We start from the raw sequence: 72,089 nt of genomic DNA, 5'->3' as shown, positions 1-72,089 counted from the left end.
TAACATTGTTCAAAAAGTATTTAATGCAACTGTGTAATTATTATCACAGTCCAGTATTATACAGTAAAGTATTGACACTCTTTATGGAAAAAATAGTTAAATTTCCATGTTACAGATAGCTGTGAAGATTTTTATGAGCACAGCACACAGCTCTTGTTCACTGCTGGCAAAAATGCATAATATTGGTGGCAATGTTGAAAAATAGTGTTCTGTAACCGAGAATTAGCTCTGTCAAATAGTGTTACTGTTCTCTTTGTATCCGTCATAGTTTCCATGGAAATTAATAGGAGGCATTACTTTAGAGTGATCTCAATTTTATAAACACTGTGCAAGGACTGCAGCCTTCCACTGTGTGTCATAAATTGAGTTATAAATTATCCTCTCTGCTGTTCTTGAGTCTCTAGACCTATGTTTTGCCCAGCAAGAATCATTTTGTCTTTCCAGAATCTCTTCTCAGCACTTTAGACAAATCTTTTTAGCCCACCCAAAGTGGACTTATAGGGCCCCGGCCAGAATATTTTTTCTCTTTTATCTTGTATATGGTGAACAATATGCAGTATCGTAGAATTCAACAGTAAAGAAAAGGGATCCTAAATTCATACATAAAAAGACTTGTTACATGGCATTGGATTAGGATGCAAAGCTTAGAGCTGAGCTGTATATGTATCTGGTTCTGAGAACCTCCCTGAGCAAGTCCTGCAGGTGTAGCTGGTGTAAAGCTATTTGTGACCAAGTTCAAGAGTAAAGGAGAGAATTTTTTAATCCCTTCATATCAGTAAGAAGCTTGCAGTTACAGACAGTGTTACAAACTGTTGAACATGAAATGGATGATACAAATCTTTTTAGGACAACTCCCTCATGCCCCCCTCCCAGCACACAAACAAGAACACGAGTTTAATGTGTGACCCCTGCCAACCTCAACCTGTGATTCTGTGATTCTGTGGACAATGTGATTATGAAACGTAGCAGTGGGGGATACTGCAGTGAACTGAAAGCATATTTTGGAGTGCAGAATACTGCTACCTGGAGAAAAAAAAAGTGGCCATTAGTGCCATGTTAAAAGTTTGAACTACTACTATTATAGGGGACCTCTGTGCATAGTGCCAGCTAAGCCTTTTTTCTTTGTTCTCTGCTAGTAAGTGACACACACACACACAAACACATCCAAGGGGAAAAAAAAGAAAAAAAAAAGAAAAAAAAAAAGACAGAATGAACACTTAAAGTATCTGAAGAATGTGAAAGACGCTATTTAATACAACTCTCTTGTTTTCTGGAGAAGTCTGAGAAAAATCAAATTACAGATATTTGTCCTTTTATGAAACCAAAGGTTTTACAATATTGTTCATATAATTCTATATGGAAAAATATGGCTTTGATCCAAAAAGCTAATAATATAGACATAGAACAGAAAAGGCAAAGTATCAGAAGGTATGCGATAGCAAAATGATGTATCAATGAGAATGAGCCTGTCTATTTCTCTTTACTTCAAATATGTTCTTTGTTTTTTTTCTCTATCTGCATTAGTCACTGTATTAAAGAAAGGATTGAAAGAATTAATAGGCTAAATATATTAGCATTAAATGGGAAGAAAATGACTACCAGCAATTTGAAAAAAGACTTAATTGACATGAAACGTGACTTAGCAAAAGCTGTACCTTTAAAACTAACCCTTTCTGAAAATTACTTGCTTGTTAAACAAATAAATTAGAGACAGAACATAAGGCATCTAAACAAGGAGTCCATCTGTAAAGATGACACCCCTTTATCTGTTATGAAAAATAACAGGCCTTTACAATCTGCATTCTAGCTCCATCTGTAGGAAGCTTGGACATAAATAATTTTGTGAATCAGCAAATATGCATATGAATTTCTGTGTCAGCTCTGGTATTTCTTGCAGGTCTTTTTGAAAGCCTGGAGCTTACCCATTAGGCAACTAATTCTAGCTGCCCTCTGGAATCTTTTCTGAAGTAAAAGGAAAAGATGGAAAGGGAAGATGAGAAGGAAATAAAATTGAAATCATATTATATGTCATCATCCCAGATGTCTGAACTGCTTTGTATTTATTTTACATATATATGCATTAAAAGTTACAATAAGGCCTTTTCTTTTTAATGCAGGATTTTGATTCTTTAGGAACTAAGTACAAGTCTTTTCTCCTGGTCTCAATTCATGTGCTACTGCACATCCTAAGAGACTATAGTTATGGTGCTCATGAAAGTAGGCATCATAAACTGTCATCATTTGCAGATAAGAGTTTCAGCCTATCATTGGATACTAAGTTTAACCTGCTCTTAAACTGGCTTGCTTGTGTGAGTTTCTGTTTTCTCTTCAACAAGACAGAGCAAAACGCAGACTGCAAAGCTTCCTGAAAAAAAGAAAAAAAGAAAAACAAAAGTCCACTCTCACTCAGTTGATGTGGCTTTTTGATATCCAAACTGACTCATTTAAAACTGAAGGCAAGCTGAAGGGCTTGATTCCAGGCACAGTTATTTTTATAGCTATACAAGGGGACTCTTCTGATTTATACACAATCTGCACTGACAGCAGAGGACTTGTTTTGTATAACTTATTCCTTAGACCTATTCACTTAGACAAATTATTGCAGCAATTTTTAGTCTAAATGTATTGTTAGATATTATACTATTTATATCACAATATTGAAGAATTTTTCAGCTTTTCATACATGCGGACTAGCATTTATCAGATGAACTGCATGTGTTAAATGACAGTGGCTGCTTATGGTAGTGTATTTCCATTGAAAGTGGTATGCACACTGAAACAGTACTTTATTTTCTCTGCTTAGAGGCGCAGTTATTCCAAAACTATGAGCACTGAGTCAATCAGTACAAATTTCTCTATGGTCATTTGCAAAGGACTACATCCACTGCAGCTGATACAAGAAAATGACTGGTGTTTGTATGAAATTATTTTAACCAGTTTGGGCATGAATTATGTTATTTCTTTGCAGATTTATATTTCTGCAGCTAAACTTGCCTTGATTTTGGGGTTTGTTGAAGTCTGTCTTACATTCAAATTTTTAGCAGTAAATAATACACAGCAGTAAAAATTGATATTAGAATTTGAGTTTAGCAATGTGAATGTGGAGTTTTGAAATGAGAAACTAAGAATCAAAGGATTTTTTTTATTCCTTTGTTGCTCTAAGTATTCTTTATTCTCTGAGACAATTCTTTCACTCAACTTCCCCACACTTGGCTGCCTAGCTGTAAATGCTTTGCTTATCTCAGTATCTGCAGCAATATGTTACTAATTAAGTATCAGAGATGCTGTGACAGATGTGGTTAATATTAAGTAAAGTATTTGAATATATACATATATAATTAAGAAATTCTTGCAGCTTTGGTTGTATTCAGTTTTCAGTAGCAGGTCTACCCTATCACATATTTTGCATTAATATGTTTCAAACTTGATAATATAGCAAATGCTTAACTGCAGAGTTGTTTCTACAACATACTGAAGTTCATTTAGACTACAGTTTCTGACAACAATTTGGAAACTCCTGTAGGCATTTTCCCCCAGTGTCTAGATTTGTTTCTGGAGAGCAATCCAAAGGCACAAGATCTGTTTGCCTACTTACTGTAATATGGACAGCACATTAGTATCAGTCCCAATCCCTTAGAAAACTAATCTAGATGTACCCTGCAGGACATTCCCTGTAGTGTGTAAGACAAAGCAGTTAATTTCTGAAGGATAATACTTTCTCAGCATTTCTAGAATAGAAACTGTGCCAAATATGATATATGAAACAAAGTACACACAAAGAGATTTTGATTGACTTCTCCAGATCGCAGCTTTTAAAGGACCTCTTATTGCAAAGGAGAAACTGTCAAGAAAGAACCTGGTGGACAATATCAAGGGAAAAATGAACAAACTTTGCTAGGTCTCCTGTTTCTAGACACTTGGTTTTGTACTTTTGGCTGCTTTTTATGATGATTCAGAAAAGTCCATGGGACATCTATTCCAAATAGTGACAAAAATTATGGAAGAGGCAAAAGAAATGACCTTTTGATCTGCTAAAGGCTTTCATCAGAAATAAAAATAATATACATGTAATGTATGTCCATTGTATTTTACAGATCGTAGATTCGTACCTCTGGATGTCTATTATAGAAAACATATAATGATTTATCGAGAGGACAGGCAGCATATCAGTTGTCTAGCAGTGAATGAAAAAAACTTTATATATACTTATCTTATTGCACATCTATTAATAAAACCACCTTGAATTCTTTGATATAATTACATTAGAGGCGTTACTATAGAAAAAGACTTCTATGAAGCAAGTATATTAAACAAAACTTGTTTTTCTGGCTAATTTCTTTACTGTTTAAATTGGTAACCTCTGAATATTAAAAATAAGTATAACTTTAAAAGATACAAATAACTTTCAGCATAAAATTAAATACTTACATTGAAACTACCCCCAGAAAATCAACTTCACATAAGCATAGTGACAGCGGTTTTCTGCATACCAGTACTACATTCAGCAATACTTAGCAATTCAGCACTATGTATCCTTGAGAAGGAGACTGACGTCAAAACCACTAAGTATTTCAGGGATCCAGTAACACAGACTGATTTCTTCTTATTTCAGATGTAGAGCACTTTTGTTTAACTGACAAATTGGATTTTATTTCCCAGTCAACTATATCTTTCAGTGACCGATCATCATCCAGTCTTGAAATAAATGTTACCTGATTAAAGTAGTAAAGGTTAAGACATTTAAAACACATGCTGTAGATCTCAGAAATCAAGTCAAGATGTGTAAGGGCAAGAATTATTAGAGGATTTATGAAATCTGCCCTGAACAAATTAATTCATCAGTTTAGCCGAAGGCCTGTCAATGAATTCAAGAGCTTTACAAAAAAATGGAACATCTGTTGCATATTTAAGGATTCTGTTTATATGCGAATGTAGTGGATTATTCTTTCTGAGACAGGACACACAGTTTCCATGAATGTATTTGAAAGTCAATTTGAAATTGCTCCCTTGTCTTTGAGAATTGAGTACTTGCAAAATTATTAATCCTTAAGCCTTTGGAGTGACAGAGGAGCATTAGACCTTGAGTGAAGTTGAAAGATATATACGTAAGTCTGGATAATGATATTGTCAAAACAGCCGACTGCCTCATCTGAGTTAGTAACAGCCTTCCCCTTCCCTTCCCTTCCCTTCCCTTCCCTTCCCTTCCCTTCCCTTCCCTTCCCTTCCCTTCCCTTCCCTTCCCTTCCCTTCCCTTCCCTTCCCTTCCCTTCCCTTCCCTTCCCTTCCCTTCCCTTCCCTTCCCTTCCCTTCCCTTCCCTTCCCTTCCCTTCCCTTCCCTTCCCTTCCCTTCCCTTCCCTTCCCTTCCCTTCCTTTCCCTTCCCTTCCCTTTCCTCGCTCCTTCCCTCCCTCCCTCCCTCTCCTTTCTTCTCACTATATGATGTTATGATGTAGAGTACCCATAACCAGAAATCATACAACCATAACACTTGCCCTTGTCCTTGTCCTTTTCCTTTTCCCCTTCCTCTTCCTTCTCTTTTTTCTTTTTTTAAAGCAATGAAGATTATGTGTCTTTCCAGGAACAAAGCAGAAGTGTTTGTTTTATTACTTGTATGCATTAACTACACTATATTTTCTATGCTGAACAAAACAATTCCTCTTCACTCAATGCAAAACAAAGCCATGCCCCTAAAGTGTTCCAAGAAAACATCACACTATTGCAAATGCCATTCATATCACCCAGAAGATACAGAACATTAAGACAACAGTATGACTGGTACCTTCTCTCCTTTGCTCTGCCTACTGTAGTGGCTGCACCCCTTCCCTTTCATGGCTCCCTCAGCTGTAGTAGTTGTGTTGCTGAGTAGTGACAAATATCACTGAAGACATAACAACTACACATCTCTTGGACATAGCATTATTCCCTCTCACTTACACACGTGGAGCTTTGTACAAATGATTCATTCATCGCTTGTTTAAAATAAAAAGTGGCATGTAGTACAAATAGTGACTATGAAATATTCTTCGTAAGTAGTGACTATGAAGTATTGGGAAGTATTCTTCTGAAATCCACACTGCAGTGAACAGATACCTGTCAACAGTTGTGATATTAACCCAAGAAAAGGTATGCATGGCACCTCACTCTTTCACATAAAATACATAATACTTCTGATTATTTAAATTAAATTAACTAGCATATTAATTCATTTGATGCTTTAGAATTCATATCACAGCATGTGATATTAGGCCTTCCTATTCAATTTTATAGATATTCAATGACACAAAAAATACAACCAGTGGTTTTAATAGTATTGTAATTTGCTGATGATGTCACAAAAAATTTGTATTCTATTTGTAACAGCAGGTATTGGAAAATGGCTGAGAATTTGCTGAAATCAAAGGCACACTTTTCAGTTTCCACTGTATTGTGAAATGTCTCTGTGTTCTGAGTACTGGTTTAATAGATTTATTATATTGAGAGCTGATTCAGCAGGAATAATATGTTGTACTTGTCCCAGACATCTGTGGTTTCTGACAGCAGTGGTAGTCAGATCCTCATAGTGAAAGAGGTTGACTCATTTTAATATCAGGGAAAAATACCCCATGAACAAAAATATCCCTGCCTTCCGCAAGGACACATAGCATTCTTACATTATTTAGGGACATGACTGTTGAATTGTTTGACAAGCCTCCACTTCAGCTTGTCCAGCTCCAGTTTGGATCTTTTAGCGTATTTGTACACATCTGTAATGTTCCTCTAAAAAGTGCCACTTCATCAAGCCACTTCATGTTGATAGATGTTCCATACGAATAATGCAGAAAAGAAACACAGGAAATAACTTGTATAAAGCATTGCATTATACTCACAGTACTGGAACAGGATTTTTTGTTTAAACAACAGTCATGTATTCTAGTGGACCTTCAGAGTTGTTTTCCAGCATGACTATTTTCTTCTCTTTTGGTTTTGTATGACTACATGTCTCTGCACTTTTCCTTAAAAATGTATGTGGTTCACACAATTGAGGCAAATTCCTTAAAATAAGTCAAAAAGAAAATAGGTTTTATCTTTATGCTGATAGTTACATGTAGTTTTTTCTGAATTTTTGATCATCACAGGAGTCTAAAAATTCACAGATGGTATCACATCTGAAAGGCAACTGCACAGTTTCATTTGATTAGCAACACGTTGGGTAGGCTTGACCTGATGATTAAGTTAGATGCCTGTTTAAACGGGTTGTACATTCAGGTTTAGTGATTTTAGTCACAAAAGCTGCATGTCCATTCTCCTACACTATACTGTATTTGCGTCTAATCTGTTTAGGAGATTTAAATAATGACTTTCTTGTCATTTGAGTATAGTTTACTCCACCCTCACATTCCTGCTCCAAGAAAAAGGGAAGGCAAAGGCAAAGAAAGAGAAAAAAGGAAGGAAAGGAGTGAAATCAAGTTTCAGGAAGCAAAATGTTTTATTTTTTTCCTGAAGGAAAGGAAAGGAGTACAAGAACCAAGCTCTCCATAAACCTTTTCTATGTCTACTGCTCCTAATGGAGAGCTCTGTTCCATTTCTGAAATAGTTTTTATTTGTAAAATGAAATGGGTAACACATAATAAATGATCCTCTGAAGAACAATTACACTGATTTGGTTTAACCAGGCCCAGAGTAAACCTGAAACTGTTCTACAAGCCTTTTGAATGCTCACATATTTTTCTGAAACATTCAGAACTACTCTACGCAACTATCTGCTACACATTCAATAGAGCTGACAAGCCTCATTATCCAGTTCCCAGTCCAGGCAATCATGAAATCTGAGTGTTGCTGACATGATCCATTTATATACAATATTCCTTTAAGGACAAAACTTTCCTCAAGTTGCCCTTTAACCAGACACTTGAAGGAAATGAATCAGTACATTGTAACACTTGTGGAATCAGTCTCAGGTTTATTCAAGCTGAATACCGCATCACTTGGCAGACAAATTTCAACGGGCAATTCTGCAGCATGTTATTAGAATTATATGGCTCTAGCTTTTAAGATCAAGGAAGATTTAGAACTGTCCTATTTTTGAGAGAGCAGAAGTTAGTAATACAAGGTATATCTGATTTACTGGGTTAAACTCTCAAGATGTTATCTATTTTTATGTACACATACAAGTGTTATGCAGCATTTTCAGTCCTGCCTAGTTAGCATTTTCAGGCTGTTATGACAGAAGGTAAGAAAGCAAAGAAGGATGTAAAGGTCTTGTGAGTTATTAACAGGAAGATAAGACTAAAATATGCACACATTTATGTAAGTAGTAATACCATGTCTTTTTATCACTGGGCTGCAGGACAAACTGGACTCGGGCTAAGCAATCTGCCCAGTATCTAAAGCTCTTCATTTTAAGCAATGGACAGAAGAAGCAGTTTAGGCCATGGGTGTCCAAACTTTTGGCTTCCCAGGTTTGCACTGAGTAAACAGGAATTGTTTTGAGCCACATACACATAAGCTGCTCTGAAAGTAACGTCTCCTGTTCATTTCCATGAAACGACACGAGATGCACTAGTGGAAGTGACCCACTGTTGTCACTGCTGAAATGCACCACCCACAGCCTCATTGTGCTGACATCCATTGTTAGGAACTCGATAAACATTCAGCAAGCATCAGAGAATGTAACTGGGTGCCATTTTTTCTGCATGGAAGAATTCAATGATACACCTTTGCATTATTTGCACTTCCATGTCAGCTGCCATTATGTCAGACTGCCCCTCTGCATTTGTCCCATGACAACAAAATGCAAGAAAATACTGGTGGGAAGGTTCAACCCCCACTGCCATCCCGTCAGCATCTGCTCCTGATGTTCTAGTAGGATACTTGGCCTTGTTTTTGTGAAACTAATGCATCAGTTTGGTTTAAGGGAAGTGGTTGTAAGGTTTTGATCAGAGATTTTTCGTGAATTTTTACTATGCCTGAATTTCATCCTTGACAACAGCTGTTCACAAATGCATGTACTGCCAAAAAGCAATCTCATGAATAAGGTGTGATTGTGAAGCAAAGGACATTTTTCTCTGTCAAGTGGAATAGTCCAGTTCGTCAACCACTCCTCTCAATTGTTTATCATCTATGCACCTTGTCCCACCATCTGAATCATAAATGAAAACATTTTGTTCAGCACTGATGCCAGAATTGAACCCAACATTTGCTACCAGTAATGGGACTGAAGCTGAGTTGCGCTGCTGATAACAACCCCTCGAACCATGAAGTTCAGCCATTTTTCAGTCCATCTCACTGTTCATTTATCTAGTCCATACTTTATCAGTTTTCCTATAAAGGATATTATAGGAGAATGTGCTGAAAGCCTTGTTGACATCAAAATAAACAATATATGATGTTGCCCTTCCCTAGTCCACCAAGCCAATTGTTTCAGAAGGCTAACAGGTTGGTCAAACTGTCTGAATATTGCCCGATTTCCTGAAGTACAGGGTTACAATCCTCTGTTTGACTTTTTCCTTTCCTCTGTGATCCCAGACTCCACCATCTCATGATTACTACAGGTAATCCTACCTGAAAGTTTCACATTTCTGACCAGATCTTTGCAACTATCAGACTCAACAGGGCATTCTCCAACTGTTGCTTCTTTGATCACCTGTGCCAAGAAGTTATCAGCATGTCCTATTGCTTTCACTCAACTGTATAGCTCTTTTAAATATTTCCGCGGAGGATGAAGACCCCAAAGGGTCAACTGCCAGCTAGCAGAAGACTTTCTCAAGGTATCCAAAAAGGGCCTCACCTTCCTGACCTGGAGGACTGTAGCAGACATCCATTGCAACATTGTCCTCTTTAGTTTGTTTGTCTCAGTTGCTCTGAGATCTGTCCTCAGGCAGAGCTCTCTCAAGTATTATCTGCCAGTCCCACTCCTCATTGTCCTGGCTAGAGCGTTGTAAACTGCCCAGATCTGTCATCACCTGCAGTTCAGCCATGAGCCATACTGCTACATTTCTATGATCCCAAACAGACTGTGAGCCATACAGCTATACACAAGGACTCTAATTCGTCTTCTTGATACCTTATAGTGCGTGTTAGTTTCCAGACACTTCTGAGTACTTTGCTAGGCTGATTTCCACTAAGAATTGTGAAAGCTTCTTGAATACTACTTATGGAAAATGTTTTAAACAGTGTGGCAAACATCTGGGACAGAAAAAAAAGGCCTTCCAAAGTGTTTGTTCAGTGCATGTCACATTACCACATTCCTCTTAGTAGCACTTCTAATGCTGCAACGCTTAATTTTTGTCACCAAAATGAACAAACTCTTTCACAATGTTACATGTGAACATTTCAGAGACATAGCACATCTTTTAATGTTTATTCCCATTCTCCTATTCATTTTGGCTCTTACCTAACACTTCTCTTATGAAATCTAAATCTAAGGTCAATACGAGCAAAGTTCAAATTTTCACATGCAGTTTAGATATTTCAAACTTTTCAGCAACAGCAATAGTTTTTCAAAATAGCCTTTTCACAAATCTTTTCCTGCAGAAACACACAGTGTGAGGTGTTTTTTATGCCTTAGCAAATAGCTCCTATTAAAATAACTTGAGCTAGAAAGAACTTCTGTATTCTAAAAACTTTGAAAGATAAATTGCAGAAGTAAGTAATTCACTAACTTCTGAAAACAGTTTCATTATGAGCCTGGTCTTTTAAGAATGTCCTTATGAAAGGAGTTTTGATCTCACTGGGCCAACTTCCATTTTCTAGCCTTTTTTTTTTCCTTCAAAGGTGTGTAAAGATACAGAATCTGCTTGTAATTCATGAGAAGAATTTTATCTACTGGCATAAGAGGTAACCAAGTGTTCCTGTTAAGTATGCATTCCTCCCTCTGTTGCCCCTGCTTGAGAGAAAGCCTTACAAGAGTATACCTGACAGAAAAGGAGACACATACTAGTACCATCCATCGGATTTTCAGTTCTTTCTCCAGCTAAGCCACTGACATCTTACCACAGACTTAAATGTATAATGGAGCACAGGCAGAATATTAGCCCTTAATATTAGAAAAATTTAAGCAAGAGACTAAAGTGTTCATTTCCTTCTATTATGACGTTGTAATATTATGTTAGCGACAGTAAAACAACAGCTGCACTCCACAGGAAAGAATCCTTGTTAAGCAGAACTATCTCTGTACTAGTCAAATGCAACATAATATTCATTAAATAAACATGCTATGGTGTGAACAAACATTTATCTTCAAACATGACCTAGTCTAAAAGTTTGCCTTAGAATGACAACTTACATATTCCTGCAGAATTTTCTAACATGCTTTGAGGGCTGAAATTCATTAAGTTTCTGAGGGTTACATTCTCATTATTTTGCCAAATTTTCAAAACATCATGCTGTTTTCAGCTTTGTTTTTATGATGGTCTGGCTATTGTCACATTCCTTTAGAATCAATGTAGCTAAACATGACTACATCTGTATTTTAAAAACAACTACATTTATTGGTATTGTATTTTTGAACAACCTACCCCAACGTATATGGTATCCAATATTTATATAGTTTATTGCTGCAGCAACTCTATCAGTGCTTCCACGCCTGCTATTCTTCTGTTAGTCTAATACCACTGGCTCATAAACCACCACACATATTTAATTAAATTGTTACAAGAAAATTCCATCTAACAGCAAAGACAATTACAGTACAGAAGGAACTTCATCTTGCTTTGAGTTCTGTTGAGTCCTCATTCGTCTCAGAGTAGGCAAGTGGCTGCTACCTGCAGAAAAGCACACAGACTCACGTTTGGTGGAATCCATTGCTGTGCTTTGTTCCTAGCAGTGTTTTATTCAGAGCAGCAAATGCCATGACACCCACTAGATTCCCTACTGGCTTGCTGGCACAATCACTTCCCTTTTTTCTTCCTGTATGAATATTGCTACAAACAACAGCAGCATTAAAAGAAAATTCAGTTAAAAATTTAATATGTATCAAGGTGTCTAATTATTCAAGCTGGCAACACTCCTTTCAGGGGCTCTTCAGGTGCAAAGTCACACCGTTCATCTGTCATAAATCTGCACAGCAGTAGCACTACAAGTACCACAATCCAACCCTCCACACATCTTACAAAAGCACTTTTAAGTCAGTGTGGGTACCACCATGCTGCTGCACTCTGTGCAGATAGGAGTTGCTCCTAAGCAGTCCTTTCCCAAACACCGGCCTCACTACAACAGCCCCATGGCCCACAGCTCCATGACAGTCCTAAGGCTAGTGCCCAAAAGGGCCACAGACCGCTGCACTACAAGTCAGTGACAAACCGCAATGGCGGAGAAGGCCAATCCGAAGACCCCGAACCGCGCCCTCGTCGTTACGTCGCAAACTTCTCACTTAAGGCCCAAGGCTAGCAATCCGCGGCCGGCATTTCCTAGCGCTCTCGCGAGAAGTAGCGCAAGCCTCGCGATATGAAGAGCCGCGCCCGCCCCTGCTGCTCTTCTCGCGGGATTGCTCCCGCCGCGCTGCGTGGGTGGCAGCGTCGTGCAGGGCCGTGTTAGACGGTGAGGGTGAATCTGTCCGGTCGTTATCGAAGGCTGAGTGAAGGCAGAGTGCTGTAACATGTCCTCAGCGGGCGCGGCGCGTGCGGTGGCTGCTCAGCGTCCTAGCGGCTTCCCGCGCCCTATCCCGGCCGTGCCTCGCAGCGGGGTCGGTGAGCGGTGCCCGTCTCTCGGCTGCCCTTGGGGAGCGTGAGCGTCCCGCGAGTCCCGGCCACGCTGCTGGGGTGATCCTCGCCACACCTGCACTCACGTCGGTTAAGATGGGTGATGCGTGGCCAGGTAAGCGGGTTGACGTGGGCTCCCGGATTGCGAAAGAGCGGGTCTGGGTGTCACCGGGCCCCTTGCCCTGCGTTCACAGAGTGTGGGCCGCGGGGCAGAGGCGTCTTGCGTGGGGCAGCTGTCCCACGGGTGTGCTGATGGCCCCTCGCCTCACCCAGCAGCAGAGCCACGCTGTGAGGAGTGCCGTGGTGCACGGCTTAGTGACGTTCCCTTACAACAAATATCCTGTTTTGTATTTCTTCCTTGGGAAGATTGGAAGCGTGTGTTTGAAGTGGACATAAAGTGTAGATGCTGAAGCATCTTTTAGAAGATGCGTCGATTAGTCTCATGTTTAGTAATTTTGCTGCTAGGCTTCAAATTTAGAAAAGATAATGCTTTTCCATTATGGTATCATGAGTTTCCTTTTACAGCAACTTATTGGAGTGTAAAAAAAACCTTATATTAAGTTGTTAAACCTCAATAGTTAAAAAGCATTTGTGGTAATGTGCTTATTCTGTATAGGAGTAATGAAATAAGCTCATCTGTGACTGCAGGCCATTATCATCACGGTCTGAAATGGTCAATAGTGTCATGGTGCACTTCGTCATATATGGCAACAGACTAGATATAAACAGTCATCTTGAATGCCATCTGTTTTCATTGATGGCTATGCTGGGAAGCTGCAATAGATAGATGTCCTGATTTGCAGAGGTTTTATCCTACATAAATGATTGTTCAAAGGAAGATAGTGTAGCAGTTTTTACTTTGGTTTGTACAGCGTTATTTTCCAGAATCTTGTAGTACTTAATACTTAATCCTTAATACTGCTGTTTTGCCACTTTTCTTTTTATTCCTCCCTTTGTTCCTTCTTTGTTAGTTTGAAATTTGTTATTACAGAGTTTACTCTCCAGTACTCTTTATTCTACTCTGCACAAGTCATATGCAGCTTATAAAAATAAATGTTAAGAAACAAAGGCTTTGTCATATTAAATTATAGTATTAATCTGAATGTTTAAATGCTGTGTGTCACTTCAGATATTATTATGAAAGAGAGTAACAATGAAAACGCTCTCTATTCTAAATTTTGTTTTGAATATTTCGCAGAGATCTGTATGTTGCTAGTTTTGTTTTTCAGTATTCCTTCTTAATTTTGAGAAATTGTCCAAAGCTTTAGATGGTACTGGAAGAAGATCATACGTTTTTTGTGCATGAATTTGGTCATGTTTTTGAGGCAGTACATATACAAATACTTCAAAAGGAGAATAATTGACTATATTTTACTGAATATACTGTCTGTAATTAACTGTTTGCCTCAAAACGTTATTTTCAGCTTCACATACTTTGGAGGAGGTATGTAGTGTCTTACATGCAGGGCATAGGGTGTGGGATGAAACTTAGTCTGAGCAAGGATGATGCAGGGATGGAATGAGTGTTCTATGGAGATGTTATTCTAATGGAGTGACTCTAGTTTTTGAGCTAGTTAGTGCAAGAACTAGTGGGCCATTGGTTTAGGGTGCAAGTGTATAGCAGACAAAATCTTGTTGCACATTGGAGAGCAGACCTGTGAGACTCATATATAGTTGGAGGACACCAAGTGCAGGAAAACTGTGTGTGTTGAAGGAAGAACAAAGCTACTAGGAAGAAAGGTTCATTGTTGGTAAATACGGTAACAATACCTGGCCCAGGAAATCTCCTTACTCATACTTCAAGTCATTCAAAGACACACACCTCAATTCAGATTTTAAGAACTTCACATGTGGTTGATATTTATTGGGCCTGCTTTTTCTGTCGTTGTTTTCCCCCTACGGTGAAGGCCTTGCTTTTTCTAATATTTTGTTAGGTACTTCCTTGTCAGTACAGTATGAATTCTTTTAACTCTTTTACAGTGCTGGTCTGATATTTTTCTTTCTCTGTTAGCAACACATGCATCATTAAAGATTGTATCAGAAATGTAAAAAATAAATAAATAAAAGAAGCAGCTCAGTTTTCTCTGTTAGTGTTTGATATGCAGTATTAATGGGGTAAGACCTTACAGAGAAAGAGATTTTAATAGTTGAAGACTTTACAGCTGTGTAAGGAATTCAGTCAGTTACCCACTTTGGAGAAGGACATAGGCAAATGCTATCCTCATATATGTTCTTAGAGTACGCTTCTGTTACTTCTGAAATAAGGTTTTTTCTTCCTAATGCTAGACATTATGAGGAGAAATGTGCTTCATGCATGGTTGTATTTGTGAAACAACTTAATGAAACTGAAGTACTGCATTCAAGTAGATGACAAGTGCTATCTGTTGTAGAGGGTATTTTGAAACAGGTGACATGGTTTGTTAATTGGATGCTAACCCTGTCAGTTTGGGCTTGTCAAGTGAAACTTATCAGTCAGTGTTTGCATGAGGTTTTTTTCCTGGCAGGCTTTCAGGTATTTTAAAAACAGCAATACAAACACTGTATTGCTTATTGCATTGCAAGTGCCTATCTTGGAATTTGATTCTAATCGGTAATAGGTATTGTAATTCTAGTGCTGCCTTCAATAGAGCCTTGAAATGCATATAATCTTGAGTTATATGCCTTTCATGAAATGAGTTAGTATCTAATATTTAGGTCAGTGTTTCCAAATGTAATACTTCGTGCATTTGGCCAGTTTTTCATTGTGTTATTTTTGTTGTTGTTTTGTTTTGTTTGTTTCCATAGATAGATGGCATGTTGGGGAGAGATGCCTTGCACCTTGTCTTGAAAATGGAAAGCTTTATGAAGGAACAATATCATCAATTGAAAAGGACAAGAATGGAAAATCATTTGCTGTTGTATCATTCTTGGGATCTGAAGATAAGAAAATACTAATATCTGAGCTCTGTAAAGTTGAAGCTGGTAGATGTTCCTGGAAGAGTGTGATATTTGATGACAGTGACCTGGAAAAGCCTTATTTTCCTGGCCAAAATGTTCCATCTTCAACAGTTGCTTTTAAGTTATCTGATGACGGTGATTTTATCCCATATACAATTAATAGATACCTGCGTGGTTATCAAAGGGAAGGAGCCCAGTTTCTCTACTGGCACTATGCTAATAAAAGGGGATGCATTCTTGGAGATGATATGGGCCTTGGAAAGACAGTACAGGTATTTATTTTGTTATAACAACATTAAGACAATAGATTCATTTATTTGCTTTTTGGCAGCATGTTTTCTGTGAAAAGTATTTATTTTCTAAGTTGACTTACTAAATAAAAGCCATATTGTAGAAGGTTTCTCTCCCTTTTCTAGCATGAAGTTGGAGGAGGCAGGATGTAGCTGTTCGTAACAATACTTGAGAGGATGGAGTCATTGCTGATTTAAGATAAGCTTCTGACACTCCACAAAACTGGGATGTGATTGTTTGTACTGTAAAGCTTGGTAGTTGTGGCAGTTAAGATTTTTAATTAGTGTTTGTGTTATGTTGAATATATTTTATGGATTGATACCCACACATCATGAAAGTAATTTGTTGCACTGGAGAATGCTACTAGTACATACACCACTTAACAGGTCTTAAAATGTCTTTTTACTCTTTTTTTCTTGAAAATGAGTAGTTTGACTGTACTTACTAGGAACAAAAAGAAGATGCGTGTACTATCCCATCTGGAAAAAGTACTGAGGTGTTATATAATATTTTTATCATTATTGAAAATGCAAACTCTGCTGATGAATAGACAAAGAATGGCTGAATTTTTTTCATTATGCTTTGAATAACTGCAGCCCAATTGATTCACTTATTTTTCTGAAGTAAGGCTGTTTTTACATTTGAAATAATTTTCTTTAATCTGTTTGGCTTGAGTTAGCACCTTGAGTCCTATAACAAATAGTCCTTGTCCAACTCTCGTTGCTCTTCCTTTTTGTGAAATGCAAGCTCATTTCTTTGCTGGTAAATACTGGCTGTAGCATGTCTTGTGCATCCTTTTAGGAGAATGTCAGCTGATAAGACTTCTGTGCACAAATGCTTGTTCTTTAGCAAACTTTACAAGAGAAGTGAGTGAACTAAATTGGCAGAACTTGCCTGAATAGAGCATTAAGAGGAGTATTGTGCATGTGTAGAGAGCTGCTGCTGATCTGTTAACATAACTAAACTAGTTCCATTTACCTTGTGTTTCACCTTATCTCAGATGCATTCCTTGTTCATTGCAGCTGAGTAAATCAGTAATTACTCAAGAACTGCAAATATCCAACTTAGTATTGAAAGAAACATTTGTATAAGGTAAAAATCAGGAGAAAAACAAGCTGTCCTGCTTCCACCTCTTTTCTTGAATCTCATGGCTGATTCTGTGATGAACAGGTCATGTTTGTCACACAGTGGCAGTGTGTTCCTTTGTAGAATTTGCATTTTCATCATAATGTCAAGTTTGTAGAAGAAAAATACAGTTTTTGAATACTGGCTTAAGTATTCCTTTCTGAAAGAGTATTTGCTTTTCTCAAGTGTAGTATGGGTAAGAGCTGAGAAGACATGAATAGGTGAGTTTACTTGTTTCAGAGATTCCCATGTGTGAAGGAATAAGTATTAATTAAACTTCACGGAGAACCAGCTAATTGATTTACAGTCTTCTAGAAAATTTTGCTTTTGCTTATCACTTGGCTGAATATTACGATTTCTAAACTACAGAGTGATGAGAATAAGAATCATTTCTAAATTACAAGGTATCTGAGAAAAAGGCTTTTCTTCAAGATCGTATCGTAATGTACTTTCTACTCTTGAAATTTTTGTTTGTTTGAATTTGCTTTAGTGTGTGACTGTTTCATTTTGAGTTGTAGTGAAGGTAAGTAGAATAATGTTATGTTGTAATAGGATTGCAGTAATTTAAGGTTCTTGTCAATGACTTTAGATTGCCTCCTACTTTTATTTGAAAGAACCAAAAGTTTCTCATCAGAATTGCTCCTTTACAGCCTTTTTGTTTTTACAAATTTGTGATGCAAATTCTTCCAAAAATGGAAGATCTGAAAAAACATGTAGATTTTATTTTTTGTCCTACTGAGAGTAAGAATAAAATTCAGCTAAACAATGCTGAAGAAGCAACATGTACAAAACTTGCAGCAGCTTCCTAGTGTCTTAGCTTATATGAAATGATATGAGAATTTGAGGGATAGAACATACAGAAAACCACATTAACTTATCCTACTGCTTCCTCATTTAAGATTCATGTGTTTGTCATTTGTCATTTCCAGGAAAACTGCAGTACATGCCTTATCTCTTCCTTCTCCTTTATCTTCTATATTGTATTTTTGAGGGTTTTCCACTTAGAAAATGAAAGTGCAGTATGGAGCAATGAAATGTTCTTATTGTGAACACAGGTTTCTCAGTTAAAAATGAGATTAATTTTTTTAAAAAAATTGAAATATGTGTATTAACAAATAAAATCCTGTTCAGGATTTTGTCTGAAATATGTATTTTCAGAGGGACTTACTCATTTTCTGTTGGTGTTTTTGTACATAATTACTAAGAGTTGTTTTCTTTCTGAAGGTCATTTCATTTTTGGCTGCAGTGTTACGCAAAAAAGGAACACGTGAAGATATTGAAAACAACATGCCAAAATTTTTACAGAGGACAGTGAAAAAAGAATCAAAATGTAACCCTAACAAGGTACAGTTTTCACTGATAAAACATCAAGAATTTTGGTAAAAAGCAATACTTGTTTTGTTGTTTGTTTGCTAGCTTTTGAAGTTAATGTATACTGATTTTCAGTGTTTGGTTAATTTAACATGAGAAGACAAATGCAACTCCTGGTTACCATTGGTATTTTATGTTATTGGAAATTTGAGTGGCAGAATGATTGTATGACTGTGAAAAAAATTGTTCCTTTGTAAATTCAGGCAAAGAGGAAGGAAGAGATGAAAGGATATCACTTAATGTGGAAAAAACATGAGTGCTTCTGACTGGCTCTAACAGAAGAAGTAGTTTACTTCAAGGACAATTATGTATTGGAACAGGTAGCAAAGAGAGGTTGTGGATCTTCCATTCTTGAAGGATACTATAGACTTGAGTGAGAGAAGTTCTAACTGCTTAAATTCAGTGCTGCCCCTTCTTTGATTGGAAAGCTGGACTAGAAACTGATTTTATTATTCTGTGATAATATTGTACAGATTGTCTTAAATTTTTAAACCTTTTTTGATATCTTTTCTCATGCATTGACTAGATTTATGGCTCAGAGGAACTTCCTTACCATTATTTTTTCCATCTCTAAAACATTGAATGGTGTAATAGATGTTATAATAAAGCGGTATGGTAGTATATGATGTCTTACTGCAGTTCACTAAAATACCAGTGTAACTTTGGATACTTTGTACAGCATTAGTGTATTTCTTTCTGTAGTATTTACACACTCTGTAAACTCATTACTTCTAAATTTATATAAATATTCAGGTATTTTCTATACTGTGCTTTGAAGCAACACAATTTAATAATTCAGACTATGGAATAATAAGATAAATCTCAAGGTTATGACTTTTCACATTGAGAATTTCCACATTGATAAAGTGCTGAGCTGTAGATCTTCCAGTAGGACTGTAACAGCTATTTCATATATTTCAGACTTTCCTCATAGTTGCCCCTCTTTCAGTGCTGTATAACTGGAAGGATGAGTTGGACACATGGGGGTACTTTAAGGTCTCTGTCTTACATGGCAGTAAAAAGGAAGATGACTTGAATCGTATCAAGCAAGGGAAATGTGAAGTTGCCCTTACAACATATGAGACTCTTCGCCTGTATTTAGATGAACTTAACAAGTAAGTATTACTCATTGCATTGCAGAAGAGAACTATGTTTGTTAATTTATTAATTTATTAAATTCCTAAGTCCTAAAAATAAGTCCTCCTTTGTTTGTCCTATAGCTGCCAGTATTTTAAAACAGAGGAGCCCTTCCTTTTGTTATGCTTAAGAATACTTAACCCTTCACTTAGCAAAAGAGAATCACTGGGACTGTTACATCTTGGAAATAGATAAAAGCTGCATGAACAGTTCTGTTAGCTGGTAGAGGCAGAATGCAATAGCTAATGTTGCCCTTGATCTTGCAGTGTTCCAGTGGTAGGTGATTGAAAAGGGTCATGAACCTCAAAAGAGTGTCTTACTGTTTTGAATAGTCATCACCAATAAAAGTCTGATCTCCAGCTTTCTTTGTGCACATCTGAAAAAGAAGTGCAGATAGGAGACGTTAAACAGCTGGTGGCTGGAAAAGAAGTGCATGTGCACAGCCTGTGTCAGTGCAGCAGGACTTATGTGTGAATGAATGCACTGCTTCACTGTAAGGATTTAACAAACTCAATATGCGAAGCATTTATCCATATAGGCATACAGTGTTCATCGAACAGTCTTAAAGGCTGTGTATTTTGCTTAGATAGAGTGATGAGTAGGACTCAAACTGGTCTTTAATTGTAATTAATAATTAGCAGATTTTAACAATATCATAAACTCAGATTTGATTGAAAGTAATTAACAGGCATCATACGTGATTACTAGATCAGTTTTCAAAATAGTCATCTAAAATTCATGAAACCCAATCAGGGGAGAGATTTTTTTTCTAAACATGGCTGCTGCAAGTAACGTTAGCGTAGAAATGAACTTGTTCTGAAATATTCGTGCATATCATAGAATCACAAGGTTGGAAATGACCTACAAGACAATCTAGTCCAACCGTCTCCTCATCACCAATGCCACCACTAGCACTAAACCATATCACGCAGCACGTCATCCAGATGCCTCTTGAACGCTGCCAGGGACGGTGACTCCACCACCTCTCTGGGCAGCCATTCCAGTGCCTGACCACTCTCTGAGAGAAGAAGTTCTTCCTTATGTCTAAAATATAAATAAATATAAATAAAATATAAATATAAAATATAAATAAATAAAAATAAATATAAAGCTGTCTCATAAATTTGTTTCTTCCTAGGGACTTAGTTATTTAAAATTCACAGAATACAGTTCATTTTTTCACGAAATTTGTACTTGATCTGCTTGCAAAGTATCTTTCAATCTCTACTTCTAACTATGATCCTCTTGGTTTCAAAATTGCAAAATATTAGAATACCTTCACAATATTGGAATCATACAGGTCTTGAAGTAATTGAGTAATGCTTTCAGATAGTAAACTACCATTAGAAATGCTTTCAGCATATTTTTATCTGGATGGATATTGTTAGGAAATGCAAAACACAGCTGTGCTAATCATGATTCAGAAGCTCACATTAAGAGATTTATACTGTTATTCCAGATCTTACTTATGAGTGGGATTAGTGCTGGTAAGGTGTGTGTCCAGAAATGAAAAGCTGCTTTCTTCACAGAAAATATTTGATGCAGTTGACAATAGTTCATCTATTTTATTGTGTAGCTTAGCCATTATAATTAAATTTACTAATCAGACAAAGAAGTGGGTAGTGCAATGTATATGAAATAAGAAAGTAAAAATAAGTACTTTTTTTTTTTGTTGTAATAATCAAGACTGTACATGTAACTGATGTCAGTTTTTGTGTATGTGAAGTGATAAGTAATTCCAATTAAGGGAGAATATTTTTTCTTGCTATGAAGTATAGAGTGGTCTGCTGTCATAGTGGATGAAGTACACAGAATCAAGAATCCAAAGTCTCAAATAACTCAAACTATGAAGTCCTTAAAATGCAGTGTTCGCATAGGCCTTACCGGAACCATTCTTCAAAACAACATGAAAGAACTTTGGTGTGTCATGGACTGGTAAATAAAATACTTTTTTTTTTTTTCCTTTTGTTTATCTTTGTTTACTAAGCATGCCTTCTTCCCCTCCCTTTCTCCTTCCCCCCTCCCCCACCCACTCTGCGCCTTCCACACACACAAAAGAAAAGGTCTGTTGAGTAACTTTGGACAACGTTGTGCCTTTGTTTTCTCCAGTATGTGCAGGTCATTCTGACTTACTTGGAAGTAAAAATTTCTTGCTAGTCCAGAAACATTGATTGTAAGCCAGAACAATTCATAGTATGCTTTTAATCATTGGAAAAGCATAGGTAGCCTTGAAGATGTTGCAATTCCCTCATAACCAACCCTTACCCAATGTTTTGTTTGTTTGTTTGTTTGTTTATTGTGGTTTTTTGGTGTTTTTGTTTGTTTGTTTGCTGATTTTGTTTAGGGCCCTACCAGGACTTTTGGGTAGTAGAATGCATTTCAAGAGGAAATTTTCTGATCCAGTGGAGCGTGGCCAGAGGCACACTGCAACTAAAAGAGAGCTAGCAACAGGTCGTAAGGCGATGGTGAAGCTGGCAAGAAAAATGTCTAGCTGGTTTCTGAGACGTACAAAAGTGCTTATCAGTGATCAGTTGCCAAAAAAAGAAGACAGAGTAAGAGCGCCTTTGTATTTTGAATATATTATATCTTTTTTTGTTGATTTTGCTGTTTTTTCTCTTTCATCATACGTCTGCTAGTTTATGCTTTTCTCTTGGAGTTACAAAATTAAGAAGAAACTAGAGCCTTAAAAAGAATGCACGTAAGATTGTGTGCTCTGTTGGTTTAGTTACTATGATTGCTTACTGAAATAGTTATCTAAGCATGAAAATGCTCAGCTAAACTTTCAGCTAGTGATTTACACATTTTATGTGCCCTTTGCCACATGTATCTTTGCAAATTCAGTGTATGTAAATCTCTTGAAATTTGATGTAGGATTTTTGAATTTGCAGCTTGATACCTTGTGCATAGAACAGTTTGCTTTTAATCTTTTTTTAACTCATTTTCAATCAGTAAGTAGAGGGAAACTCACCAGATTAAAGATAATTATCTTAATCTGTAATCTTTTTCATCTGGTGCTATTGTAAACATCACATAAATCAATAATTCTTTATAGCTAATATTGATTTCTCTTATTAGACATGTTTCCTTCTAAGTAGATGAACACATTAATTTTCAGATGTTTGTATTCAAAATTCTGTGTTCTTCATCCTAAGATTATTATAATGTCATCTAAGCTGTCTTGTAAAGGGAAGATTAACACAAACATTAGTCAGTTGTCTATGTAAATCTAGCAGGTTTTATTTCCATTCTCTTGTTAGGCTGAGTATATGTTCAAGTTACTGCTATATTATTATAGCTCAGCATGGTGCTGTAGCAGTGTGGGTGGCCTATGTCAGGGAGTGATATTCAGATATCTGTCTCCTGCTGGTTAAGACTAAAGATGTCATGGAGATGCCACCCATGGTCTCTTAGAGGAGGGATAAGTGTTTTAGCCGTAGCTGTGTATAGAGCACTGCATTCTCAGTGCTTCTTCTGTTTGTCCTGCTTGTGGTACTGCCCTGCAAATAGCTGGAGCCTAAGAAGAGAAAAAGGGCAAATTAAGCAACTGGCAAAATGAGGGAATCCTGTGTTATAATTATGCATTTATGTCTGTCACTCTTCCTTCGTTCTCTTAGTCTTCCACAAAAACCCAACTGAGAGGTTTGTAGAAACCTAAAAGCAGGTTGTTATAACCTGATATTGATTCTCTTTCTAAAATTTTGGGAAGGGATAAAATAAGTTTACATTCATTTTGTATATAATTTCCAAATACTTTTGTCAGCATACAGGTGGTTTTGTTTTTATTTTTAATATGAGTAGTATAACTTTCTATCAACGTTTGTGCAAATATATTATTATTTTCTACCTTATGTGCAGTGCTCCATGCTTTGTTGATTTTGTTTTGTTTTGGTGCAGTGCTCTGTGTTTATAATTTTATGCTGCATGTAACTGCATTTTTTTGGACTTTTATTTTTACAGATGGTGTACTGTTCCCTGACAGAATTCCAGAAAGCAGTATACCAGGCTGTGCTGAAGACAGAGGATGTAAACCTAGTATTAAGAGCAGGAGAGCCCTGCAGCTGCAACAGCGGCCGTATAAGGAAGAATTGTTGTTACAAAGTAAGAACTTAATTGTCTGAAGTTTATAATGTAGACTTTCTGGTTGGAGCAGAGGGTAGGTATTTTTCAATATGCTCTTGCCCATGAGGAGCTGCTTGAAGTGACTGCCTGGTCTTAAGTCATCTGTTTGTGAAATCTTGACTAAAAACATTGTGTCATGCTGAAGTCAGGCACTTCAGGACTACAGCATAACTGCTTGGCATGCCCTAAACAAAAGGTCATTATTAATACAGTATATTTGGAATTTGTTGTATTAAATACACCTGGTGTTGGAAAGGGTTTTACATTGGGACATTTTATACTTGTCAGGTATGCGGTTACTGTGCACCATAGATGGTCAGTACAGTAGCTGCAAATAAGAGACCTCCTGTACCCAGCAGATTGAGATATAGTTGTTTTGTAATTACAGTTGGATTGTGTCTTCACTCCTAAAAACATGCTTTGGTTTACTTTACTGAAAGGAGAGCTGTAAAAGCAACTGTTTTATAATGCAAGTAGAACGTTATTCATTAGGAACAGCTCTGCAGATTTCTTCCTTCTTTGGACTCCTTTAATGCTAATAGATCTAGCTTTGTTTTTGTTTCTCCATATCTCTTAGTAGACTCAGAATGCCTTTTAAATATTTTCTTTCTTTTACTTCTAAACTGTTTAGGTTGTTGCGTACTGTTTTTTTTTCTTTCTTGTTTCTGAGGTAATGTGGTGTATTTAGTCTTATGCATCTTTATTTGAAAACAATCTATCGTCCTGTTGAAATATGCTATGAAAACTAGCATTAGCTCTTTGCAAGCTTTATCATTGTTTTGTAGAAAGAAGGTGCTGTTGAGTTTTGTTCACTCTGTGCAGACTAGTGGATACCTGTGTTGCTCTTATGGACAGTCTTACTCCAAAGTTAAACATGAAATTTAACTTGAGAAGGGAAAGGAAACCAGTATTGATAAATCAATCAACTATAACCAGAAAAATAGCTGTTGCTGCTATTCAACTATTCAGTGTTTAAAGTTCTTTATGTTAAATGAGATGTTTATGAGACTCCACAAATTTTTGAAGTAAATAAGCAGTTGTAGGTTAAAAAATCATTCAAACAGCACTAGTTCGCTTTCCATTTATTTAAATTGTAAAGTTGCTTTTCTTACCAAGGAATTCTCTTGATTATCGTAACAATTTCTGTATATGTCATACTGTCTGAAATGTTTATCAAGCATTTGGTTTGTTTTTTTGTTTTTGTTGTTTAAAAAGCTGCTTCGCTTCCTATTAATGGAATCATAATGCTGAGAAGAAGAACGTGCCTCAGTTTTGCTAGAAACAAATCATTTGGAATCAATTTTTGTACTACTTGAATTCCTAATGCACTAAATCTTCTTGAAATAGTATTTTAGTGTATTTCTTATTTTTAGGAAAGTTTGTTTTTGAAAGTATTAGCAATACTTGTTGGTTTTGCTTGTTTTTTGTTTTGTTTTATAGATGAATTCCCACGGTGAAACAATTAAGTCATTGCAGTTCAGTTACTTGACAATCCTACAGAAAGTTGCAAATCATGTTGCGTTGCTGCAGACAGACAACACTAGCAAGCAGCAGGTTAGTTTTTGGAAGTACTTAAAAAGTGAACCTTTGGAAAATTAGATTAAAGCTCTTGAATAAAAATTGCTGTTGGCTTCTCTTTCAGCCTTAACATACTGAAATTCAGATATTTTGCAAAATTATTTTTTTGTTCAGTGAGTGAGAATGTAGCCCTTATTTAATAGATATAAATATAATGCATCTCTAGTTCCAGTTGATGAATATCTGAAAATGGGGTTTGCCTTAACAACGGAGAGCTTTAGGAGAAAGTCATTTTTAGTGATTTTTTTTAATAATCCCATTTTTAGTGCATTTCTGAGAAGTGAGAGGTAAGTTTTTGTGCAAATAAATAATAAACAATGAGAACATGTTTTGTTTGTTTTTTTTTTTTTTCCTCTGGAATTCTATATTCAAAGCAGAGTTTCTCTAAATAATATGGGAAATGTTTTGGTAGAACAGGGAGAACGGTATTGATTTTTCTTGTAATGGTTATTTGCCAGGAAAACAAGATCTTTGATTTTTAGGAAGCTTTACTGCTAGGACTCCAGGGTCATAAACTGTAAATAGCCAAGTGTTTTCACTGTTTTTTGTTTTGTTTTTTTTTTTTCCTGTACTGTATATATAGTTTTTACTGTAAAAAAATATTTCAGAGTGATTCCTGGGTAATAGATGAGGTATTTTCTGCTCTTCCGGAAAAGGAGACTTAAAGTGTGTGGTTGCATCCTAGTTCTAGCAGTTCTAGCAGTAAAGTTTTGACTTTTGAGTAGTTTAAATCCATTTCTCGTCTTGTTTTTTGTCATATCAATTGAACTGTAGAAAAAAGATTCCCAGAAATGCAGTTATGCTACGGGGTCAAGAGAAATGCTGATACACAACTGCTGGGCTATGAAATGTATGAAATTTGAATTATTCCAGCAGATTATTTGTTTCAGTTTTATGTTTTACTATTTCAGTTGCTAACTTTCAGTTTCAGTTTTACTATTACCCAGTGTAATTCTGATTTTTAATGCCTTTCGAAAACTTTCTTTCAGGAAACACATATCAAACGAGTTTGCAATGAGGTGTTTTCCAGTTTTCCAGATTTTATGAAGTTAAGCAAAGACACAGCCTTTGAAATAATTTCAGATCCAAAGTACAGTGGAAAAATGAAGGTAAATATATTCTTCAGAGACAGAAATAAATATTACTAATAGTAAAATGTGCTGTATTAGATGGATGTAAGAAAATGCATGCCTACTAGGTGTTTTGTTTTAATAATTCTGTTTACAGTGGTAAGTAGCACTTCAGAGATAAGCTGTTCTTAATCAGAATGCCATCTTGCAAAGACTAGAAAAGAGAAATTCCCTTTTGTCCTATCACTATCTACCCAAGTAAAAAGTTGATTCCCTTCCTTTTTATAATCTCCTTTTCAATTATGGAAGACTGCAAGGAGGTCAACCCTGAGCCTTCTCCAGATTGAACAAACACTGTTCCCACAGCCTGCTGTTATAGAAAGGTGCTCCAGTCCTTTGATCATCTTTGTGGTCCTCCTCTGGACCCACTCCAACAACTCCACTGACTTCATGTCCTGGGAGCCCCAGGCCTGGATACCATTCTCCAGATGTGGCCTTTCAGAGACAGAATAGAGGGGGGGCAACCACCTCCCTGTCCCTACTGGTCACCCCTCTTCTGATGCAACTCAGGATACTGTTGACTGCAAATGCATGCTGCTGGCTCATATCCACCTTTTCATTCACTGGGGCCCTCACATCCTTCCACAGGGCTCCTCTCAAGGAGTTCTCCCAGTCTGTACACTTATCTGGGATTACTCCAACCCAAGTGCAAAATCACACACTTTACTATTTTGAATGTCATTAGGTTGATGCAGGCCCACTTTTTGACCCAGGTCCCTCTGCGTGGCTCTCTTCTAGCATGTCAGCTGCACCACTTGGCTTAGTGTCATTAGCAGACTTGCTGAGGGTGCACTCAAGCCCATCATCAACGTCACTGATAAAGATGTTGAAGAACACCAGTCCCAAGACAGATCCCTGGGAGGAAACTGCTCGTCACCATCCCTCACCTAGACATGGTGCCATTCACCACAACCCTCTGTCTGTGGCCTTCCAACCAATTCCTTATTCACCAAATAGTCTACCCCTCAAGTCTGTATCTCTCCAATTTAGAGATAAGGATGTGGTGGAGGACCATGTCAAAAGCCTTGCACAAGGCCAGGTAGATGACATTGGTCACCTTCCCTCTGTCCACCAGTGTCGTCGCTCCATCATAGGCCACAAGACTGGTCAGGCATGAGGTTCCCTTGCTAAAGCCATCCTGGCTTCCTCAGCTCTGCTGCTCATCCCTTAGATGTCTTAATGTATCTTCTAGGATGATCTGTTCCATGACTTCCGAGACACAGAGGTGAGGCTCACTGGCCCGTAGTTCCGCAGGTCCTCCGTCCTCCCTTTCTTGTACACGAGAGTGATGTTTCATTTTTTCTGTTCCCCAGGGACTTCACCCAACAGCCATGACTTTTCAAATATGATGGAGAGCAGCTCAGCAGCCATATCAGCCAACTCCTTTACAGCCCTGGAATACATGTCATCCAGCCCCATAGACTTGTATATATTTGGTCACATGAGGCAGTCTTAGAATTGCTCTGCCCCCTTGCAGCGAGGGTAGGATTTGCTCCCCCAGTTCCCACCTAGAAACTAAGGGATGCAAATGTCAGGGATATGAGAAATACAAGAATCCTGGCTACCAGTGAAGAGCAAGGTGAAAAAAATCATTTAGTACCTCAGCCTTCTCCGTATCTGCTATAGCCAGTTCTCCTTTTTCAGTTACCAAAGGAGGTATGCTCTTTTCGGCCTGCCTTTTCTGGCCAGTGTACCTATACAATCCCTTCTTGTTTTTAACATTCCTCACCAAGTTTGGTTCCATCTGTGCCTTGGCTTTCCTAATTCCCTCTTTGCAAGTCCAGACAATGGCCCTATATTGTCCCCAGGTGACATGCTCTTGTTTTCACAGCTGGTACAATCTGTACTTTTCCCTCAGTTTGACCAGCAAGTCATTGCCAAGCTATGCCAGTTTCCTGCCTCCCCTGCACACTTTCTTATTCTGATGGATGGGGAGTAGCCAGCTTTCTTCCACGCTCTCCCAAAGTTCAGAATCCTGATCCCACTCTTGGCCAGTCCCACATTCCTCGAGATCACAAACTCAACCAGGGCATGGTTGCTGCAGCCTAGGCTGTCTCAAATGTTAATGCCATTAATGTTCTTTTCTGCATTGATGAGCACTAGGTTCAGTAGCACTTCACCTCTTCTGTCTGATACTCAAACCAGAAAGTTATTGTCCATAGACCCCAGGAGATTCCTAAATCTCTTGCAGCTTGCTGTTTGGTTTTCCCAGCAGATAACTGAGTGATTTAAATCAAGACAGGTGTCTGTAAACACGATGCCTCCTGCAACTGAAGGAATAAGGTGCTGTCAGCAGGCTCCTCTTGATTTAGTTGCCTGTGGTAGACCTCTACCAACAGATGTGCTTTATTAGTCCTGTCCCTAATTCTAAGCCACAGGCTCTCAACCTGCTACTCACCATTTCTCAGAAGGAGCTCCTCGCAATCCATCCAGTCTTTAATGTAATGTTGAGGGCAACTCTGCCCCCCTTCCTGCCTAGCCTATCCTTCTGAAAATGCGATACCCCTCTGCAGTGGTATTCCAGTTATGGGAGTAGTCCTGCCACATTTGTGTTAGCAACTAGATCATAATTTTCCAAGTACATCACTCATTCCAGCTCCTGTTTCACATGATGCATGCATTTGTGTAAAGGCAATTCAGCTAGGCTTTTTGACACACCACTTTTCTAGAGGGGCCCTCCCTCAAACCTCCAGAAGAAATCTGAAGTTTTCCCCTACTAGTTCCCAGGGGGTCATGAGAAGGTTTCAGATGGGGCATTGGTAACCTTACCTCATCTGAGCAGTTCCCAAAAGATTACTACAGGACAATTCAGAGGTTTCTCCCCACCATTTCCTGGCATGACAGTAATCTCAGCTTTTCTTCATAAGAACAGTGCTCCAGTCTTTTGATCATCTTTCTGGTCCTTCCCCTGGACCCACTCCAAAAGTTCCACGTTTTTCTGGTAGCTCCAAACCTGAACACAGTACACCAGATGGAGCCTCACAAGAGCAGAGCAGAGGTGAATGATCACCTTTTGTATAATCAAGATGTTAAAATCACAATATAATTGTGTATAATCAATAGATATCAAGATGTTATAATCACAATATAATCAAGAGAGTAAGGAAAAGCAGACAGTGATAACAAAAAGAGTTACAAAAAGGAAGAGCTTACCCTTTGGCTGAGCTCACCAGAAAACACCAAGAGAGGTGATCTCCAGAAGAGATCCTTCCCCTCTGGTAGCCAGCTCTTAAATAGGTCTAGGAGGGGTGGAGCCTGGCTCCACCTCTTCCGGCAGCACAGGTTAATTGCCTTCACCTGTGCTCCTCTGGCTGACTCATGGCTCACCTCAGGTGATTAATCAGAGGTTCAGGCCGTGACTCAGCAGTTCCCATACACCTTTCTTGCCCTGCTGGCCACCCTTTTGATACAGCCTTTTACAGCCATTTTTAAAGCCTGCAGTAATTCTCATGACTATTTTATCTGATTATTTCTGTAGTTTTGCTGAAATTGCGGGCAGGAGTGGCTCTGTATTTTTTCTAAGTGCAAAGGGTTTCTAAATGACAAAACACTTGAAATAGTTCTTTATAAAAACAGCATGTATAGTGTTTCCACAGGCGTAGAATGAGAATAGAAGAGGGGAGGGGTGTATGTCTCACCAATTATTTTAAGACAAGTTCCATGAAGTTCTGACCTCAGATGTAGTACAGAAAACTTGGACCATCCTGTTTTCAGGGGAGCTGTGCTCATTTGTAAAATGCAAATGCTCATAACCTGAACTGCACCTGAAGTGCTGTCCCTCTTTGCTCAGGAGACCAGTTCTCCTGTTGGCAGTCTCTGAGACCATAGGTGCAAACATGGTCTCCACTTGACAGCGGGCTTGCCCCAAGTAAGCAGTGGTGACCCAGACAGAGAGCCTGCCCAGAAATATGGCTGTTCAGGCCTCTGGCGGCAGGGAGTGTCTGAACCTGCTGCTGCCAGGGGAGGGTGGCAGGAATTCCATCTGTATGAGCTGCGAGCAGGTGGAAGAGCTGCTTAGCCTGGTGGTGAACATCAGGGAGGAGGTGGAGAGAGGCTAACCATCTGGGAGTGTGAGCAGGAGACCGACTGGTAAAGTGACTCACTGGTGTGCTGAAGCGAAGGATGCAAGGGAGGTACTCCCTGAAAGTGATGGACCCCCTGCCTAGTTACAGTCAGGTTGACCTGACAGATTATGAGGTTTGGAAGAAAAGTCCCTTCTGAGCGCCATGGATGCACCACCAGCCTGCCTACCCGGTTTCCCCAAGTTTCCCTAAGCAATAAGTTTGGGGAGCTGGAAATTGAAGGGGAGGTGAGTGAAGACGTGAGGGAGAATCTGTCTAAGAGGGGACCTAGGGCAAGGTGATCATCCCCATACCTTGAGACTGCTTCTGCCAGGAAAGACAGGAGGGTAACTGTGGTAGATGATTGCCTTCTCAGGGGAGCAGAGGGCTACATTTGCAGACCTGACCCAACCTGTAGGAAGGTGTGCTGCCTCCCTGGGGCCTGGGTCAGCAATATCACCAAAAAACACCTGGGTCTGATAACTACCCATTCAGGCAGGCACTGATGAAGTCGCTCAGGGAAGCCTGTGAACTATCAAGTGGTTTCAGGGGTTTAGGATGGTTGGTTGAGGAGGAGTGGGAGTGTGAGTGGTATTTTTATATCTCCCGTTTGGGAGTGGTGAGGGATACAGAGTGGGCTGGGAAAACACAGGCTTGATTAAGTGGCTGAAAGGCTGGTGCCACCACAGAAACTTTGGGTTCTTTGACCATGGAGCAGTTTACTCAGCTCTTGTGAGGCCTCATCTGGAGTACTGTGTCCAGGCCCGGGGTCCCCAGCACAAGAAAGACAGAGCTCTTGGAATGGGTCCAGAGGAAGGCCACTGAGATGATCAGAGAGTTGGAGCACCTCTCCTGTGAAGAAAGGTTGAAGGAACTGGGCTTGTTTAGCTTGGAGAAGAGAAGGTTCCAGGGAGACCTCACTGTGGCTTCTGATACTTGAAGGGAACACATAAACAGGAGGGAGTACAACTGTTTATGAGGGTGGATAGTGATAGGACAAGGAGAAATGGTTTTAAACTATGACAGGGGAGGTTTAGGAGGTTTAGATATTAGGAGGAAGTTTTTCACACAGAAGTGTGGTGTCGCACTGGAACAGTGTAGATGTTGTGGTTGCCCCATCCCTGGAGGCATTCACGGCCAGGCTGGATGTGGGTTCGGGCAGCCTGGTAAGTGTTCGTTCCAGCCTCTACTATTCTGTGGTTCTCTGATTCTGGTGTACCTTGACATAAACAGCATTTTGTTGCAGTCTGTCCACTGATAGAAACAGTTTGTGAGTTTATTTGTTAGGGACTACTTCGTTGCAGTGGGATTTCAATGGAGACTACTGAAAAATGAATGCATGGATCAAGTCTGTTACCTTAAGTATTTGTTAATTTAAAAGAATCATTACGTTATACCTCTGTTTGGCTTTGCAAATAGTTAGCTAATGTGTCTTGTTTAAATGTTGTAGAAATGAGTGACTGTGCATGAAATGACCTGTAGATGAAATGTCTTCATTTGCATTGTGTGGTTCATTTACAGGTCCTTCAGCAACTTCTAAATCACTTCTGGAAGAAAAAAGATAAAGTTCTTCTCTTCTCCTTTTCCACGAAGGTGAGCTCCTTATGGCTTTTCTCAGTTGACCACAGCAGTAAGTTCTGAAGTGTAAAACACTAAGGACATAAACAGCTGTCAGTCATGTTTCCCTTCTGTGGTATGGGAAATGATGGTGGGAGGAAAAGTGTGCATTACTCCAGAAGCATGCTGAAACATTATGTTATCTCATGATGAAAATAGTAGTAGTAGAACAGATGTAATGCTCTGCTTCCCTCTGTAGAGCTTTTTATAGTTGTTTTAGTACTTAGATATATATGGCTCATACCAAATTCACTTGATGCATTTTCATTTAGAGCAGTGTCACTGCAGATTATGACAGAAGTATACAACTGTTACATTAGCACTGCAAAGCATAACATTTCCTTAAATCTCAGCCTTGAGACTAAACTGCTATATCAGTTTGTTCAAGCTTTAATGCTGTTTAATAGGAGCTGGACTAAGACGCTCTGAGATTTCCTTTTTCTGGAATAGTGTGTTTCCTGAAGTGAAACAACCTATAGCATAGATTTCTTTAGCTAAATGATAGTATTGTTTAAAAAATTATTAGAATACTGTGAATGATAATTCTGAATCATTTTGTGGCTTGAAGGAAGATTGCAGTATTTAGATGATTTAAAGTGTAGTTCAGTGTTCAAGACTAGTCTGACTGCTGGTTACTTGTTTCTTTTACTCCATCCTTATGAGCTCTTGCTTTGCATACCAGTCGGTTTCTGTGTGTTGGCTCTGCTGCTTGTTTACTATACTTAAGTCAGTTTAACTTGTTAATATGGTAGGAAACCGTTCTAAGTTGCTACCAACTTATTTAGGTTAACTGATTCAGCATCACTTAGAGGTAGGGTGAGCAGTCAGGGCTAGAGAATGAGACCATGGCAGACCAGTGTTAATCACCTTAGAGTGCTATAAATCACAACAGTAGAGAGTCAAGGATGTTGATTCTGAGACTGAGAAGATTTGCTCTTACTTGTAGTTCTTTATTTATTAGAAAATACATTTAAGAAACGTGCCTCAAATTATTACATTTAATTGAAAAGAAACCAATAAGTACTTGATTTCTTTTTTTCCACCCAGTTGCTGGATGTGCTGGAGAAATACTGTATGGCGTCTGGGCTAGATTTTCGAAGACTTGATGGAAATACAAAATCAGAAGATAGGATCAGAATTGTAAGAGAATTCAACAGAGTTCAAGAAATTAACATATGTCTTGTATCTACAATGTAAGAAAACTTAACATGGATTCTTTGTATTTCCCTCTGACTTTTTGTTACGTAGAAGTTTGGTTGCTCTTCATTTTACTTCATGATCCTGTGGGGGATTACTTTTTTGAGAGGTTGAATTGTTTTCTTATCTGCAGGCAAACATGAACCCACTACTGTGAACTGAGGCATTTCAGATTTCTAGAGACTTCTACCCTTCCTGTCTCCTCTGCTGGTTAAGATCTGAAACAAGCATATTGTCCAAATCACAGTTCCAAATTTCCATTGCTGAGGGAGTTAGAAAACACTCAAATTATGTTCCACCAAAGACTTACTTTACTGTAGACAGTCTCACTTTATTGTACCGTACTTGTAGAATGAGCGAGTATAAATGTGTGGTGGCTTCAAACTGAAAGCTAGCTAAACTCCACTATGGCACATTCTCACTCCTCCCCCTTCACAAGAATAGGGAGAAGATAACACAGGCAAAAAAAAAAAAAAAAATCTCAAGTTGAGATAAAGGTAGTTTAATTACATGAGAAAAAAAAAAGCCAACAAAAAGAAACCAAGCAACTGTTTGAGGTGAGGATAGTTTAATTAAAGAAGAAGAAGGGAGGAGAAAAAAAAAAAGCAAATGCTGTGTGGAAGCAAATGGAGAAAACAATTATTCTCTACTTTCTATCAGCAAGTGTTGCATGGTTGCATCTTGGGAATTAGATTGTGAATCCCATAGCAGTTGCTCAGGAGGGAAGATGCTTTCATAACAAGAACTCGCCCTTTTCTCCTTCCCCTTTCCCTCTTTTTGTGTCATGCTAAGCATGTCATTAGCAAGGGTATCTCCCTTCGGTGAGTTTAGATCAGCTGTCTTGGCAATACTTTCTTTTCCCCTTTTGCTCATCCCCAGCCTTCTGGCTTTTGTCGGGTGGGAGGGTTGCTGAGATTATCTTGAGGCAGTGCCAGCGCTACCCAGCAACAGCTAAAACATTGATGCAGTGTCATTATTGTTCTGAGTAGAAGTGTGAAGCAGAGATGTACCAGATGATTTCCAATTCCAGGTGATGGGGAGGAGCTCTCTCTTCTTTTCTGGGAGGCCAGCCATGAGGGCCTGCTGATAAAGACTTGGACTGACTATCTCTCTCTCCCTTCCCATTTATTTTTGGTTTGCTTGATTTATTATTCTTAATTATTCTGTATTATCTCATTTTAATAAATTAGTTTCTCCTATCTCAGACAGATTTTTTTACTCTTCGTTCCCCTCTTCTCCCAGGAGGAGGGAGTTATCAAAAGATTAAGTCTTCAAAACCACAACATAGACCAAAAACCATATAAAATACTGTATTGAATTTAAAAATTATGTCATGGTGTTGCTGAAAGTTATTAATCAGGCTCATTAATATATGTCTGTCAAAAATACTTCACACAGCAGATTTTTTGATAGAAATGTTTTTACCCTTCGAATTTACTTGTAAAATTATGATAGATAAGAATTCATCTTTGACACAGAGCAATATGTTCTACTGAAATTAATGGAACCGTGATCACAGATATTTGATTTTATTGTTTATTGATTTGTTATTGTTACCTCCATATTTCATCTTATATGAAGTCAAGTACCAGGCAAAGGTATAAAGAACCAAGATAAACTTGTATCTTCCTGCCCAGGGAGAATGTGAGTGGAGCTCCCTGAAACATGCAGTCATGTGTTTATCTGTACTGCTGTTTCTGTCATTTGATGAAAGCATGTGTGTTGGGAGTTACGTAGAAAGGTCCACATTAACCCCATACAAATAGAAGTCAGACATGGTCCTAAAAAATAGTGTAAGGACATGTTAGAACTGTCTTTGGATACCCTCTGAAGCATGTAGGTAGCGTTCTGAGGTGATTTGTGGTGCTGGTCATGCAACTTTGCTTATAACCTCACTCAGCTGCAGATTATGGCCATCAGCTTACCTAAGACCTTGGTGAATTCCACTTTGTCCATGAAGATAGTGAGGAATTACTGCATCTGTGCATTAGAAGACTCACTAGATTGCTCCAAAGCGTTGAATTTGTGTGGCATACATAGAAGTGTTGAAAGATAAAGTCTGTATAAAACTAAATATCCTATTTAGTTATTCTTATAGTGAGTCTGTTCTACTTGCACTAGGGCTTTTCACTGAAATTTAATTAGAATTCTAGCTCCAAATACTGTGTGGTTTTTTTTTTTTTTTTGGTTTTTTTTTTTTTTTTTTTTTTTTTTTTTTTGTGTGTGTGTGTGTGTGTGTGTGTGAAAGTGTTCAGGAAACTATGTTGACTTATTCTTCAGTCTGGCTGCAGAGTTGGGTTGGTAGGTGGGAGTCTAAATTCTGCACTAAAAAAGAAATATACCAAAATTCCGAAACACAGTAAGTTATTTGGAAAAAACGCAAAAATTTTTATTCCGTGTTTAATTTTATACGAAAATTTTATTTTCGTGTTTAAAACCAAGAATACTAGTTTTCCAGAAACCTCCATTAATATTTTCAGGTTTCTATATCCTCCTTTCAGATTTTGTTAACACTACACTAAAGCACACGTGGAAGGGATAAGCCACAACTGTATTTGCATTAAAAAAATATATTCCATGAAAGCCAGGAGATGGTGGGACTCTATTCTGTCTTGGATTCTGTCTCTGTTCATTCACTTCCTTGTAAACTTTACCTCTCCCACTGCTTTAAATAAGCAGAATATAAAGTAGTCTATTAAAAACAGTTGCTTGCTAAATTAAATTGAGTTGACTTTCTCAGTTTTGCCATATGTAACGGAGAAAATAGCACTTAGGAAATCAGTGCCACTTATGACAGTGTAAGGAGTTGGTGTAGAAGTTAAGTACTATTATTTAGGGTGGTTGTAGAAGAGCTTTTATTTTTTTTGTAGGAATGTGGATTTTTTTTTTAATACCAGTTGAGCCAGTATAAAAGAATTGACAGTATTTGCTTGTTTTGCAACTGGAAAATGGGATTTTCTTCACCGTGGTTTCTATCAAATGGTACAGCTGTGTGCATACAAATCAAGTAATTGAGAAGTTTTGTTAGATTCATGAAGAGCATTAAGTGCTTACCTCAGTTTAAGCATATGCTCGAATTCTTTGCTGTCTTGCTGGCTTTACCTGTAAGTATTCCGCAGGGGTTGAATATTTGAGTATGATGTAACTAGTACCTTTGCAACTCTCACCCCATAGTAGTAAATTTTCTTAAATTGATTACTTGTACAAGAACTGCTCATATAACCATGGGAACAACTGTGTTTTCAACAGTTAATACTGTACAAATAAACTGTCACAAGTCTATTTTTCTACATGCAACTCATTAAAATGGTCATAATGTAGAGAAAGATATATGGTGCTATTTTCAAAACTGTGTGCTGGGATTAAAGGAAATAAAATGTCATGCAGACTCTTAAGTCCCTCTTAATTTAAACTATACTTCTGTGTCATGCATCTATAATGTTAACTGGCATTAAAATGGTTATGAATTTCAGTATTCTCAACTGTAGTGGTGGTAATGGCAGTTGGTTGTGACTTGTTAAGTCATGTACTTCACAGTCATCTTGCTACTTGGGCGAGAAGTTGGCATTTCACAATAGTGCTTGTTTGTTATCATCTTTCCATTAACACAAAGCTGTACCCCACTATTTTTGTGCTGTTCTATTATGTCAGAGAAGAATATGCTTGTATGTATGTAATACACTAAAAAAACACTGTGTTTTTTTTCTTTATTTTTGTATCATTTTTGTTACTAGGGCTGGTGGATTGGGTCTTAATTTTGTTGGTGCCAATGTTGTTATACTCTTTGATCCAACGTGGAACCCAGCAAATGATCTTCAAGCTATTGACAGGTATGTTCTCAAAATGCATAGCTTGGTCTGTGTTCATTTCTTCTGTTTTGTTTATGTAACCTGGTTGTCCAACTAAGATTTTCTTAAAGGAAGGTCTGATTATCCAGTTCATTTTTTTAGCTTTGATATTCTTATTTTTAACCCTGAATTTCATCTTATTTTCTGTTTTCTTTTTATGGGTTTCTGTTTACCTTTTTAGTGGGTTCCAAAAAATATTTTATAGTTATTGTAACTTTCTCTGATCTCTTAAGAGCGAGTGCATATATACAAATAGCCAGATGATATTTTTCCTATATTTTTCAGGGCAAGTACATTGTAGTTGAGCCTAGTTTGAGTGATGTTACAAATTTCAGATTCTGTTAAGAAAAACATTTGTTTATTTTTTTACCTCAATCCTATGGAGATGAGTCTTTTACCAGCACTCTGAAATTATGCCATTCTGGAACATTTCTAGGAATCTGCATGTTTCTTTTCAGGCTCTGACTACAAGATACTCTCTAGGAGTTCGGGACAAACATTTGAATTGCTGAAATAAAAGAATATTGACAGCCTTCAAAATTCAGTAGATCTATGTTTTTTTCATGAGCGGAAATGAACTTGTTTATATTGTCCCATCCAATTATATAATTCTACTTTCAAGTTTTTCTGATCTTCAAAAGACATTTATGTGCACTCACATATCAGAAATAATTGCTATTAAAAGAGACTGTCTTTGAAGAGTAAGATCACACAGCCATAAAATGGTTTATCCTCTCATGAATTTTTAAAAATGGGGTTTTGAATATAATCTATTAGAAGTCTCAGAATTCGTTATTTAGATACTCTGCTGCGTGTTTGTTGGTTGTTTTTATGATGTTGCAACTTGCAAAGTTTTTGAAGAAAGAACAGACTGCTGCAAGTAATCCATGGTATAACTTGTATATATAATGCAAACGCAGTAATAACTGGTGTAAGACCAGATGCAGATGAAGGGAAAAAAAAAAAAAAAGACTGAAGAAATACTAGAGGTTTTCTCAATAGACAAGTATTGTGGCATTGTGATACAAGACATGAAACCCTTTGCAACTAGATAGACCTGAGAAGAAAAACAGAAAACTAAAGAAGAATGAAAAGAGAATAAAATACTGGGAAAATGTGGAGGAAAAGGAAAAAGGCATCTTCTTTTTTTTTTTAAATCGTAAATGATTTAGAGTGTTCCTGTTTTCTTGTAATGGTGATTCTTATTTTACTACATTAGCTCTCTTTTGTTCTTTACTGATTAAAAAATATATATATTTAATAGTTTTTTAATAATCCACTTCTTTTTGATAATCCATTTTTAATAATCCTTTTTTTTTTTTTTTTTATAATTCACTTTTTCTGCAGAGCTTACAGGATTGGCCAATGCAAAGATGTTAAAGTATTTAGACTGATATCCTTGGGAACTGTGGAGGAGATAATGTACCTACGGCAAGTTTACAAGCAGGTAAAGTTCAGAAACTATTCAAATCAGTATTTAGTACTGAGGAAAGATAAGTAGTTAAGATACAGAGAGTTGTTAGTAGATTCTATAGTAGATTTCTGATATAACAGTGAGGTAAAAGACTGCAAAGGTATCTTTACTATTCTTACACTATAAAACCAAGCATGTTCATACTCAACCACCATCTATTGTATCAATATCTGCCAGAGAAATGAAAGCAAAATATCCTTTCTTAGGAATTTCTGCCTTCTTCAACTGAGGATGCATATATGGCATGGATGCCAGGAAATTCTAATGTATTATTGGAATAAACACTTCTGAAATCTCTTGTTTTGCTCTGTTTTAGCAACTTCACTGTGCAGTGGTTGGAAGTGAAAATGCTAAGCGATATTTTGAGGCAGTGCAAGGATCAAAGGAACATCAAGGAGAACTTTTCGGCATCCACAACCTTTTCAAACTTAGGGCTCATGGGTCTTGTCTTACTAAAGACATCCTGGAGGTGTGAAATCTTTCACTTTTGCTTTTCAGTATTTCTTTTATGTTATTTCTTTCCATTTGAAGTATTTTGTCATAATTTCAAATGGAAGCACTTTATAAAACAGAATAGTGAAACTTAAACAGTAATTGTCTGTGTAGTGCCTTACACAGATAGATCTCCTAATTTCTCTCTGATTTACACCAGAAAAACTTCTCTGCATGAAACAAACAATAAAAACTTCATGCATGTATATTGCTATTTATCAGTAACTTAATTTTATCAGTAGCTTAAACTGACCTTTTAAGCAACAATTCCCATTGCAAAATATTGTTATATTTAAGCAAAAACTGCTTAATAAAATATATTATATTATATATATATTATATTATATATATATATAATAATTATATATAAGGCTTTATTGTCAGAAAAAAAGTACAGGAAGGAGATGTACAACTGAGACTCTATTTTTTTAAAGACTATTGGCCCTGTTCTAGTGCAAATTCAATTTATGTATGTGTGTTATATATACTTCTTGCTATTCTGCATCTTTGTTGCAACAAAGTTTCTTCTTGGAATTTTATTCTAGCCTTTTTTCTATCCATCTGCTCGTAGTGTTCAGTTCCTATACTATGAGGTTGCTCTGAAAGTAATGCCTCCTATGTTACTTTGTTGGCTCGTGATATTAGAGATGGATGTTGGTGTTGTGACAGTAGAAGTTGAACCTTCCCACTGATAGTTTGTTACATTTCTTTGCCACGTGGCAGATTGCAGCAAAGGGGAAGTCTGACAAAATGATGATGTCTGACATGGAAATGCATATGGAGCAAAACTGAATTCAGCTGTAACAGCTGTTCTGCTGTGGAAAAAAAGTGTAAAAACAGCGTATGCATAAGATACAATTTATGCAGTATGTAAGTTGTCCTGCAATTTATGGGTTGGGTTAAAACAGCAGAAAATTAATTGTCAAAATGCAAAACCTTTTCTGAGGTTTAGTGATTGTGCTTTTAATACTTATATCTCTGTAGTAAAAATTACTTTTTTTTTTTTTTTTTTTTGTAGGCTTTCTTCATTAATTTGAACAGGTACTGTTTTAATTATATACGTATTTTTTTATTCTTTTAGAGGGAAGGACAAGTAGAAGCTGGAGTCATGACAGTGACTACTTGGTTAAAAGACGAACCTCCTCATGGCAGTTCAGAAAATGTGAGATACTTTGTGGGATACAAAGCAGAGCATGAAAATCTGTGTAGTCTAACAGTAGCAGTAATATATTGTTAGGCTGGTAATGCTTTTGTCTGAGGCTGCAGTTGCCATGTTTTATTGTCTGCTTGCCCATTGTTTATCTTTGCATAGTATTAATGTGTGCATCATGAGGTCACTTTTCAAACTTTTAAAAGATGAAAAGATGCAGCCAGCTTTGAAAAAAAAATACTGGTGTGGATTGGAAAAACAAAAGTTGTTTTAGCAGTCAGGAGCATACTTTGTTGGAAAACATATTTTTTTATTGTTATCTTCATTATTATTCTGCTTAAGACTTAGATCTTCCAAACTTTCCGCTATCTACTTGGTGTAAGTAATTTTCTTCTTCTTTTTTTTTCAGTGTGAACAACCAGATTATGGAGGAGCTAGAGGTCCTTCAAGCACTAAGGCGCAGTTAGAGAGAGAAGAAACTAATTTTCATGATTATTTTAGTGATGATGATATTCTGGAAATTTCCATGAAAAAAAATAACAGAAAGAAGCCTTGCAGCGCAAATAATTTAATGATAGCAAAGAGACAGCTTTCCTTAGTGCAGTGTGGATTCTCTAACTTGTTGCAGAGAGAAACTGAAGCTACCAAAAGAAGTGGTAGTAATGACTCTTACCATTCAAGTTCTGATGGTCAGGCTGTAAGAACATGTGTCAACAGCAAGTGTGATGATGTTCAGAAATGTGAAAGCTATATGCGTATTTTGGAGCACAGGAAAACTGTTCAGTTACCAAATGTAACTGATAAACAAGACATGTATAGAGTAGATTGTCTTGTTTTGTCAGACTCTGAAGAAGAGGTGGACAGAGAAAATGAGGATTTATGCATTTCAAGGCAAAGTGATGTAGTAATGAAAACTGAAAGCAGTTCTGAAGAAAACTGTGATGTCATCTTTCCTGCCCAATTTCCAGCAAGCCCCCAAGCAATGCATACTAAAAAAATTGAAATACAGACGACGGAATCTGAAAATTGGGAAGAGTCACTAGAAGAAAAAAATGAGTTTGTACTTAAGGAAGAACGTAGGCAATTTGGATTCCATAGTACCGAATCAAATTTCAGCAAAATCATGTCTTTTAAAAACATGAAAAACAGTGCAAGAGGTTTGAAAGGTGCAAGTGACATAAGTGATGAGTCTGATGACATTGAAATTCCCTGTCACTCCAAGTCAGGAAAGTTAAGAACATTCAGCTTTATGAAAGGGAAACAAAGGCATACACAAAGCAGTGCACTAGGCAGATTCTCAAAATCTCTGCCTCAGAAAAAGAAGCCTTGGAGGAAAGAAAGAGGAAGTGATTCTCAGAATGTAGATGAATTTTCATCCTCTGAAGATAACTTACAGGTTGAAAAGATTCATACCCAAGAAAAGAGCTGTAAGTGTAAAAGCCAGAGATGTAGCGTTCAGGTCAGATCTAAAATGCTCCATCCTGTTCAGTATGGAATGCGCTCTATTGCACAGATGACGTCTAGCAATTATGATGTGCATAGAAGTTCTACGGATAGAGCTCAGTTTGACCATCAGAATCAAAATGTGGAATCAATGGACAGATATTTAGGTAAATAGTCATTTAACTTCCGTGTTTTTTTTTTAATCTTAAATAGTGGTGTCTCTGCTGCAGATTAAGTTCTTCCTTCTATATATGATTTTGTTAAAATACACTAATAAATGCACTGCTAACTTACTTAGTAATGTCTCTATTGCTCTTTTTACCTGTTAGCTTAACTATTCTGTTTTCCAAAGAAATAGGCTTCTCTGTAATATTTTGTTGAATGTTTACTTATCTGTTGAAAGATGCTAAGATGGATGTTTAATTAAGAATTCACAAATTTAAATACTTAAACTGTAAAAGTCTGGACTGGGTTTGGATTTTTTGTTTTCCTAAGTTTTTAATTATATGTGACTTGAGAGTTTGAAGTACCACGTGCAAGATTTCATTTGATTAGTGACTTATCTTTACACAAGTAAACAAAAACTATTTGAACAATAGATGCTTTGAAATTTGTTCTTTATCTAGAGAAGCCCCGTAATGAAATAGCAGCAGCATTAAACTATCTGGATACCAAAGCTGATGATTGTTATTAAGAGAGCTGAGAAACCTAGTGTTGAATGAAATTGTAACAGAAGTTACAAGTTTCAAATAAAACTTAATTATTAATAATTAATTAATTGCAGTTAATTTCTTGAGTGTAACTGTGTATCTTGAGAGTTTTGGAATAACCAAAATCTTTGATGATCTTTTTCTTCTGATGTATTAGATGGGATTCAAGAAGTAGCGTATATGCACTCAAATCAGAATGTGGTTGGATCAAGCAAGGCTGAGAATCACTTGAGCCGGTGGGCAATGCGAGACGTATTTGAGTTGAAGCAGTTTTCCCAGCTCCCTGCTAATATAGCAGTCTGTAGTGCCAAGGTAAAGATAAATGTTTGGGAAATGTTTTTATTCTATTTGTATCCTCATTTTTCATCATAAAAAGTCTAACAAACTTGTTTGTCTGTTAATGACCACCATTAATGCTCAATGTCACTGGGCTTGGAGAAGGAGGAGGCGGCTCAAATAATGGTCCAATCAATTACCTTTGTGGTTTTTTTGTTTTGTTTTGTTTTTCACATTAGTCAGCTCTGAAAGAGCAGGGAATTGTGCAGCATAGCATCCTCTGTGTGATTTTTGTGAGAGTAATGGTAGGAGTAAAGACTGAGTATTTGTAATCAGATTCTGTACCATCTTGATGTGATCTGAAACTTAAAAATCTTTAGTTTTAACTGGACCTAGTAAACAAAAATTTCACTTTCCACACCACATCTGGGAATCTCAGTGGCATAGAAAATCAAACATAAGTCAGATTGAAGCTTTTCTTTTTCTTTTTTTAGGCTGGAAACATGGTTGCTATAATGTGTTAAGTTAGTGGTCATTATAGTCTATCCTTAATGTCTGAAACATAAAACTGGAGTTCAGTGGGAGTACTCTCTTGCAGCAAAATACATATTTTGTGGTTTTCATTGGTCACACATTTTGTTTAATTACATGTGGAATACATAAAGTCTGGAATATATTCAGGTATAGTTTGTATGGTTTTGTTCTTATTATGTTTTTAATCTACTCTAATTATTTGGACACTTCGCTGTTGTTTGCCTTATGATAAATATTTCTGCGTTCTGGGGTGATTCGCAAGTTAAACCACAGACATAGAATGAGTAATTGATGGATACGCAGTTCAGTCTTTACAAACATTCTGACAATCACTATAGAAATGACAGACTTTGTCATTTGGAGTGTTGAACATCTGCAGTGGCTAGAAGAGTTTCTTCCAATGTTGCTGATGTACTGTAGTTAGTTGAGCCATTAGCAGGGATTTTTACACTGGGAAGATCAGACAGACTGGCCAATGAAAGAGAAGCCTCTTCAGTTCTAGCACGTTTGCATTAGAATAACAGAAAAGCAGATCAAAAATACTCAGGAATGCTCTGGAAAGATGCTTACTTAATGACAATGGCTGTCAACGTAAATAAAAATCAATATAAATAAACTAATACTTTTAAGGCACTGCTTTTTGCAAGTGTCTGTTGACCCATTTATCTCCAAAACTATTTTGTGCAAGTTCAGTTGTGTTGTTTGTGTAACTTACATTCTGTCACCTAAAGTTTGTATGACTTACAAGTATTGTAAATTAATTTATTTTGATTAACTTGTCGATCAGTATAAGGCATTTTGGAAGCAACAATAACAGCAATTCTCTTGGAGACCAAATTAGGCAAGAAAAAAACATAAGTAATTATGGAAAAGTCTACCTCTTGATTTCATTTGCTTTTCTTACTTTGACATAGAGGCATTACTCTAGAAATATTCCTAAATCACTGCCTTTTCTTAAATGTGAATCTTGGAATTCGTTGTTCTCTGCTTTGAGAAATAGCCATTACAGACTCATAGAAATCTTTGAAAAACTATCTACCTAGAAAGCGGCTGCTATTTTTCTTTCTTTATTATGTTAATTTCAGAAGATGTTCTCTGAAAAACATTACTCTGAGAGAAACATCAATGTTTTTGTTTCAGCCATCATAATTTTTCACTTGTTTCTCTTCAGTTTAAGGCAGAACATATCTGAGCAGCTAACAGTTTTGTCCTTTAAAGAGTACTGATTTCAAATAGATTTTTTTTTTTAATTAAACTTAAAGATTAAAATGTTATTACATGGAAATTAAAACAATTACACTTTAATATTACATCACTATCGTAGAGAAATACTATATTATTAATTATTGTATTATTATATAATAAAAATTATATTATTGAACCCTGCAATGTTAACTGTTACCTGATAGTTCTTAAAAAAAAATTTGTCAGCTGAAATTTCTTACTGATTTTGCTTTCTAGTGTCGTTATTCTAACAATATGTCTAAAATGGTTGTGTAGCCATTATTGTTCACTTTGAATTACCACATTCTTAAATAATTTTCTTAGTGTATCAAAATTGTATTTGATAGCATATGAGTGATGCTTTAATAATATTTATTTGATTTTAAGCATATATAATCAAATTGTCTGATTTGTAAGTAGGAGTGGTCACAAAAGTATATTTTCATTTCATAGATAGGCCTCTTTTGGACAACAGTATAATATCCTTTGTGCTGTGCAGGTCGTTTATCCCAACTTTGTCTTCCTGCTTTTTATTGCGGTCTGTTTGTAATGAGATGTGTTGCCTTTAAATACATTTTTTTCATGTAATAATATCTGGGAAAGAGATGCAACAACGCTAAAAATCAATGAAGTATTCCAGTGATGTGGATGTGTTTTATGTTTGGAAATACTGTCTTTCCTGCAAATCTTGAAAATTGGGTGGAACATTTGTTTCTGCTTACATATGAATCTAGAGTGACAGGAGTAATAAGTGACATAATAACAAGTAATAAGAAAAAAGAGTGATAAACAACTAAGACAACCTTATTTGAGAATACTGACATTTTGTTAAATTCTTGGTGTTGAATGAGCAGTTACATTTTGGCTTCACTAAATTCCTATGACATTTTAGGCTTTAGCCATTGAAACTAAAGAACTCAAACAAAATTGTGGAAATAAGGTGAATAAGAACAGAAAAATTAAGAGGCTGGAAAGCAAAATTTAAAAAAAGCGATCTTGTTTTCTACCTGCAGTAGATAAAGTAGATTCACAGAATCACAGAATGGCCAGGGCTGGAAGGGACCTCAAGGATCATGAATCTCCAACCTCCCTGCCACATCCAGGGCCATTGACCTCCACATTTGATACTAGAGCAGGCTGCCTAAGGCCCTATCCAATCTGGCCTTGAACATCTCCAGGGACGGGACTTCCACAGCATCTCTGGGCAACCTGTTCAGCACCTCACCACTCTCTCTGTAAAGAATTTCCTCTTGACATCCAACATGAATCTCCCCTCCCTCAACATAAAACAGGTTCCCCTTGTCCTGAAGTTATGAACCCTTTCAAAGAGTTGATACCCGTCCTGTTTGTATGTGCCCTTCAGGTATTGAAAGGCTGCCTTCCTTTCTCCAGGCTGAACAAGCCCAGCTCCCTCAGCCTGTCTTCGTAGGGGAGATGCTCCCGCACCCTGATCATCTTTGTGGCACTCATCTGGACCCTCTCCAACAGCTCCCTGTCTTTCTTGTACTGGGAGCTCCAGACCTGGACATAGTACTCCAGATGAGGCCTCAGAAGAGCAGAGTAGCGGGGGACAATCACCTCCCTGTCCCTTCTGGTCACCCCTCTTCTGATGGAGCCCAGGATACCATTTGCTTTCTGAGCTGCTAGAGTACACTGCTGGCTCATGTTCAGTTTTTCGTCTGTCAAGACCCCCAGGTTCTTCTCTGCAGGGCTGCTCTCAAGGACCGCTCCTTCCACTCTGTATAGATGCCTGGGATTCCTCCGGCCCAAGTGCAAAGCTTTGTACTTTGCCATGTTGAACCTTATCAGGTTCACCTGGGCCCACCTTTCCAGCCTGTCGAGATCCCTCTGAATGGCATCCCTTCCTTCTACCATGTCAACCTCACCACTCAGCTTGATGTCGTCAGCAAACTTGCTGAGGGTGTCCTCCACCTGGACGTAGAGCCATTGATGACCACCCTCTGTCTGCAGCCTTTCAACCAATTTCTTATCCATCAAGTGACCCACCCATCAAATCCACATCTCTCCAATTTGGAGATAAGGAAGGGGTTGGGGTCCATGTCAAAGGCCTTGCTCAAGTCCAGGTAAATGACATCGGTCGCCTTCCCCTTGTCCTCCAATGCCGTCACTACATTGTAGAAGGCCACCAGATTGGTCAGGCATGACCTTCCCCTGGTGAAGCCGTGCTGGCTGTCTCGGATCACACACTCATTCCTCATGTGATCAGACATGTCATCCAGGATGATCTGTTCCATGATCTTCCCAGGCACAAAGGTGAGAGACTTACCGGCCTATAGTTCCTGTGATCCTCCTTGCTCCCTTTCTTATTAATGGGAGTGATGTGACCCTTCCTCCATTATTCCTTCATAGATTCATTAATTTGTTATTGCTGAAGCATGAAAACTAATGTAGTAAGTTAAGTTACTTACAAATTGCGGTAAATTACTAAGGCAGAAAATGATAAAAAATAATAGTAATGATAATTATGTGATGTACAACAGAAGTGCTCAGCAGCCACTAACTAATGCCTAAGCCGGACCGTGAGAATCAGCACCGCTTCTCTACTTACTGCAGTTTTCTAGTCATGATGTCATATGGTTTAGAATATCCTTTTGACCAGCTTAGGGCAGCTGTTCTGGTTCTGTCCCTGCCCAGTTCCTGGTAGTCAGCATTGTTTTTCTCCTGAAGCCAAAACATAGCATGTCATGGTTTTATGATTTTTGGTCATCAGTATTCCACACCATAACATCATGTAATGCACTGGGGGTGGGGTTTGATATCTGCCAAATGTTTGTCCGACGGAGAAGAACTACATTTCCCCAGGAGGCTTTGCGGTTAGCAAGGGGATATAACTCCTTGCAAGGTCACCTGATTCCTCTTCTTCGCCTGCTCTTCGCTGTCTGTGCTTCGCTATCTGCGCTTCGCCGCCTGCACTTCGCTATCTGCACTTCGCCGTCTGTTCAGTCACTCAGTTGGACTGCACTTCTCACCCCAGCATTGTGGTGAGGTCTATACAATTCAAACAGACTCTCTCTCTCTCATTGTATTTTACTAATACTATGTTTAGTAAAATCATTTGTTCCACCTCAGATTATTGCCGTTGTTTTCAAGTATTTTGGGGTCCCCTGCTTCCCCTTTCCCAGAGGCGCGGATCCGCAGATCCCTCCGCCCTGCTGGTCACGGAACTGGGCCAGACCAGCCCATAAACCGTTGACATAGCATCAAATCAGATGAAGAAAATCAGCCCTGTTCAGTCTGAAACCAGGACAGTCTGTTGTAAAACTTGGGACTCTTCTTTCTGCAGAGTTATTAGTGCAGACATATTCTCAATTTCTGCTTGTTTTCAAGTGAATTGTGTAAACTGATTAGCTTAGAATGTTCACTTTTATAATATGGTATCCTCAATTATGACCACTGAAAATTCAGTTAGGTAACAGCAATCAGATATAAAGTTTGCCATTGGAAGTAAAACATGATGAGAGCTCTTAAGGTTCAACTGTGAAAGATAAGAAAAAGTGTGAAAGTAATAAATGTAATAATATAGAGTGTACATGAATTAGACACAAGATATATCCATATATTGGATGACTTATCAAAGGCAATGCTGTCCATGTTCGGAATTCAGGAAGAATAACTATTTGAAAATTGTATCTGATGATTGTGGCAGCCAGCGAATGTGGCAGTGCTTTTTAATCAAGTGCTCTTGAATAAACGGTTGTATTTTTGGAAATATCTTCCCTTTTCCACCAAATTCTGTGGGAATTCATAGGAATGGAATAGGTTTCTGTAGCTGAAGGTGAAATCTAGCGGCGTTTTCAAAGAAGAGAGGGACTGTTGTCTTGTTGTACAGTAGCAGTGGATAAAAGCCTTACTTTTCAAGAATAATTTGATGGGTACTTAAAAGACTAACAGTTATATTTTTTTAGATAAACATGATATTACCATAGTTAGTTTTCTGTCTTTAAGGAATACTTAGAATTATGAGTTCTTCATTAAAATATTGTTACCATGAATCGTACCTCATATCTCTCATATCTTATTTCTCATATCTCAGACTATCTCATGTATCTCATGGACATATCAAAATTGTCCAAATTCTGTCAACCACAACTGGCCCTGTCCAATCAATGTAGATTTTGGGAAGAAGAGACAGAAGAGTGGAACTTGCTGTTGTATGATAATTTCCCCTAAACAGCTGGTGTTTCTAATAGCGTTGTTCATGTGGAAGGTGCTGGAGCATCACTGAACAGACACCTGTTAGACAGAGGTGTTAAAGAGCCTCAGTAGTCAAAACAAAACCAGAGATTTTTGTTCTGTGAAGACATATGGCTGATAGCTGAAAAAATTTTGGAGGAACAGATTATCCCTTATTAGAGTATAACAGTGGATTTAAAGTAATTTCCACTACATCTATCCTCTGTAGTTCTCAAAATACATTGGACATTTCAGAACCTAAATGTCTTTGAGCAGTCAGATGTATCTCTTAGGTTGCAGTTTGTAGTCCTAAACTGAGGACAGAAATGAAAGTCAGCTGTCTGGTACCATCTGGCACAGTGTATCACATCAGGTTTCAGTGTTCTGAAAGCACCTGAAAGTAGAAAATGCCTGTAGTTTAATGTGACAGACAGTGGATATTACTGAAAGGTAGTCTTTGTTCCTTCCTTATTCATTTGACATGAAGACACAGAAGACAGTTAATCTGCTATTTCACAGACAATTATTTCTAATAAGTGATCTTCTGTAGAAATGTAAGGATGACAATTATATATATTGGAGTAAGTAACCTGGTTTTCTCACATTTTCTGTGTAGCTTTTAGGCTGATTGAATGACATTCAGTCATCTTTGTTCTGCATTTAAGTTTCAGTTCAAATCTGTTTATAAGTCTCTGCAAATAGACTTGGTCAGAAACTCTCATCAAATGAGTGGGAGAGTTTCTCTGTCACTTCATCTATTAAGAAAATGCTTGGTGTTCAGCTATCTTGTATAACTACAAGGTACTGAAGAAAGATATTGGAAACAAAAACTTGTAAAATAAAAAATGTGAATCTGTTGATCAGACTTCACGTTCTCTTAAAGCCACAATACAATTTTTAGAGTAGATGTAAAGTTACTTTAATCTTAAAAAAAAAACGATAACAACAAAAAGGCCTGAAAAGTCATTCTTGTGATACTTTCTCAATAATTCTTCTGACATTATTAATATTGTGGATGAAAATGAAAGTTTTATCATCTTCTAAAAGTTCTTAATAATCTATTAGGTATTTCGAGAGTATTTTTTTCCAAGTGTGTTCCAGGCTATAAAACTGCATGCAGCAGTTACCTAGTTTTTAGCTTGTTACCTTGTTTTTTAGGTAACTTACACTGTTTTCTGAAAAGCTTTTTCTTGCATGCGTTAAGAAGTAGAAGCTTCTGAGGACCAAGATTAAATATCTTCTTATAATGTTTCTCGTCTATGCAGAATTAAATGACTGCATTCCTTAATTTCCTATAGATTTTTTGTGTTAATTGACAAAAACAACCTGTGTGAAATATATTACAGAGGTGCAGAAGTCTGAAGTAGACTTCCTTTACTTCCTGTAAAACTGAAATTATGAATTATTTCTTCAGTAGGAATCTGGCAGACATGGAGGGCACTGGAGTATGGGGAAGATTTTACAGAAGGCTTGGTCATTTTATTAAAAAGTCAAAAATACAAACTGGGCATACTGAATAGTTTGAAAAAATTGATTATATCCTGCTAACTTGCACTTCCTAATGTGTGAAAAACTATTAGTCACATAGAACTTTTACTGTACCTGTTGAATATGTGGAGTCTTTTATTTTAGTCAAATGCATATTTTCAATTTAAGTTTACTCAGTTTTTACTGAAAAGAAATGTACAAAGACAGCCATTCAATGGAGGATTAATCACTATGGCAACAGAAATGTGGTGACTGGAAAGGGGGAGGATGTATTCTCCCTCTGCTTCCTGCCAGCTGTCATATTCAACCTCTGTGGCATGAATTCAGGCCAAAATATAGACTGTGACTAGCTCTAAGAAACTATATCTGTATTTTTGTAAATTGGTACAAGAATCTCACTATAAAAAAAGACTTAATCCTCTGAGTTAGATGACAGACGTTTGGCAGTCTTGCCAGTGTTTGACAGAGATGCTTTGTAGTAAAACCTGGATTAATGGTAAACCCTTCTATATGTTATTGCAATGTGGTATAAATGAGAGAACTAAGCATGCTGTCAGACTAAGAGAAAACATGCTCTTTGTATTTGCAACGCAGGTTTAAGTGCTGTTGAGAATGCTGTTATACAAAAGTTGTGTTATTAAGTTGTGTTATATATTTATCATACCTGTATTATACTGACATTTTGTAGATTATTTAAATGAAGACTCTGTATCAGTTATAGTTACTCTGATTGCAGTTTGTACAGCTTTCAGATTCAACATGTTTAGATAATAGTTTAAAGTAAGTAGGCTTTTAGGAGATAACATTCCCTTATCCTGCCTCTTCTGGATAGGGAAGTCTATTCAGCTTTAAAATAATTGTTCCCAAATGTCTGAGCTATAATGCTGCTTTACTGAAATTACTGTTTCAGTTCAATGGAATTAACTTTTGTCAGTATAGTTTTCAGTAAGTATTTTTAAATAGGATGAATTCATATGTGATATTCCGTGAAGAATGTTGTTGCATTATCTGTGTGGTGTGTTTGCCTGACTTCTTGATTTGGTGCTGTTTAAAGGAGTGGGAGTACAAAGGAAATCCAGACTTCTGCTGGAATAAATGGTTGTCTTAGCTTTGAATTCTGAGGCAGGCTCACTATCTCTTTTCATCTCAACAGTAACAAGTACTTTTATTTATGGTAAGGTGCTTGGTGCAAAATAAGGTGATAAGATTTATATATTTTTATTCAGTTCACAAGTCAGTAAGTTAAATGGAATTGCTCCAGTGAGAAGTTTTACAGTTAAATGATTGGAGAAGAAACAGTGTAACTCAGAAGTTAAAGCGGAACAAAGAGAAAACAATCCATCCTCAACCGATGTAGTAGTCTGTTTTCCACTAGTAAGCAAAATGTAGAATTCATTGAGTCCTTACTCTACATTTAGATGAGTAAAAAAGCTGACCATGACAAGCAAGGGAAACTTACTACATATTACTCCAGTAAATTCATCAGCAGGCATAGCTTAACACTCATCTCTGTGTACACCGGTAAATATAAAAGAGTATTCCCTGCTTTGTGTGTTGGCAGAGTATTTTGGAGAAGTAGTTGGAAATGGGATAAACCTACCTAACATTTTGGATGTTATTTCAGCAATTATTCTGCTGATATCTTTGTCATGGAATTCACAGCCAGCGTCCTGAGTAGTTTTGTTCAGTTCATAAAGTATAATTGTCCTAGAATATTTTAGAATTTCAAGATAGACTAGCTTTGATTTTGACTAAGGACCTCATTTTTAGATAAGCTACATGACATTTTTAAAGACACTATTATACTTTGTTTTCCTTAATAGGTAAAATAGTTTAGGAATAAATTCTTGTTTGATATGGGTATCTGTAGAAGAGAAAAGATGAGACCAAGATTGAACAGTCAGATAACAAGCATTTCAGAGTGTTTATGTATGAAATGACCTGACAAATATAGAAAATGCCAACAAAATAAGAACAGTGTCTAAAAACAGCGTATGTTCAAGAACTGCTTATAGAAAGGTCATAATAATGTAGATTATATTATCCAGAACACTCCCAGGAAAAAGCACAGAAATGTATAAGGAAAAAAGTGTATAAGGGAAAAAAAATAAGCTGAAATAATACAGCGTTATAACTAGTATAGACAATGTCATTGAAATGGAGTGAGAATCACTTGGTCAGTGTAATGATAATTGCCCTAGTGATACTTACTGGAACAGAATGTATTTGAAAAGTCTTCTATTTTCCCAGGTTTTGAGGATAGTGGAATAATACAAAGTAGACTATGGCATACAGTTTTATTAGTTGCTGCAAGCTGAGTTACTTTCAAGGACAATTATACTAAATTCATTTTTTTCATAATTTTTTGTAAATCAGGTAACTGCAATGCAACTGAAGTTTTGAGAAGGCCTTTCTTGTTTGTAGGAATGAAAGTAAACAATGAAAATGTGCAATGGATGCTATCCTGCACATCCGGTAGTGGTGATTTCATGTGTAGAGAAAAGACAGTAAAATTGTTTCAGTTGTGTGTCAGATGGAAACTGCTGCTGAAAATTGGTATCTGCCGAGATACTACCATAAAATAATACTTGAGTGAGGCAGTGAAAAAGAGGAAGATACTGAGATATCATAGAATTGTTTAAGGTAGAAGGGACCTTTAAAGGTCATTTAGTCCAACTTCCATGCAGTGAACACGGACATGCACAGCTAGATCAGGTTGCTCTGAGCTTGATCCAGCCTGGTCTTGAATGTCTCCAAGGACAGAGCATCCACTATGTCTCTGGGCAACCTGTTCCAGAGTCTCACTACACTTATCATTAAAAAGAAAAAGAAAAATGAAACAAAACAAAAACCCACCTTTTTTCTTGTATCCAATCTAAATCTTCCTTATAGTTTGAAACTATTTCCCTTTCTCCTGTCACAAGAGACTCTGCTGAAGTCTGTCCCTTTCTTTCTTACAGCCCCCTTCTAGACAACGAAAGGCCATTATCAGGTCTTACCAGAGCGTTTTTCTCTCCAGGCTGTGTTTCTTCAGCTATCTCAATCTGTCCAAACTGGGGAGTTGTTCCTCCCCTTGGATCATTTCTGTGGCCCTTCTCTGGATGTGCTCTAACAGATCCGTGTCTCTGCTGTATTGAGGAGTCCACATCTAGATGCAATACTCTTGAGGCCTCATCAGTGCAGGGTACAAAGGCAGAATCACCTCCTTGGACCACATTTCTTTTGATGCAGCCCAGAATATGATTGGCTTTCTGGGCTGTGAGGGCACATTTCTGGCTCATGTCCAGCTTCCCATCTACCAGTACCCCAAGTCTTTTTCAGCAGGGCTGTACTCAATCCTTTCATTCCCTGACTTATGCTGGTAGTGAGGGTTGCCTTGACCCAGGTGCAAGATCTTGCATTTCGATTTATTGAACCTCATGAGGTTTGCCTGGGGCCATTACTCAAGCCTATCTAGTCTGTCTGGATTGCATCCCATCCTTCTGGTGTGTTGACCACATCTCACAGCTTGTTGTCATCAGCAAACCTGCTGAGGATGCACTTGACCCCCCCCCCGTCAATGTCACTGATGCAGGTATTAAAGAGTATTGATACCAGCACCGACCCCTGTTGGACACCACTCATCACTGATCTCCATGCAGACATTGAGCCATTGGCCACCACTCCTTGGGTGTGATCTCAGAGGCAACTCTTCATCCATCAAACAGTTCATCTGTCAAATCCTTATCTTCCCAATTTGGAGAGAAGGTTGTTACGGAGGACTGTGCCCACAGCCTTACTGAAGCCATACAACTGCTGTTGAGGAGTAGTTACACAAACGTTTTCAGATTTCTGAAGGAACTTAATTGTCTTCAAAGCCTGATGACTTGAGGAATTGCTACAGGCATAAGAAAAAAAGTATGATCTCTGAACGTTTATACCTCATTTTCTCTACTCATCTCATTCTTGGACTCTGCTCTTCTGTTCTGTCGCACATTTTTGTCTTATTGAACTTAAAAAGGCGATCGTTCTTCTCTGTTGCTTTACTTGAAGGGACTGCAGAAAGGAAAAGGAAAGTCACAGACTTAACGTGACCAGTCATGTGTGAATGCTCATACATTTCTATTCATTGCCATAGAATGTAAAGATGCCTTTGTATGTCTTAAGCATGAGTAACATATGGAGCAGTATTGTTCCAACAAAGATAGAGAAGAATCAGTTTGGATATATGTATGTTACTCTAAAAACTCTTAACTGCAGCAGGAGCTACACAGAACAAACAGGTTCAAGAGCTGTTGCAGATTCAAGATAGAGTAGAAGTAATTGCTTAAATTTCTGGTTGATTTTCAACTGCATGCCTCCATTCTACTAGAGAAGAATGAATCTTAATGTGTACTGGTATAGAATTCTTAAAATGTAGAGGCTTCCATATATGCTGGTCTCTTGATTACAGCTTGTATGTAACTTAAAGAAATGGGAACTCTTTATTGACAACCAAAACCTTATTGTTTAAGGAACAAGAGACATACCTGACAAATGAAGAAGGAATGAAGAATACCTTTTGTAAGAAAAGATAGATATATTGTGATTAAAATTGAAAACTCAGAAGTTACGTGGAACCTGGAAAGTAGAAATGAAAGCTTTCTCTGGCAGGTTCTTTCATGAGGGGTGGAAGTCCAGAGGTTTTCTGAGTACTTTTATAACTATGTATTTTCTGCACATTGACATAATGATCAGTTTTCTGTCCTGTTGCCTTATGTGGAAGCATCTTTAGAGCTAGTGCAATAAATGATAAGAGAATAAGTGTAAGATGGAAAGACACGTCTGTGATTTTTGACATTAATTTCCCTAGTTTACAATAGTGTTCTGTAATTTCATTTTACTGTACTTCTTTTAACTGTTATTTTAATTTATATTTATTTATATTTAGTGGGATATTTACTTCAGTATAACATTTTTTTTCATGTAATTTTTTTAATCCAGTAACCATTACTTCTGCAAAATAACTTGCATCTCTGGCCCTTTGTATGTCTTATATTTGTAAATAATGTACATAAATAAATTGTCTATTTCTCTTGGACTTCACGTGGAGATGTTCTTGAGGAAGAGGAATTGCTAAGTTTTCTAGAAAGCAGTAAAATTATCACAGTTAGTAATACAATATAATTCATTGGTAGATCCTGTCTTTTTATATGGAATTTGTTTTCCCTTCCAATAACTCAGAAAGGAGAAAATGTGAACAATGCAGTAATATATAAAAGATGCAGGTATTTCTATATATGTATATGCACATAATTATTGGATTTTGGATAAACTATGTATTCAGGTTTAAGGAAAACATCCACGTGGAGCAGTGGAAATTTCAGAGTGTGCACTGCAAATACATAGTCTTTGTTCAGTATTCAATAAAGATAAACTGCTTTCATTACTGCTATCAATCCCTTTTTTTTAGTACCTTTAACACATATTATATGATATTTTAATTCCTTTAGGTTTATATCGCATATATTACAGAGGGCTAACCAGAAGATATGCAATGCAATACGTGAACAGCACATTTTTAGTATACAGTATGTTTGTGTTTGACATGAAGTTTGGCAAGAATTATGTTGGACTTCTATACTGTGGTTTTAGTTGTCATTTGGAGCAGCTTGTCCATTCCAAATTTTTAAACATACTTACATTTTAAAGTGAGAGAAATATGTATTATCATTCATTTGGGTACTAGTGGAACCTTTGTTCCAGGAGCAAAAATTTCTCTTGCTATTTCTACAGTTTTTTGGTTGTTCTTCCTTTCTTTGTGTTACAATGGTTAACATTTTCTGTAGTTACTTATATTGATTTAGAGGGGGGAAAAGAAGTTCTTACCAATTGTACACTTTCTGTTAAATAACTATTTAATTTCCATTTCTGATATATGCTTATGGACCATTATCATTGTCTTCATGGTTTCCAGTAATAACCTGAAAACACAGTCTTCTGATTTTACGTCAGTAGCATGGTCTTCTGAGAAGTTCAGTAACACTTGTAGTAAATTAATTAATTTACAGTACTGTAAGTTGAGTAATGGTAAGGCACACTTCTAATGCACAGAATGCTTCCTTTGGAAAGGATTTCTGTTTCTTTCACTTGATTCTTCTGGTCTTTTTAATTAATAAAGGGCCTCTTATTCAAAAGTATAAATATGTTGCCAAATGTATTACCATTAGTGATGTAAGAACAGTTGTCCGGGGTTCCTACCTGAGTGCACTTCCATTAATTTCAGTCATGGCAAAATTGCTTAGGGTGTATGACATATGTGACAGTACAGGTGCTCAAGACCAGGGCTTATGAATCTGAATATTATGTTGATAGAATTTTGTCTAAGAGCTTGCTATAATAGAAGACACAATGGTTTGATGGTAGAGAAAGAATTGTTGGTAGAGAAAAGCTATTTTAAAGTAGTTTTCGTCATAAAATAGGATTGGTAAGGTAGAAAGCAGGCACTGACAGAGAAACAGGAAAAAAGTGGCTTCTGAGTGGGAAGAATCAGTGCAGAGTTAACAAGTGATACATGATGTCATATTCAAACAAAAGCAAAATAGCGCTGTGTTGGAAGTTTCCACTTCTTTAGGAACAGTGCTAGGAGAAGGAAACAATTTTTTTTCATCTAGAGGCACAGAAACCTAAACTATACTTAGAGCCTTAATCGTGTATTATTCAGAATAACAAACTTCAGATTGGACCTTTAAGATACCACTGAGACATCTCAGTGATCTTTTAAAAATAAAAAAAAAAAATCAGTGGTTGGGGCTGTATCTGCAAAACGGGCAAATCTTCAAAAACATTTTCAAGTTCAGTGGAGTCATTTGTATTTAAGCCTGTGCACTATTTAAGTAACTGGCTTTTGTTTTAGAGAGCTGTGATAAGATTTTCAAAAAGTAAAGTAAAAATACAGGAGCCGCTAGCATTAGCTATTGCACCTCTTGTTCACTTGTAACTTGTATCAGGTGATTTATTCCTACTTACCTTCTCTACCTTCATGAAAAATCTGTGAGCAGCTAATTTGGGTAGAAGAAAGGAAACTGTGTATATATAGTTGTATTTTTATGTTGTTTTCTCAGGTTTAGCAATGCTGTTCACTCTACTTAAGTTTTGTACTTCCAGAATTGAATATGTTATTTGTGAAGTGATTGGTAATTAGCAAGACTTTTTATAGTATTTTTGATTCTTTAGAAGATAACTAATTTTATGACTAATATTGTGTTAACAAAACGTCTTTTTTTTTTTTTTTTTCTCAAAGTGCTTTTTAGTTTCTGCATTTGAACAGATATATAAACTGAAGTAATGCTCTCATATATTTTGGTCTTGTTTAATAAGAGACAGATGAATGTACTTTTTGTGGGGTTTAAAATACTTCTAAGGCAGACATTGACATGATTAGGGTTGTATTCTACGATAAAGTGATGCAATCCTGATTTCCTGAAAGAGTGACAAGTACACTAGATCTTGTTACACTGAAGTCTGAATGCTTAAAATACTTTTTATTAAAAAATTCCAACAAAATATATTTATTTTAAAACTCACATTGCTTTGTTCAATGTTATCTATATTATCCAAATATTTTTTTTAAGTTAATAGTTTATATAGTGTGCAGAATTACGAGGTAACTATAGAATGTAGGCTGTAGATGATATCTGCTATTTCAGTGTTAATTTTGTTGCTATTATCAGAGCATCACTGGAAGATCAACAGTTTTTTTTTTTTAATCTTAATGGGAGACTTGGTTTCAGTTTTGTTTACTATAATTTAATATTGCAATTAAATTGTGATATTTGAAATTGTTCATATAGCTTAAACAGAGAGAATTTATGCCTGTAGGTCCCTTAGTTTTAATGTCTTTCTCTATGCTAGTTTGAGGTTATTTGCCAAAGTAATGGATTGAGAACAGCTGTAAGACCCTAAAGCAGAAGAACATTTTGAACAGCCCATGGAATTAAAAGAAGTGGGTGTGAATCAAATAGAGACACATTGCAAAGAAACATTGTAGATCCAAAAGCAAATTTTGAACTGGAAGTGACAAGGTGTGAACACTGTTTTTGGACAGTATCTGTAGGGGGACAGAGGATATTGCTAAGCAGTTCTTTTTTTTTTTGCTTGACTTATTATTGGAGGAAAAAAAAAATCTGTTTTGCCCCACTATTATAGTCCTTTTGGGGAGTGGAGAAATGATTGCAAGGATTTAGGAGTTTCTGAATTGGCTGTCAGTGTATGATGGGTCAATATGTAACGCAGACTTCTTGAATTCTCTTAATGGCCATTATGATTAGGATTGACTTTCTCCATTTAGGAATCATTGTAACTGCTACTGTATCTTTTAATCTTATCTATAGCATAGTGTAAGTACCATGTGTAATTGTTTCCTCTTCATTTTCAGGCAAGTATGGTAATGCTTTTCAAGGTATCTTTGCAATTCTTACTATTTTTGTTAGAGGTTTCAATATTAACAAAAATGTTCTTATCTTAACTTTGATACCGATACAATTATTTATGTGATTACACATAATAGTACACCTTATATTATTAGTGATATTCATTTGGTAGTGTTGTGGTTACAGTTTTTCTTTGAGTGTTAAATTGCTACAATTAGTTATGATTATGTACTGTGCACAAATTGTGAAACACACATTAGTAAGCAGAAAGTGGTGAATCTAAATAATCCTAGACTTTGCTAAATAAATCCAGGAAGATACAATGTATCTACTTGGAGTGCAATTTACAGACACATACTTCTTTTCTATTTTACAATAGTATTCAGAGCTTTTGAGATTATTTTTGTAACACTAGTTAATCCTTTAGAGAATGTAATGATCTTTCATAACATATTTGAAAAAAAAAAAACCCACCTTACTCTTAGGGAACTAAGACTTCCCTTCACTGTCCCAAGGAAGCATGTAATATAGTAGGGAGCTTTCAGTGAATCTCTGAATCCCAGTCTTAGTGCACAAACTGTAAAGTCCATGTGAAGACAGGAGCAGTCATAAAATCATCCTTTCAGACACAGCTGTTTTGACAATTTGCATTTCTTATTTTGCTAGAAAGCTAAAGAAAAGCCAGGTGAAGTGATAGCAGAGAAGAACATTGTGAAGACAGAGCATGGAATTATGGTGAACAGTAACCGACATAACCTGTACATTTTGCATCCAGTGATCCAAAGAAACACTGAAGTACACAGAGTGGGCTCAGTCACCTTCTTGGTTGGAAAAACACCCAAAGAAATCCGCAGGTGAGACTACTTTGATGAAGATAAAGTACAATTCTAAGCTTGAAAAATTAATGTTCTCTGTGTTTCTACCTTCCCCAGGGAATTCTGATGTTTTTGGTTTTTTAGGGGGCGAAAGCAGAACTAATACGAAACTTCCACTCTAACTTTACAGAAATAAACATAATTGATTAACAAAATGAATTTAACCCACAAGTCAGTTTAATTTGTTGATTTGATCTGTCACACATTGCTGTGCAGATGTCATCACCACAGTATTCATGGGATATGCACCATGCAATATAACGAGCTAATGCTTAAACAGTATAGAAACAACAAAGTTTTATAGTGGCAGCCTCTGACAGCTTACTGGTTTTGTCTAGATTTCATCACTTTCATTAAAAGACTGTAAAAAGATTAAACATTTTATTATTTTTTTTAACGTGGAGCTTAATGGTTTTTGATACTTTTTAAATAAGTTTATAAGATTTAACAATATCCCTTGGAAAATTAAGAGTTTTTCTGTCTCCTCACTTTTCCTTTTTTCCCAGGCGGTTGCTCTTAATAATACTAATGCTTAATTTCCATTGGTACATACATAGAAATTCAATAACAATAACCAGGTGACATGCAGAAAAAGAAAGGAAAAAACTGTTGTTAATTAGGCTAACCTATAGAACTGAGATGTATATATTTTTACATTGTCTTTTTGCCAAGAAAATTACCTTACGATAGCTGGTATTCAGATAATATTGTTCAACTTCCTTCCTATTAGCCAACTGATCATAGTTACCCAAACCATTACTGATAAAGTGTCAGACTGATTTAGGTACTGAAAATTTTAATCATGTAAGAAGTAGGAAGAGAAGAACTCTTTCTTGCTAAAAATATTCAAAACTGTAATCATTGTTATCAGTAACTTATTGAGATACAATTTTCAAAGGCAGTGAAAAGACTAAGGAATTTATTAGAAAATGCTAAGTCAAGTCTAGCTTTAATACATTCTGTCTTAAATGTTAAGTGAGTCAGATGTTAGTACCTAGCTTGCTGCTAGACTTCTTAATACTTTTAAATCCTCTGTATAATGAATTAAGATGACAGGATTCCTCAGCTTGGTCTGCCGTAGTTGCAAGATTGATTGGGAAACTGCGTACAGAGGTTGTGCATAAAGAAGGTAGTGGGAGCCAATCACTAAAGCAGTATTTGGGATTAAGGAGGATTACATCTCATTGTCCTCAACCTGCTGGAGCCCTCTTGCAGGAAAGGTAGCGTTTCATATACTGTGTCTGACAAGGAGGCATAAACTCACACCTCCAGCCTTCCAGCTAAGTAGCTTGACCCCAGACTATGGCTAAATTTGATTAGAGTAATCTATAGTTAGACACTGGCTTCTCAGCACAAGGCAAGTACTTACAGCTAACTAGAAGGAGTGGCAGGGACAGTTTCTGCCTCATCTGATAGTATTCACCAAACTGTTATTTAGCAAGTTTTTTTTTTAAGGAGTTTTAACAACTGTTCTGCTGTCTTCCCCTCCCCCCCAGAATTCTACTGTTTCTCTATCTAAATTCTTTCAGCAGATAAGTACCTTCTGAATTCTGGCCCTTTGGCACGTAATCTTACCTACACTGAAAGTTGATGTGTCTTCAGAACATAAGCTCAGAAAATCACTTGAGATTTTGGGTTTCAGAATTAGTTGTTCTACAGTCATTATTCTTTCTTCACTAATAAAAATAAATATGACTCCTAATAAGGAAGTTACTTTTAATGATTACTTTTTGGGATATGTGAAATAGAACAGTGTAATGAATTGCTTAAAAGCTTCTTTTTTCCTAATTTATGATGTCAGAATAAAACATTTTCCTTTCTGATTACTTACAGGAGACAATTTGAGGAAATTGTATCCCACTTTAAAATGGGATCAACGGAAGAACTTGCAGAACATATTGCAAAGGCTACATCAGAATCCCGGCAGAAGTTGCTGAGGGAATTTTACATTTCAAAGCATCCAGAAGTTGAGTCTTTGTTTCCAATGGAAGTACCAGCACAAGTTGCACATGACTATGAAGAAGGAGATGCGGCTGCAAGAAAATCAAGGAAAAGAAAATGTGTTGTTAATTCTGGAAGATGCAAGTCTGGACCTTCATCAGCTAAAGAATTTCTTCCAAGTGGAACTACAGAACTGCAGAACCAGCGAAGCTGTGAAGTAGAGCAACTTTGCAATGACTCATGCTTGCAAGATACTATGTGTGTTGATATGAAATATAAACAATCACCCATTGTTGCAACTCAGCATACTAAGAGGAGTAACAATCAGACCTTCAAGGATTTTACAGCATCTGGTTCATTAAACAGGAAATCGAAAATAATTGAGGTGCTGTCTGTAAAAAGCTCTGAAGGACAGCAGGACCCAGAAGTAGCAGGGCTGCCAAGAAAAAGATCCCTGTCTCTGTCAGAAAACAGGGAGAGAAGAGCTAAGGCTGACAAAAAGTCTTCTCTTGACTTACTTGGAGATACCTCTATTCTCAATGTTCTCTTCAGAAATAGTGGGGAAAAAACTACAGAATCACCACGGAGAATCCCTTCGGGGCAAATAGAAAAATCAAAGGAGAGACCAAAAGATTTCTGGGACATGCTGAATGAGCAGAATGAGGAGAGCCTCAGAAAGCTCACAGATATGACAGTTATAGAGGAGCTATGTGAAAGAGCACCTCATCCACCACTGACAGAAAAGAGAGAAGTGTGTGAAAATTCTCTTTGGAAAAAAAATGAAAACTTTCTATGGAGAAAATACAGTTCAGATGATTCAGATGAACCATCTTCTGCTACATCTTTTAACGTAGTAAAATGATAGTTTTCTACATGAGTTGTGCTAGAATTATTTTATTAGTTAAATGAAGATGAAAATATATACAACTTCAGCAATATGCTGTGAAACATGATACCTCCATAAATTTGAAGGCAAAGTGATGAATTCCTATTTATAATAACCTCAATTTACATTTCACATTGCCTGTACTATATATCATTACGAAGCTATGACAAACTAAATTGAGATAAAATTATTTTTAAATGTTTTGAGTAAACTTGCTTTATTGAATGATGATAATTCTAGATCTTATTATTCCTGCTGATATTCCTTGGTTGGCAATAGTACTGAGCGGTTTTCCTCCTTCACTCACATTTCCTGCCTTTACACATCCTGTCAGAATCTGTGTTAACATGATTTTGATCAGTTTGACTATAGAGCTGTGAAGCTTCCAATTTTTTTTTGGTATTGTATGCCAGTGAGTTCTTCACCTTAATTAATGTGGGTGACCAATTTTTGCTTGTTACCTGTGTCTCTTGGTGCGAAATCTCCAGCATATTAAATGATGGCACATGTCAAATTTCATCTGTCATTACGCTTCCTCTCTTTTATTGATTTATATAGACTGTTGTTATGTCTTTACTGGAAGGTGTGGTCTGGACATACTTTAGTGTTAATAATTTTTATATGCAAGTAAAAATGTTTATATTTTTAAATGCGTGTTTTCTAGCGAGTTACAAGAACAACTTAGTGCCATTCATGCTCACTGTTGCCTCTATTTTTTATACATGTGACTATTCGGTATGAGAATATATGGGTGGGACAAAAATAAAAAGTAAATATGAGTTATTCTTGAAAACTGTGATTTCTTGCTCAGCACAAATGAATCATGTTTCCTTTTGTGAGCATTGCATACTGAAAAAAATGTTAATTGTAAATAAAATAATTTATTTAAATATGATATCTGATTGCATATCTGGTAACTGATGTGCAGTTAAAATCAGACTGCATCGCAGACTGATTCTTTATTTTATTTATACTCAGGCTTGTGCTTTTAAAAGCATAATGAATTAACTTTTTGAGGAAGTTAATCTGTTGAACTCATTTTGCTGTTGACACTAAATACTACTCTAAAAGTGTACTTCAGCTTCCATTCAGCTTCTGCCACTAGTCAAAAGTTCTGTCAGTAATGTTATGTGTAGTACAATTACGTAATTATAATTCTTGCTGTGTGTAAGAGACTATCTCTGCGTCTTTGCAGAGAGCAAGTCAAAGCTTGCTGTTGGATGACATGATGGACAAGTTCAGACAAGTCTTGACAAGTCCAAGAAATCTTCTGTCTGAAGGCTTGCAGGCCAGGGATTCCTGGAGAGAAAAGCAACCTTTGGCAGCTGCTACATGGCAGGTGAGCAGCCTTTTGTGGCCACATCTAGTGAGAGATAACTGTCCAGAGGACTTGCATGCCCACAGGTGCTCCCTGTGACTCTAACCTAAGTCCAGGAATGCCTTGCTGGTGGAGGAAGAGGATTAAAAAAGGCACGTGCCTAATATCAGATCTTTTGTGGTGTGATACTTGCCTGCTGCATGATTCTCCAGGGCCTGCTACCTGACGCCTGCCTGTTTCTCCTGGACCCACTGTTGGTTGCCTACTGTTTATCTGCTTGCTGCCTAAGACCAGCCATTCTGCTGCCGCCTCCCCCTGTGCCCTTATTCCTGCACTGGCCTTGGACTGTCAGAATGGCGCACAGTGGGACACTGCTGGATTCTTGGTGGTAACTGTTGGAAATATCGAAATAATTTTTTGTCAGGACAGTATCTCTCATAAAAGCAATAGTGGGTGTCTTGCAAGCAGGAGCACCCTAAGGACACAATGACAGCTTTTTTGCCTTGTTTCCCCCTTTGCCCATCCCCCTCCCCTATTTCCCATTGGCTGGATACTCCAGGTTCATAATCTTGTCAAAGTTTACGTTTGTTAATTGGTGTGTTATCTGGTGTCAGTCATCAGCCATCCTGTTGTTTCTAAGATATCTCAGTGCTCTTGTCATATTGATACGGTGACTTTCTTCTAAGTCTTTGTTAAAGAGCACTGGGGAGGGGCAGGGCAGGGGTGATGCCAGGCCTTCCGATGTCTCTTCAAGCACTTCCTTGGGCAGGCCATGACTAGTTCTCTGGTTTGATCTCATGCAGGATATTCCTGCAGTGTGTATGGCAAAATACACATATATACACCTACATACAGAGTGTGCATTCCTGGGGAAGGTTCGTCTAGAGGATAAGTGATGTAAACTATCAGAGACCCCCTCCGAGTAAAGTAGAAAGAATCCCAAAAAAGAACTGACTATATTATCCGATTCTAATGCAGAAACAACATTTGATTCCCCCATGACTATCCATGCTTTATGTAATTCTTGCTCCTCTCCTATCTTTTGTGTTTGCCCTCTTTCTCTAAATTGGAGAGCTATGGATTTGAAGGATGGACTATTCGGTCGATTAAGAATTGGTTGGTTGGATGCAGCCAAAGGGTTGTGATTAATGGTTCTGTAGTCAGGGTGGAGGCCCTGAGGGGTCGGACCTGGGACCACTGGTCTTCAACATGTTTATCAGTGACATAGGTGATGGCATCAAGTGCACCCTCAGCAAGCATGCAGATGACACCAAGCTGAGCGGTGCAATTGATACATTGGAGGGAAGGGAAACCATCTAGAGGGACCTGGACAGGCTGGAGAGGTGGGCCCATGAGAACCTAATGAGTTTCAGTGATGCAAAGTGCAGGGTGCAATCTTAGGTATTTATACAAATTGAGGGAAGGGAGCAGCCTGGCAGAGAAGGACTTGGGGGTCCTGGTGGATGAGAAGCTGAACGTGAGCTGAAAGTGTACGCTTGCAGCCCAGATGGCCAACTGTGTTCTGGGCTGATTAAAGGAGGAGTGGCCTGGAGGGAGAGGGTGGTGATTGTGCCTTTCTACTCTGCTCTTGTGAGGCCCCATCTAGAGTACTGTGTCCAGGCCTGGGGCCTTCAGAACAAGAAAGACACAGAGCACTTGGAATGGGTCCAGTGAAGGGCCACTAAGATGATCAGAGGGCTGGAGCACTTCTCCTGTGAGGAAAGGTTGAGAGAACTAGGCTTGTTTAGCTTGGAGAAGGTTCCCAGAATATGTCATTGTGGCCTTCCAGTACTTGAAGTGTAAACAGAAGGCGGTACAACTGTTTATGAGAGTGGATAGTGATAGGACAGAGGGAAATGATTTTAAACTAAGACAGGAGAGGTTTAGGTTAGATATTAGGAGGAATATCACACAGAGGGTGGTGACACACTGAACAGGTTGCTCAAGGAGGTTGTGGATGCCCCTCCCTGAAGGTATTCACGGCCAGGCTGGATGTGGCTCTGGGCAGCTTGGTCTGGTGGTTGGCGACCCTGCACATAGAAGGGAGGTTGAAATTACATGGTCACTGTGGTCCTTTTCAACCCAGGTATTCTGTGATTTTGTGATTCTAATTCGTAGTAATCGCTGACATTTCCTTTCTGTATAACTTTAACTGATCAGACAACATTTTAGCTCACTTACGTTTCAGTCTTACCCTGGATATTTCTGAGAATCTCTTCTCTCACCCTGATAATTAGAGCACGGCACTGTGCAACACCAATATGATACACAATTGTTTCTGTAGCAGGAAGTTGGAGAGACTCCTCCAAGAATGCTACTTAAAACATTTGAAGTGCACAGATTGAACTGAACAGTAGGAGCTTCCTAAGGCAATTTCAAGAACTCTCCAAAACGGCCACCAGGAGAGCTCCCAGAAATCCATCATGCTTGATTGTGAAGTTTTGGTCACACTTTCAAGTCAGATCTTCATCTCATGACAGACCATTATTTCATCTATGCAGATGATTCAGGGAATAAATTATATGAATGAATGTGTGCATGCCATTATTATCTTCACTTCTGAAAACGTGAGACAATCTGTGCATAACTGGATCATTTCCCATCATTTAGCTTGGTTACCCTCTGTGCCTGTTTTCAAGTAGGCAAAATGGGGTAGCTGTAAATATATGCTGGATGGCATTCTCTTTCCATGAGATAAGCCATACCTAGTGGCTTATGTCTGAACCTTGTTGTTTACAACATGCCTGTTCGTTCTACTGCGAGGTCTGCTTAAGAGGTTTATTTGGTTGTGTATACTTGAGGAAAATCCATGGTGCTTTGTACCATGCTGGGATTTCAACTTCTGCTATGTAAGCAGATTTCTCTGCTATGTAGGCTTTAAATGCAATGACATATGCAGAATGTAAATTTTGTAAATGTTATTAATATTCCCATAGGTGTAATTTAAGGAAAACAAGCCATTGGATCTTTTTTATTCCAATATGTAATCTATCTGTATTTTAGAAAGTAGGAGGCCATGGTGTCAATTTTTGAAAATACACAAGTGTATATATGGAGAAAGAAGAATTTTACATGCCCACAAGTTGTCATCTTACTCCTAAGAGACAGTCGATAACAGAATCTCCAAATGAAAACATTTTCACAGATTGTAGAAGTGGTGATAAGATAAGTAACATTGTGTGTCATTTGCTAAATAGTCTGCCACATTTTTTGATACTCTGGTATCATATGAAGGAGTACCTTATCATAACATACAGCTAAAAGAGGCCAGAACTTCATGTTGCTCCGGAAACCTTAACCCTAATCTTTGATCCCTGTAAGCTTCGACATCTTAAATTTAATGCTGTATTAGTGTGGAGTTCTACATTGACTATACTCGGTAAGTTGTTTTATGTAAATGGTAAATGTTAAGAAATTTTAAAACCTTGAACACTCAAGCTGCGCAGCAGCAGTCTGTGAATGGTAGTAGTTTTTGTGGTCTGGATGACTGCCCATTGAAAATAAGCTTAAATTTCATCTGGATCAGGTTTTACTTTAGGTCATGGGAAGATGTTGCAGGCTTTGCTTTTGCCTGAGTTAACTGTTACATGCTTATTGTAAGTGGAAGTCATCTAAAAACTTACTGGGAAATCTGATTTAGCTATCTGGAGCAAGCAACTCAATATTTAATATACATGGTAAAGTAGTAAGAAGCTTGGTCCTTAGAAGCGACTAATGTGAATAAGATAAATGTATTCCCTAATCATTTGTCCCATCTTAAATCTTTGTTGTTACCATTTTATTATACTCAGTGGCATTTAAGATACAAAATGAAATTCAAGATAGTCAATCGGAGCAGCTGTTTCAAAAAAAAGTCTCATCTAAGAAAATAAATAAGCCATAAAACTGTTAGTCATTGGAGCATTTGAATTATATACAGTTGAAGAAAGTCAGCGAAAGACAGAAAATATCTGGACCTTCTTGAAGTTACTCAATAGGGCATAAATTATGTTGTTTTTTTTTTTTGTTGGCAGTAATACTGATTTTCTTTAGAGCATTCTTATGCGAATGAGGCAAATTGCTGCTTCTTATCCTAAAGAGGAGGTGGATAAAAAATATACCCTTTAAACACATAGAAAGGCTGCTGCAAAGAGGCATCATTCCTTCATATCTGTCATAAAAGGACAAGAGTTGAGTGGCTTAGATTACACTGAAGATAAATTAGGTAATGGGGCAGCTCTCTAAGAGTAAATGTAATAGGTTGCTTAATGAGGACTACCAATATGGGAGGTCACTAAATATGAGAGAGATGTGTATCCATTAGAAATTCCAATAGATACAACTGGCCTTATTTCAGGATAGAGGGAAGAGCTGGTATCTTCTAAAATAATCTGAGGGCCATGTGAGGCTAAATAATCTTATTTATTTTGGTTAATATCAGAGTACTAGAACACCACTAGTTTTTCAGTCATTCTTTAAACCAATAGATACTGGAGAGGACAATATCAGATTAAGTCAAGATTTCTTCCCCTTTTCCCTTCCATTTCTTTAACTTCTAGGAGAACATTTCATGCAGTAGAAATATGCAGGTACAAGAATGAAATATAGGACTGATTCCTGTATTTTCTATAAGAATTTTTTTTAAAAAAGTAATGAGGAAATTGTTTCTCATCTATAAGATGATGAAATCGTATGCCAAAACTTCCGTTGAAGTGTATGTTTTATTCACATATATACACCAAGTGCAGTTAGTTTATTTGTTTATTTGAGGAAATGCTTCTTTTTTAAATTTGTAATTAAACTGAGCTGCATAATGATGTTGTGAAGTAAGATCTGTGTCACTCTGCATCTTCAATCAAATGTGCAAATTTAACTTATTTTACTAGGGAGTATCACATAATGCATAAATTTTGCAATTTAGTGCACTCAGAATATGTGTACAAAATATTTTTGTTATGAATAAGTTGTACATTTTTCAAAAGATGAATTAATTCTAAAAGAATGAATTTGAAGCTATCATAAAAAATAGCAATAAAGATAGCTTTAGATTATGATAGAGTGAGGTTTGTACGTCTTTCACTCATAGGTTTCTACATGTCTGAAGTGGGACGTGGGAAATTTTAACAGCCCCCACATAAGGAAATGACTTTGTGATCACCTGATCTCTGCATAAGTATGCCACAAGAAGAAGAGTTCTTTTTCATCCTTGCTTTCAGTTGGAAGTAGGTGGCTATTTTTTAATGGTTTTTATGGCAGTTTCCTTGCTCTTGTAGCTGGTAGGTCTCCTATAGTTCTAGCTTTGGGTCTCAGACCTGACACAGAAGATATCAATGGTTCCCATTGGCTTCAGTGGAAATTCTTTGGGGAATAAGTATGATGCAGGTGAAATAGAAATCTAGCTCTGCCTGCAGCAGCAAATGCTGTTCATTCAGCAAACTGTTTACAAAACTGTCACTAGACCTACTTAAAACTACTGTATGTATCTTGGATCTGATTTTAAGTGTCACTGGGATCTTAAGCATGTTTTGCAAATTGTAGCTATGCTTGTAACTAGATTTGGGAACAGCCATGTGTTATACAGATCTTGGGAGGATGAATGTGTAATTTCAGATAATGAGTATGTTTAAGAGTGTCAGGGTGTGCATACAGATATTTCATGAACACAATAAGGTAATTTGAAATGATGTATTTTTTCAGCTTTATTGGATCATGACTTCAAGCACTGAAAAATAGCGCTGCCAACAGCATGGCTTCAGCAGCAGAGAGCAGCATTTATAGGAGGGAAGGGAAATGGTTAACAACACAATCATAGTTTAAAAACATCACTAGATACTGCAAAGATGAGAAGACAATTGCAACATATGAAAAAAAAAGTTACATGCTTCAGAATCTGCAGGAGGAAAGTATTCTGTGCTTTCAAAGAAGCATTTTACTACCCTTGCTATTAAGTCCTTTCTCTGCTCCAGCAGTGCTGTACTTATTTTACTCACTGCATACCTTCCAGCTGATGCAACAAATTAGGTAATTCTTATGAAAACTTGTTCTTCTTGTATTTGCCATTCTATGATTCAGTACAACTTGACTCAATGTACCCTGTAAAAAAAGAGTTATGATGGTGTAAGTAGTCTTTACACCAGAATCTATCTAACTGATTAACTCACTCACTAAGATAACGTAAGATCACTCATGCAATTCAATTTCTGAGATCTCGATGGGACATCTACATAGTTTGGACAAATGAGAGAGGTAGACAGAGTTTCAGATAATTCTGGACATACACCCTTATTCCTATAGATCATGTGTGGAGTGACCCTGTAATGCTATCTGTATCTTATGTGTGATTTTTCACAGAAGTCGATTATAACAGTAGAAGAAAGCACATCTAAACAAAATGATTGATGGGCTTCAGAGTTGTTCAGTTGGCATTCCATATTTGTTTACTTGGCATTCAAAAGGCTAACTCGCCTTTTTTGCAAAGATCAAATGAAGGCCCTACTCCAAAATGAAAGAAGTAGTGTGTGTAAGCATTCCCTATACACATTATAGTTGAGAGTTCTTTTTATTTTCTCGAGCTGAGAGGATGGAATCAAGTGATGAGTCTGACCACGTGTCTGTGGGTCTACACACAGCGTGACTCAAGATTGCACACCCAATAATTTGCACACCCTATAATTTACACAAATTGGAACATGCGCAGGCCTGCTGTTCTAAGGCATTGTTTTTGAAAATGCACACACACAGCATAATTACATTAGATTTTGCCCCAGTCCACAGTAACATGAACCAATGGCTAAATAGTGATAATATGTTTGATATTAACACTAGCAATCCCTACCACTGCTTTTCTTAAAGACAATGGTGAAGTAGTGTGGATAGTTCAGATGCTAAACAAATACCAGCTCAACTCAGAATGAATCTGTGTTTTACTTCACCAGAACTGTTTATACTAAAGGGATTTTCTTCCCCTATGATTTGATACTAAGTTGTTTCCATCAAATGGCTGTTCATGTAAACATGATCTTCTGTATCACTCTGAAAATCGTTCTATGCCAATTACTTTAAAAACAAATACCAAATGTATGTTTATGTTGTTTGAGATAAATGCTCACAACTGTAGGCATTGCTGGCCTCTATGATTAAGGCTCTGATGGAAGTTCCAACACAGTTCCTAATTGTCTTGATTTATAATTCAATGACAAAGAAAACAAATTCATACTGTGGTCTAATTTGGAATATAATTAATGTACTCTGAGAAAACTGTTTATGTAGAACTTCTCCTTTTTTACTTCTTTGGCCTTACCATGCCCACAGTAGGTTCAGATGCAAAACTGGATTTTTCTTCCTTTTCTACATGCAGAAATTGTATTGGCACAGAACAGGTTAGGCTCCTCTTGCCTCTCTGCCCGCCCTCCATGGTTTTGTAGCTGCACATACATATTACTGAATTACAATACACTACTTAAGATTTAACAGTAATTGGAGGAAATATTGAGGAATATTTTGACTGCATGCTTTGGGAAAGATACAAAGGGTGGGAAGAGGGATTTCTCTACTCTAAGGGATCAAACTGTCTGGGCCATGTCTGGTACAAACCTTCTAAAAACCTGTGAAATTCTGGCTGAACTCTAAAAACTGTTTAACTGTGCTCTGTGTAAGTTTCCTAGAGAGAAATACCATTATCTTCTTAGGATATGTTCTAAGAATATTGTTCCAGCTTAAATAATCACAGTTTTAAACACATAAGATAATCTTAATTGAGTTACTATAGGTTAAGCATGTCACTGATTTGTGTTTTGCTATATTGGCCCTTTAGAGGGAAGAAGTGGGTGTTCAGAATTTCTGGGAAGCTGCAGTAAATCTGTTCCTCCCAGTGCAGCAAAATTTTTAGCCTTGAATATTTTTAGCCTTAGACTATAGAATAACAGACATGAAATCCATGATATGTGCGTCTGGTTTTACCTTTATTGTAGGTTGTGTAGGGAACCAGGAATGAACTGTGGACTAGAAGAGATTACAGTCACCTAGTGGCTTGGCTTAGATGAGCTGAGATGGAAGCCGCTCTGCAGATGTGGCCTTTTCACAGCCATGGAGGCTGCAGATGATCTGGAGGTGCAAACTGGAATTTCTTTGTCCTTGTCTTTGTTCTGGCATTGTTCATACGGAAGAGCTACAAATCTGAAAGGGAAAGAAAGAAAAAGCATTTTTTTTTAACAGGAACTTTTTTTTTTTTTTTTTTTAATTTTAAGGAAAAAAAAAACAGAAAAGCAATTTGATTAATCAGATGTAAGTGATTCCCTCATGAATTATCACTGACATCTAAAATCACAGTTTCTGTCATTTGTTCAAATGGAATGGCTAGTAGCAGTAACTCATGGGTTGCAGTCTCTTCTATGGACCAACCACTCACAGGAAAAAAGGACTTAATTACAGCTGAAAACAAAGGAGCGCTGAAATTTGTGAATTATTGTTTCTATTCTACAATCTGGAGAGATTGCATTCTGTATTTAAAATGCCCTGACTGTTCTGCTCTTCTGTTGTATCAATCCTATTGCATCTCCCTTGCTTTTCCATTTCTCTTGTTACCCCAAGCTCATCAGCTTGTTTCCAAGTTAACCAGCTTTCTGAAAT

The 72,089-nt window shown here is 37.2% G+C and overlaps 1 protein-coding gene across 1 annotated transcript; it reads left to right on the top strand.

The window, feature by feature from the left end:
• Nucleotides 1-12,282: 12,282 nt before the first annotated feature.
• On the top strand, nt 12,283-62,140 carry ERCC6L2 (ERCC excision repair 6 like 2; the record flags this gene model as incomplete). Its single annotated transcript, XM_079548254.1, has 20 exons — nt 12,283-12,360; nt 12,584-12,791; nt 15,461-15,885; nt 18,254-18,373; nt 19,322-19,515; nt 21,311-21,472; nt 21,882-22,089; nt 23,495-23,635; nt 25,097-25,210; nt 26,224-26,343; nt 31,947-32,018; nt 33,090-33,235; nt 36,974-37,069; nt 38,435-38,534; nt 38,878-39,030; nt 40,135-40,215; nt 40,613-41,813; nt 42,514-42,668; nt 59,129-59,316; nt 61,171-62,140. 20 exons carry the CDS (start codon nt 12,283-12,285, stop codon nt 62,138-62,140), a joined length of 4,932 nt encoding a protein of 1,643 aa, XP_079404380.1.
• Nucleotides 62,141-72,089: the final 9,949 nt, after the last annotated feature.

This window comes from Tetrao urogallus, assembly GCF_951394365.1.
Source record: "Tetrao urogallus genome assembly, chromosome: Z".
NCBI lineage: Eukaryota > Metazoa > Chordata > Aves > Galliformes > Phasianidae > Tetrao > Tetrao urogallus.
The sequence above is the reverse complement of the archived record's forward strand: the minus strand, read 5'-3'. Positions and strand labels throughout refer to the sequence as shown.